We start from the raw sequence: 72,089 nt of genomic DNA, 5'->3' as shown, positions 1-72,089 counted from the left end.
CTAAGCGACCCCTCCCAGCTTTGTGTCATCAGCAAATTTTATAAGCATGCTCTCCATTCCATTATCCAAGTCATTAATGAAAATGTTGAACAGTACCAGACCCAGGACTGACCCCTGCAGGATCCCACAAGATATGCCTTCCCAGTTTGACAGCTAACTCGCTGAGTGCTGTCTTTCAACTAGTTGCACACCCATAAATTCGCCCAATCCCAGCCATTCAGGCCAATGACTAATCTTAAATTTTATACAAAGAATGATCGAAACCACAAAAACTTTCAGACTGAACTGTGTTTATACAATATATACAAATAACAGCTGAAAAGCTGCTGAAAATGACAGTAACACTTTATGTTAATAAGAGGGCAAAATGCTTGGTGTTAATTGATGGTAATATTTACAGGTGAACTTGGTTGGCTTTTCTTGCCAAAACAAGGGTTCCTCATACAATCATATAAATGGAGGTCATCTAGTCCAGCCCCCTGTGCTGAGGCAGGATATAGTATACCTAGATCATTTTTCACAGGTGTTTATTGAACCTGTTCTTAATAACCTCCAATGACAGGGATTCCAAAGCCTCCCTAGGTAACCTGTTCAAGTGCTTAACTATGCTTTTAAGTGACTCCAGAGAACCCGGGAGCTTATTTTGTTGCTCTGACCACACTGTGAAATAAAAGGGAACACTAAGATATTTTCCAAGCTCAGGACTTATAAAGCATACGCACAAAAAGAGTTATATTTGCTTCCCTCTCCTGTCCCTCATCACCACAGACAGAAAACGTTACACAGGCAGAGAAGAAAGATAATAAATGTGTTACACATCATTGAAAGCTCCGTAAATCGAGGCACTGAAACTCAATAGCAAGGTCCATAAACTGTGAGTTCTACAAGTCATGACTGCAGTTTATGGTGCAATCACAGTCTCACTCCCACAGACCTGTCCCAGTCTGCGCTGAGCTCAGTTCCATCCTGGGAGGGACAGCCTCTTCTCTGGTTGTTCCAGAGTCCTAGTGAGGATTCTGGAGAGAGTAGTGTATAAGACATTACACCCAGTTCACTCCTTAAGTTTCAGGCATGTCTTGCTGTGTGTGTATTCAAATCCTCAAGAGAGTGGGTGAAAAGTCAGCACATTTGTACAAAATGTTCCACTCAAAGCTTTTGACATCTTGCATCAAGATTTCACACAGTTTCAAGTAGTTCTCCTTATTGACACTGCTAAAGTGTTTGCTGCTGTGATATGGTAGCAACCACACCATCGGCTATGGCTTGAGTAATGCAGGAAAGACCCACAAAAGCTAGAGGGGTAGAGCAGCCCTGCTGTTGCAGTTCATGTACTTCCCAGATACCATCGCTGCGGCTTTGGATATAGTTGGCGGGGCAGGTTTCACAACCAAGCGTGAATGACGTCAGCGCTGAGCATCTGCTATATTTCTCATGTTTTCTGTTGTGGTTTTCCGTCTGTGGCTGAGAGTGTCTAATGATTCCTGACCACTGAGAACAAGCAACTAAGTTTGTGTAATTTTTTAAAGTGCTGGTGGAAAGTGCAGGACTAATAGCCCTGGAGGCTGATGTCCTCTGTTTCCAGAATATCTGCAACCTAGAGGGCAGTAACACAAGCTGCCTTCTTGGGCCCAACACCCATATGCACACTATCCCATCCCTCTGCTAATGCTAACCTCATCCTTGACCCCGAGGGATCACCTCTAAGGGAGACAGGGGCCCATGCTATGGTCCATTCCAGTTTTGACCCCTCTGCTGAGATATTGAGTGGAGCCAAGTAATTCTTATCTGGTAGTGATTTCTGTGATGTAAACATCATCCTTCTCAGAGCAAGACTGGGATCTACCCACTTATTTCAGATAGGCCCCTGAGGGGCCTCCAGATGGGAATTAACAACCCGGAGATGTAGAGGAACTAGTGACCTAGAGATGAAGGAGGGCCATATCCTCACCTGGTGTAAAGCAGCATAGCTCATTGAAATCAAAAGAGTTACACCAACTTTATCTAAGGATCTGGCCCTGAATATATGAAAACAGTCTCATGATACTGTATAGTTATTCCAGTTGTCTCCTAAAATGGATCGGCTTAGACAAAAACAGATGACTGTTGTGGTTGGTAGTGCTGGATAGAGACAGATTAAGTTGCTGAGGCCGTCCATGCAAGTTCCCCACCACCACCAACTTTGCTTGTCTCAGTCCTGTTCTCAGTATCCCTGCTAGTTTAGGCCTGCCATTCTACATAGGTTTATTGATGTATTTTACTCATGCCCAACAAGTGTTAGAATAGGGTGAGGAAGGCTTCAATAAGATGCAATAACAGTTCTGAGGAAGCATGTAAACCCTCACACATTTAGAGGGTGCAATTAAGTCTTCACTGTCACAACCACCAAATTCACTCCCCAACTATATTTTAAAATTACCTAACTGTCATTAATTGAAGTTGTTATAAATCCAGACTTTGCAGGAGAAGGAACTGTAGATCCACACATCAGAGCATACATGTCTATAACATGACAAGGGAACATTTTGATTTTCCAGATTCACACAGGAACATCTTCCCAGCATTTACTACCAGCATTCAAAAATAGCAATAGAAGTTGGTGATCTGCAAGACCTTCACAACACATTTTGAGACCTTGCCTTTTTTGAGATACAGCATGACAATAAAGCTTAAGAAGAATTTGCCAAATGGACAGCTAGACCCTGAGGACGAGAACCTTCCTTCACCTCACCAGCTTCTTTGTGCCTCACTGGCAGTGGCAAGAGGGGGAGAAAGCTGGCTTAAACAGAAGTTGAAGCTATTCCATTTTATACAACTGAGGATCTAGCTCATGGCTATTGTAGTGCTAACAGCAAAGAGGCTGCTGCTTCCCCACTCGTTAAGACACAGAGTTTTTAATATGTTTTCTCTGTAATTCTTTCATCTTAAGGATAAATGTGCTTGCTTAGAAAGGGCTGGGTGGTAACTTATAACTGTGGGAAATTATGCTGTTTATAGCCTCTGAAGGAAAAGCAAAGCATAGATTCTGGCTGTGTAGGCTGTCTGGCTTGCTGGGAATAACACAGTGTAGGTAGGGAATTGTGCACCCTGGAAAAAGCCCCAGTCAGCAGGGAGAGAGACAGGGGTCTTTGTCCAAGAGAATTGACAGCCGGGGAACTGGGATCTTGAGTAGGATTATGGAAGGAAGATACAGGTGCTGTTGACCTGAACTGTGACTTGCACTTTTGAAAATCCCATCCTTAGACATACAAGTTTAGACATCTACAATTGAATGTTTTCATCAAGACAGTTCCCAAAAGAAACAAGTTTTTTTAAAGGCACAGTCAGGGGGAAAAGAATTTCAGATATTTTCCCTTTGGAAAAGAAAACGTTATTGTACTAATTTAAATGAAGAATTAAAGGTTGGGACATTCTGAATTTTGGTCAATAACTCTAATAATTCCAGACAGTGTTTTCTTCTTTGATCTGTCCAACTGAATTACCTGTACCTGCAAACACTTAAGCACATCAGTAACTCACCTGTGCTACTCATGTGAGTAAAGAAGATTTTGTGCAAAGCATTTGCAGGATAGGGCTCTATGGAAATAGAGGCTAACATTTGGATGTTTTAAAAAAAATTTCCTTCTCTGTGTTACTAACAACTGAGATGATTAAAACTCAGTATTTTAGGATCTAACTTGCTTCCACTATAAATGCTGTTTGTTTCTATTGTGCACTGATACAAATGTTAATGTTTCTAATGTTTTTCAGTTTATTGGGGAAGAAAAACAAAACAAACCGCATATTAAGGCCTCGCAAAAAGAAAAGGAGTACTTGTGGCACCTTAGAGACTAACCAATTTATTTGAGCATAAGCTTTCATGAGCTACAGCTCACTTCATCATGTAGCTCATGAAAGCTTATGCTCAAATAAATTGGTTAGTCTCTGAGTTGCCACAAGTACTCCTTTTCTTTTTGCGAATACAGACTAACATGGCTGTTACTCTGAAACCTGACATTAAGGCTTGATTCTCAGTCACCCTAAGGCTTGTTTATACCACTTTGGCAGTGTAAATGAGAATTGGTCCCATTACTTTACCAATTCAGATTGTGAAACCCATGTGCAATCCGCGTGTTGTAGCACTTATTTCATTTCACAATGGTGTAAGTCACACAGGAAACCTGAACGTCAGACATCTAGCCTTCACAATGTGTGTTTTGGGTTTCACAGAAAAGTTGTCTGTGTCTCAGCAGAGTGTAAGGGTGAAACAGAATCATAACAAATAGGGGACTCCTGGGTCATCCAGTCTGATCTCCTGTCCCCCAGAATCCCACAGGACTATGTCCTTCTGCATTCCCACATCAAATCCAAACTCTCTGGAATCTCCCCCCATCACTGGGTACTCAGCCACTTCCGCACTTCCCCACTATTTCCCTGCTTTGGCTGTTACAAAATTTCCTCGATATCGTAAGGACTGACTATGGCAGCTATTAATATCTATGGCTCAGAGCTGCACTGCCCTAGCAAAAAGAAAAGGAGTGTTTGTGGCACCTTAGAGACTAACCAATTTATCTGAGCATAAGCTTTCGTGAGCTACAGCTCACTTCATCGGATGCATGCAGTGGAAAATGCAGTGAGGATGTTTTATAGACACAGACCATGAAAAAATGGGTGTTTATCACTTCAAAAGGTTTTCTCTCCCTCCACCCCACTCTCCTGCTGGTAATAGCTTATCTAAAGTGATCACTCTCCTTACAATGTGTATGATAATCAAGGTGGGCCATTTCCAGCACAAATCCAGGTTTAACAAGAACGTCTGAGGAACAGTGAGGGGGGAGGGGTAGGAAAAAACAAGGGGAAATAGGTTACCTTGCCTAATGACTTAGCCACTCCCAGTCTCTATTCAAGCCTAAGTTAATTGTATCCATTTGCAAATGAATTCCAATTCAGCAGTCTCTCGCTGGAGTCTGGTTTTGAAGTTTTTCTGTTGTAATATCGCAACTTTCATGTCTGTAATCACATGACCAGAATGATTGAAGTGTTCTCCGACTGGTTTTTGAATGTTATAATTCTTGACATCTGATTTGTGTCCATTTATTCTTTTACGTAGAGACTGTCCAGTTTGACCAATGTACATGGCAGAGGGGCATTGCTTGCACATGATGGCATATATCACATTGGTAGATGTACAGGTGAACGAGCCTCTGATAGTGTGGCTGATGTTATTAGGCCCTGTGATGGTGTCCCCTGAATAGATATGTGGGCACAGTTGGCAACGGGCTTTGTTGCAAGGACAGGTTCCTGGGTTAGTGGTTCTGTTGTGTGGTATGTGGTTGCTGGTGAGTATTCGCTTCAGTTTGGGGGGGCTGTCTGTAGGCAAGGACTGGCCTGTCTCCCAATATTTGTGAGAGTGTTGGGTCGTCCTTCAGGATAGGTTGTACATCCTTGATAATGCGTTGGAGAGGTTTTAGTTGGGAGCTGAAGGTGACGGCTAGTGGCGTTCTGTTATTTTCTTTGTTGGGCCTGTCGTGCAGTAGGTGACTTTTGGGTACTCTTCTGGCTCTGTCAATCTGTTTCTTCACTTCAGCAGGTGGGTATTGTAGTTGTAAGAATGCTTGATAGAGATCTTGTAGGTGTTTGTCTCTATCTGAGGGGTTGGAGCAAATGCGGTTGTATTGTAGAGCTTGGCTGTAGACAATGGATCGTGTGGTGTGGTCTGGGTGAAAGCTGGAGGCATGTAGGTAGGAATAGCGGTCAGTAGGTTTCCGGTATAGGGTTGTGTTTATGTGACCATCGCTTATTAGCACCGTAGTGTCCAGGAAGTGGATCTCTTGTGTGGACTGGACCAGATAGGACCACCACCTAGGCACTGGTGAGGCCACATCTGAAGTATTGCATCCAGTTTTGGGCCCCCCACTTCAGAAAAGATGTGGAGAAATTGGAGAGTCCAGCAAAGGACAATGAAAACGATTAGGGGGCTGGGGCACAGGACTTATGAGGAAAGGCTGAGGGAACTGGGCTTATTTAGTCTTCAGAAGAGAAGAGTGAGGGGGGATTTCATATCAGCCTTCAATTACCTGAAGGGGGGTTCCAAAGAGGATGGAGCTAGGCTGTTCTCAGTGGTGGCAGATGACAGAACAAGGGGTAATAGTCTCAAGTTGCAGTGGGGGAGGTGTAGGTTGGATATTAGGAAAAACTCTTTCACTAGGAGGGTGGTGAAGCACTGGAATGGGTTACCTAGGGAGGTGTTGGAATCTCCATCCTTAGAGGTTTTTAAGGCCCACCTTGAAAAGGTCTGGTTGGGATGATTCCGTTGGTGTTGGTCCTGCTTTGAGCAGGGGGTTGGACTAGATGACCTCCTGAGGTCTCTTCCAACCCTAATCTTCTGTGATTCTATGATTCTATGTCAGAGAAAAAAGCAGTGGTTCCCAGGCATTGGCCCCGATCCCTGCAGCACTTCTTGCTCTTTGTGACTTGAGGCGGTAGAAACTAGGTGTCAGATGCTCAGATGATGCAAATTGGACATCAGTGATCAATACACTGATTTATAGCAGCCAAGGATCTGGGCTCAAGTACCTGAACTTAGGGCTTCTGCATGCCACACAGAGCTCTAACTCCTGGGCATTGGACCCAGTGTCTGGAGTACTCTCAGAACCCTGTGGCAAGAGACAAAGACTGAGAATTGGTCCCAAACCCACTGCTGGGCAGTGCAGAGTGCTAACCTCTACCACATGTAGCTGGTAACAAAAGAACATGACTATGATGCTGTGAAAAGCTTGTATTCATTCCTGCATGTAAGTCCTGAATTTGCAGTTCTCCAGAAACAAGTTACCTCTTTAAAAACCAAAACCACAGAATTTACACAGAAAGGACTGTGTTTTCTTCAGCCACTGCAAAGAGAAATAAGTGGAGGGCAGATAGGCGAGAAGGGAAGAGGAAGAAAGAGAGAGGGACAATTTCTTGGTCAAAAGGGAACATTTTTCTTTGTGACATCCTCTTATAGGAAGTTCTGGACTGCTCTGTTGCCTCATTTGTATCTACCAATGCACTGAAAAGGAGCCCTCTCTAAAACAGCAGATCTTTTCCCTCACTCAACAGCTGCAGAACCTGAAATGTGCTATAATTTTTTTAGTTGAAATATAAGCTTCCGTCTTCACCAGCTATGACAGAAGAAATAACATATGCGGATCTGGAATTTAATAAATCTTATGCACTGGAAAATATCCCAAAGCCTGATGCTCCTGTGGAAAAAGGTACCATCTCTATGGGGCTTTTTAGTTGTGCTTAAAGTAGCTGGGCTGGGAAGTGCTCTAACCTAATCTTAGGCAGAATGGACCAAATTCACTCCTTTAACTCCCTCCTTCTCAGTAGAGTCACACCAGTGGTGAATTTCTCCTGTTTTATTGTGATTAGTGCAGAGGCATGCACAGTGCTGTTCAAACCATGGAGGGAGATGTCCCTCCCCATACCATTTTACTATATAGGGACCCACTCCTGCAAACTTCAATTGCTGAAAGTAGTACTTACTACTGTGAGTAGTCCTATTGACTTTAATAGGACTACCCATGGGAGTGAGCAGTGTGAAAGGTAGTTAAGTGTTTGAGGATCAGGCTCTAGAGTAGAGTCTGACAGTCTTGAGGACATATTGTGCCATCAGTTCATAATGAATTCAGTGGGGATTTCTATAGAATCATCCATGGGATGATGTGGCCCTAGGTTAAGATTTTACAGTTGCCAAATTCTGTTCCAGGGGGAAACGAGAATCTTTGTTCTCTTTCATGTAGGACCGACTCCAGGTTGCTTCTTTCTCATGGGAGGTGGTAACATTTGGCGACAAATGATAACTTGCTTTCAGGGTATGGAGCATTTGTGGCATCTCCATGTGAGAGGGTAAACACAGCCAGAGAAGGGGAAAACACTTGAAATTGTCATAGGTCACTTTAAAAAAAATACAACAAGAGCACATTAGTAAGTGTAAGAAAAACATTCCTCAAAAAACAAACCTTATTCATGGAACCGTTTCCTGAAACAATGAATGAGAGATTATTTAAGTAAAACACTCACAAACCTGGTCTTTTGTTTTCTCTGGCTCCCTGACCAGTTCAGACCTCACAGCTCCATCCTGTCCTCTGCAGCAGGATTTGCATTCAGCTAAGGAAACCGCAGTCCCCAAGTGAATCAAACTGAAAACCACTTTCCCTTTTTTTGCTTAAATTTCTGAGAGCACCAGTTGTGATGCCTTTAGGCTCCAATTTGGGGCTGTACCTCGTTAGGGAAGGTGTTAGGTTATTTTGTCTTTACGTACAGGCTAGTCCTCTGGTATACATTAGAGCGTTCTGAAGGCTGCTCCAACTTGTGTCTGCTGCTAGTGACCATAAATGGTTATTACAGCAGTTGGGGATCTCCAGAGTTCAGGGAAGCCCTAACTGTGCCTTCTTTTTCAGAGCCACCACTTTACACCAGCCATAGGGAGGGGAGTTGACAGCAGAGCTACTGCACTGATATGATCCTCCTGGGCCAGCTTTGTCACTGTGTCCCAAGGGTGCTGTGCATAGGGGTCACAGCTAGGGTGACCAGATGCCCCGATTTTATCAGGATTGTCCCGATTATTAGGTGTTTTGTCTTAGATAGGACTTTATTACACCCCCCCCGCCCACCCCCATTTCCCCTCTCCTCTTCCCAATTTTTCACACTTGCTATCTGGTCACCTTAGTCACAGCACAGGGAAGGATCTGGGGCATCTAAGTATTGTTAAGTGCCCAGAACCTAGGCTGGAAAGAGAAAGAGAAAGAAAAAGAAATCCTGTTTCTGATACTGACCAATGTCAAAAGCTTTAAAGGAAGATTTAACAGTCTGGTTCCGGGAAGATGTTGTAAGCAGGCACACAGATCTTTCAGTGCTCTCTGGACACACGCTGGCTGCAGCCAGCTTCTTTGCAGCAACTTTTGAGGATGGCTTTGCAACTCTTTGGGTTTGTTCCCTCATTCCCGACCCAGCCTCCTCTGAGATTTAAAGTGAACTTCCTTCTCTTCAGCGTGCCCAGGAAAAGCAGTCCAACACCTAACATAACCAGTTCCAGAAACTTGACTGTCTTTCAGGCAGTCATTGAATTCAGTGGGGTTAATCCTGATTTGCACCAGTGCATGTGGGAGGAGAAGCGGAGCCATAGGTATCTTTAATATAAGCAATGTTTATTTTGCCTTGGATAGAGAGTAAAAAGAAAAATGGCAAAAGTAAACAAAAGGTGCCATATCCTCAGCTGTGCTAAAGCTCCATTCAGTGCAGCTAAGGGGGAAGCAGATAAAAGGGAGTTTACACCACCTTTGCTAATCATGAGGCCAACTGGGGCTGTATGATGGAGCTTAACCCCCATCATCTGCAAGGTAAGGGAAAGTACCCCCAATTACTCAGCTCCACACCTGAGGGTGATTAACTAGTTGCCTACTAGCCAGAGTAGGTGAAGCTAGGCCTTATAAGTAGATTGAGGGAGCTCACTTAGGGGAAGAGAGTGGCGAGGAGGCAGGTCTCTCTGGCAGAGAGAAGTGATAGGATAAGATTTAACAGACAGGGTACAATGGCAGAAGAACAATACAGAGGCAGGTTAGGCACCTGCAAGAAAAGCCCTGTGCAAAGGCAAACAAGGGAACTACAGAGAAGTTGAGAGAAGCAGAAAGACTATTAGTTTAAGGATCTGTTTGACGTTGTTTGTGCTACTCTGGAAGAAGCTGAACTCTTATGTGACCTGGCTAGAGGGCTGAGCTACAGAAGACCCAGACAGGGGGTAGGGAGAATACATTGGCTGGGACTGGCCATTGTAGCCAAATAAGTAGTCACCAGAGGTGGTATGAGAGTCATAGAGCTCTGCAATGCTGCATCTAGGCATCAGGTGTGCCCTAGAGACGAAGACACACACTTACAGGCTGACCCCTCCCTCAGCATAATTTAGAGCAGCCTCAGGCCTGGCTGCAACAGTGTCCACGGAGCTCCTTCACAAGTGATGGTCACTGGAGTGCAGGGGCATTCTCACCATGTCGCCTTCCTAGCCATGTCCTAGACACCAGCTTTATGTTATGGCCAGGTGGTATGAAGTTGGCTACTCCAGCTAGGAATTTCCCTATCATGGTGGATTCCCATGTAGATGGCTAAGTAGACTTTCTTCCTGTTTTGCATTGCCGGAGCAACATAAAGCAGGCAAACCAGGGTGGCAGGGACCTGGTTCAATAAGGAGACTAGAAATACAGCTAGACTAAAAACACACTTGCAGTTAATTTCACGGGATATTGGCTAAGTAAGATGAAAACTGTTATGTTTCAGAAAGTCCTTTTGTTTCTTTCCACTACAGCATGATGCCTTTTTTCAGAGGACCAGCCTCTCTCTGAAAGCATGTGGGTCATGGGCCTGTCTACATTACAAAAACAACCATGTAGGGAGGCCCATTTACAAGATTGGTTAAAACAGCATTCTATTTTGAAGAGAAAATGGGAACTAACCTGGATTTAACAGGGTCTTCTGTCTGTGCTCCAGCCTTGGACTTATGCAAAATGTTAATATGAACTGGGTACACAGTTACTGTCCCATACACACTCCAAATGGGAACTGGATTGTAATTAATTGGGAAGTTAACTCATTTGTAGCTACAACTGGTCAAAACTTGGTGTCGCTATTCTGACTTCAGTAGATCATTCCAATTTACCCCAGCTGAGGATCTGGTTCAAGTGCATATTATCCAATCAAAGAGTTCATAAAATTGAGTTGTAACATCTTGGTTCTCTCCAAAAGGGTTTGAAACCTCCCTACTCCTACTCAAGATTCCCCTGTTTATGATCCCAGGGTTGCATTAGCTCTTTTCGCCACAGAATCACACTGGTAGGTTGTGTTCAGCTGATCATCCGCCACCACTCCCAAACTTTTTTCAGAGTCACTGCTTCCCAGGTCAGAGTCCCTCATCATCAAAGTATGGTCTGCATTCTTTGTTCCCAGATGATACATTTAGCCATATTAAAACACATATTGTTTGCTTGGTGCCCAGTTTACTAAGCTATCGAGATCATTCTGAATCAGTGACCCGCCCTTTTCATTATTTACCACTCCCCAAATTTTTGTATCGTCTGCAAACTTCATCAATGATGATTTTATGTTTTCCTCCAGGTCATTGATAAAAATGCTATATAGTTACATTTTGAGACCTATTTGTTACCTAGTTGTTAATCCATTTAATGTGTGTCATGTTAATGTTATATCATTCTAGTTTTTTTAACAAATGTCATGCGGCACCGTGTCAAATGCCTTACAGAAGGCAAAGTACATTATATCAATCCTATTATTTTTATCAACCGAACTTGCAATCTCATAAAAAAAAATCAAGTTAGTTTGACCAGATCTATTTTCCATAAATGCATGCTGATTTGCAGTAATTATATTAATGTCCTTTAGTTCATTATTTATCGAGTTCCATATCAGATGCTCCATTATTTTGTCAAGAATTGATGGTAGGCTGATAGGTTTATAATTATCTGGGTCATCCTGTTTACTTTTTTTAAAAGTTGGCATAGCATTAGCTTTCTTCCACTTTTCTGGAACTTCCTCATTACTCCGAGACTTATTGAAAATTAACATTAATGGTCCAGCAAGCTCCTCAGCCAGCTTTTTTAAAACTCTTGAATACAAAGTATCTGGACCTGCTGATTTTAAAATGTTCTAATTTTAGTAGCTTGTTTAACAGTCTTCAGAGATACAAGTGGAATGGAAAGAGTGCTATCACCACCATATGATGAGACTGCATCATCTGTTTTCTTCCCCAAACACAGAACACAAATATTTATTGAACACTTCTGCCTTTTCTGCATTATTATTGATAATTCTACCATTTCCATCTTGCAATGGACCCATACCATTGTCAGGATTCATTTTGTTCCTAATATATTTAAAAAATTCCTTCTCACTGTCCTTAACTCTGCTGCCACAGATTTCTACTTCCGTCCCATGGCTTCATAGAATCATAGAAGATTAGGGTTGGAAGAGACCTCAGGAGGTCATCTAGTCCAACCCCCTGCTCAAAGCAGGACCAACTCCAAATAAATCATCCCAGCCAAGGTTTTGTTAAGCCGGGCCTTAAAAACCTCTAAGGATGGAGATTCCATCACCTCTCTAGGTAACCCATTCCAGTGCTTCACCACCCTCCTTGTGAAATAGTGTTTCCTGATATCCAACCTAGACCTCCCCCACTGCTACTTGAGACCACTGCTCATTTTCTGTCATCTGCCACCACTGAGAACAGCCTAGCTCCATCCCCTTTGGAACCCCCCTTTAGGTAGTTGAAGTCTGCTATCAAATTCCCCCTCATTCTTCTCTTCTGCAGACTACCTAAGCCCAGTTCCCTCGGCCTCTCCTCTTAAGTCATGTGCCCCAGCCCCCTCATAATTTTCTTTGCCCTCCGCTGGACTCTCTCCAATTTGTCCACATCCTTTCTGTAGTGGGGGGCCCAAAACTGGATGTAATACTTCAGATACCTCACCAGTGCTGAATAGATGGTGATAATCACTTCCCTCGATCTGCTGGCAATGCTCCTACTAATGCAGCCCAATATGCCGTTAGCCTTCTTGGCAACAAGGGCACACTGCTGACTCATATCCAGCCTCTCGTCCACTGTAATCTCCAGGTCCTTTTCTGCAGAACTGCTGCTTAGCTAGTCGGTCTCCAGCCTCTAGTAGTGCATGAGATTCTTTCATCCTAAGTGCAGGACTCTGCACTTGTCCTTGCTGAACCTCATCAGTTTTCTTTTGGCCCAATCCTCCAATTTAGCTAGGTCACTCTGGACCCTATTCCTACCCTCCAGTGTATCTATTTCTCCCCCCAGCTTAGTGTCATCCGTGAACTTGCTGAGGGTGGAATCCATCCCATCATCCAGATCATTAATGAAGATGTTGAACAAAACCAGGCCCAGGACTGACCTGTGGGGCTCTCCACTTGATACAGCTGCCAACTAGACATCGAGCCGTTGATCACTACCTGTCGATCCCGATGATCTACCCAGATTTCTATCCACCTTATAATCCATGATCAATTTCCTGCAATTCCTAACTTCTGATTGTGACATACTCAGTGTAGAATCCAGACTAATGAGTAGCTGTTTCACTCCTGCCCTCTAACCTGGGTTGCCCTTTACAATGCTTTGCTGCTGTACCCTATGGTAAATTCCCTGAGCTGAGTCTTCACACACAGAGCTGATTGCAGACTCTGTGATTCTACACCTGGGTGTGTCCCCTACCTGTGTGTGTGTGTGCAGCAGGACAGGGTGAGGCAGCCCAGGCTGGTAGAATGAGTGGGCTCAGTGGGACCCCAACACAACAGGTGGCATCTCGGAAGGGGGGTCCAACCTGTCACAATCTGAAAAGGCATACTTTGTATAAACCTTATTACAATAGTGTATAGGGTGTGAACACAGGGATACATTATTTCACAATGATTTATATTCATTACTATCAACTTCCCCTTTATTCCATTTTGTGTGTGTGTGTGTATATATTATATTTCTTTAATTGTTCAGGGTAAGCTTTTGCTGCCTCTTCATTGACAGATGCAGCTTCACCAGTAGTCTGCACGTTTTTGAGGTTGAAGCAGTTCCTAAAACTGTTAAGCCAACCTTGGCTGGCTTTGACTTCCTTCTCATCAAAAGGCTGTCCCTCTTTGGCGGGAGTTTTGAATAGCACGTAGAGGCTAAGAGCCTTTTCTCACAGCGTGTTGCCTTCAGTATAATATTTTACAGCTGCCTTCAATTGTCTTATAATCCAGACTGGTTTTTTAACCAGCACAGCCTTCTTTGTGAGATTGTGACTTTTTGGGCATCTAGAGAAGTGTTAAATGATTCCCAATTTTCATTTCATTTCACACACACACTTAGTGCTTTAAGAGGGCCAATATATATATAAATAATATTACTGGTCTGGACTTTATTCTGCTGTTCCTCCAGGGCTCCCCTCCTCATCCTCCACATGGCGTCTGGCTGCCTTGACTTTCCTCATACTGTGCTTGGCATTGCTGCTAGGGCTGTTAGCCCTTGGGATTGTGTGTAAGTATCAATATTTTATTTATTCATTCATTTGGTGCTTGTAAAAGATGCCAGATTGATATCCATCCTTTCTAGTCTGAAGTTGATGATTTAACTGTTTCAAAGGTACAGCGGGGGCAGTGATAATGCAAGTTTCCCAGACACACTCTCACCAATTAATGTACTTTAACCTTGGCCCTGCTCCAGAGTAGTATTAATGCTACAAGTGACAATCTGTGTAGCCCATTCACTCCTTGGCCTCTCTGCTTAAATTGCCAAAGAGGAGCCTTCTTGTGCCAGTTATGGTGGTGGTTTTTGTGCTGTGGAAACCTGTCCCATTAGGAACTGGAGTGACATCCACTAACTCATTTCATACTGTACACTTCTCAGGAGGGATGCCTTTTGGTTAATACTGACCTGCATTGGATAGACATTGGTGACAAAAAGGTGAAAGGCTCTGTACCCCATTAACAAACCAGCTCATTTTATATTGTTTTTAGTAGAAAAAAATTACACAAAATCTGTGATGTCACTTCTAATCATTATGACATGAAATGAGGCACAACATTTAAACCAGATGGATGGAATCACTAAAATTAAGAGGAGAGAGACAGGAATAATTTTGATTTGTAAATGGTCAGAATGGAAAATGCTTTTGTGAATTTCAGTTTTTCAGGTTTCCAATGACTTCCAGAAACAAATTGGGAGCCTCAGGAGGAACCAGGAAACTCTGCAAACAAATTTTTCAAAAAGAATGCAAGATATGAAAGATCATTTGTGTCTTAAAGGAGAGGAAAATAATGAGAATAATGGTAATTAGGATTGTTATGCAAATGGACTCCTATCCTTTATTCCAGAATAGATAAGGTTGGGCAAAGGTTATACAATTCCCCCATCTGCTTCTCATAACATCCCTATTAAATTAACTCTGCCCTTGCATTGAAAGGGACCACAACTAAGTGTATGCAGTTAGTGGAGAGATGAGATAAGGGAATTCCTCCCTCATGATCCATTCGATCCTCTTCTTGTGTGTTGAAATTGCTAAGAAAGCAAATAATTAATGCTAGTTATTGTGGTGCTTTTGTGATGTGATGTGACCTACCTCCTAGTAACTGGATTTTTGCTAACCAACTGATTTCACATGGGCCACAGTACAGCATCAGATGGTAACTGTCACCCGAGATGTTGCTTAGTGGTCTGCAGAACAGTGTGGAGGACTAAGGTTCAATTTTCATTCAGTACCTCTGGGACTGGGACAGGATAATGAATTGCAAAAGAAGCAGTATGTTCAGTCAGTGGGGAAGCAAGAGTACTTTGTGTGACTCAGCATTGAGCTAGGCAATGTTTTTTTAGTGAATAGTAAATGTCCAAAGTGGTGAGCAAAATTATTTCTGAATTTGGATAGAATTCCGCCAAATAAAAAATAAGGAAAAAATTCAACTAACTCAAAATGCTTCATTTTGACATTTTTGAAATGAACCATTTCAACATTTAGTTTCTAAATAAACTTTCATTTTGAAATTGTTTCATTTGACCCACATGAATTTGTTTCAGCGAGAAAGAGTTTTGTACTGATTTGAAACTTACTGAACTTTTTTTTTTAAGATTTTTTTCCCCTTCAGATGCTCCCCCCCCCACAGCCACCCAGTTATTTACTTAGCTCTATTCAGCAACGCCCTCTTTAGTCAATTAAGGAGCAATATTGATGGCCCTTATAGTGAATTTGCTATGGAACCTCCAGGGTGGAATTAGGCAGTTGGATATCAAACCAGTAAAAAAATAAGCAGGAGTGAAAATATCATCAGGGTGTTTGATTGTGGTGCCTAGACCCCTGGAGAAGTGGGGTAAGTTTCCTTTTGGATGAGAAATCTATGACAAAAAGTCTGCGTATTCCCTCAGTGCAATTGCTTGGTTTATACTATATACACCCTGGAACAGAGGTGGTCACAAACAGCATGCAGCAATCTCCGCTTTCAGGAATCTGAGCCAACACACTAATACCTGGTTTCCAGGAGATAGCCCTGCCCCAAGAATGGACTCTAATTACAGAGATTAAGGAAAATGGCAAACTCTCTGGCTGCTTGTAACAGCTCTGTCAAAAAGAATCTCCCTCACAAAACTAACAACATAGTATTTCTTCAAAGACTACACGCTGCTCATATGCTGACGAACAGAACTTGTAAGATTATGTGTAGCAGCATGACTTGGTGACTCCTGATAATAACGTTCTCTACTCCTGGGTTTTAAATTTCTCAGCAATGAAAAATCCACCACTCTTCAGTGGAGATCAAGTCATACTGTAACAGAACTGAGACTCAGCAACTCATTTCACACAGGCTAGCGAGATTCTCCAGTTTGGTCCCCGGAGGATTAGTGTCACATCCATTACAACTCTGCAACTTCTATACCCACTCAAACCCATGGCTTCAGCTCCTGTATTCTCCACTGAACTGCTTAGGATGAGAAATAGAAACAATTTCTCTTTCGTAGGACCCAGTTGTACACTGTGCCCTGCAAGCTGGCAATGGATGGGAGGTGACACTTGCTTCTACATATCAATGCAGAAGAGGTCATGGGAAGAGAGCCAGAGGTTCTGCTCCTTACAGAATTCCACCCTTCTCATGCTAAAACACAGACATAAGCTGGTATGGTCCCTCTCCCAGTCTGTTTTATTTTAACTTTAATTAATTTCTCAGAAGCCTCTCCAAGATAAATTGCATTTTGGTTACTACAGCTCTGTGCTCAGGAACCACAAAGTGTGGAACAGTGCAGAGTACAGTAAATCTGTTGATCACATTTGGAACTTATTGCCGGGGATATTAGTAGAATAGACACAAGTCTCTCAGATCCTGCTGTAGTTACAAACAATGGGTTTTCTACAGGGGGTACTGCCTTCTGGCTGCTTTCAGGAGGAGGGTGGATCAGTGCTTTGTGGATAACATTTGTCCTGGTCTTCTGGGTTCCTTGAGGGATTCAAGGGAAGGATTTCCACACTTCCACAGAGTTGGATTCACCATGGTCCTAAAATTTGTGTCTTCATTTACACTGGAATAAAGTGGCCATCAAATGCCAGCATTCTGATCTGGTAGGTATTATACCCATTTTATCCTGGTGTAAATAACAAGACAATGTGCAGGACAATAGGGCACCAGACCCCATATCTCCTATAAGGACTTGGCTTCTTTTGGGAAATAATGTGGTGATTTCCTCACAGAACCATGTACTTCCAAGAGAGAATACACAATATTACTGGATTGGTTTACATAAATCTGGAGAGAACAGCTGGTATTGGATGGATGGCTCAGCTGTTTTGACACAGAAAGTAGATTGGTAAGTTATAAATATTTCGGACCAAATTGAGGCCTGTCCTGGGTGCTTGTGCAGAGGAGACAGATGGTGCCCACTTACTTTCCTGCGCTGTCTGTCTGTGTTGTGACTAGAAGCACAGGGGCAATAGTAGCTTCTGTAGGGCTGCTAATCCCTGTCCTGTGTGGGTGAGGAGGGAGTGGGCAAGGAGCAGTGGAGCGTTGACACTGACCTCACAATGCACTGGCTGGCAGAGATGAGCTCTCATGTAGAGGAAAGTAATCTGAACCAGTTGTAGGGCACATGCACATTACTTACCCCAGGGAAACTGGCAAATACAGAGTGCCCCGAATACATGCACTGAATGCCAATGTCAAGACATAATGAAATGATGCTTTATTTTCTAGGATTGACTTGTATTCATCCTCTAATTGTGGATACCTATACAGAGAAAAAATTTACAGTTACGACTGCACAAAGAAGTACTTCTGTATCTGTGAGAAAGCAGCTGTCAAACTAAGGTACAGCAACATCAAACGGAAATTGGCTCCATCAGTATGCGATAACATATACTAGTGATTCTGTTTTCTTGTGCATATTTTTGTTTTTCAGACTTCTCACAACTGGGATTCTAATGGGCATTTTATTAGCCACTAACCAGAACTTTCTGCTTCTTTTCTCCACAGGGTTCAGTGATGAAAATCAAGAAACATTAACTGGAAAGATTCTTAGAAAGTAACTAGTAAAAATAAGCTACGATCAGCACCAAAGTATTACACCCGATAACTATTGATAACACCCAAAATCTAGGAATCTAGTTCTGAAATGTGCAACAGGTGCCAAATTGAAACTAGGGGAACTTCTGGCATATCAATGAACCAGAAAAATTAGAGATAAAGACCTTTTTGGTCACATCTTGTGATTAGAAGCTGTCAAGGTTCTTTCCCCACTCTGAACTCTAGAGTACAGATGTGGGGACCTGCATGAAAGACCCTCTAAGGTCTAAGGTCTAATAGCTTAGGTTAAAAACTTCCCCAAGGTACAAACTTTGCCTTTTCCTTGAACCCTATGCTGCCACCACCAAGTGTGTTAAACAAAGAACAGGGAAAGAGCCCACTTGGAGACGTCTTCCCACAAAATATCCCCCAAAGCCCTACACTCTGTTTCCTGGAGAAGGCTTGATAAAAATCCTCACCAATTTGTACAGGTGAACACAGACCCAAAACCTTGGATTTTAAGAACAATGAAAAAGCTATCAGCTTCTTAAAAGAAGAATTTTAATTAAAGAAAAAGTAAAAGAATCACCTCTGTAAAATCAGGATGGTAAATACCTTACAGGTTAATCAGATTAAAATCTTAGAGAATCTCTCTAGGCAAAACCTTAAGTTACAAAAAGACACAAAAACAGGAATATACATTCCATTCAGCACAGCTATTTTACCAGCGATTAAACAAAAGGAAATCTAACACATTTCTTGCTAGATTACTTACTAACTTAAGAGTTTCTGAGGCTGCAGGAAAAACAAGAGGAAATAGGCTACCTTGCATAATGACTTAGCCACTCCCAGTCTCTATTTAAGCCTAACTTAATAGTATAGAAGGTCGCTATCTTAAAACAAAAAAACTTCAGATCCAGACTCCAGCGAGAAACTGCTGAATTGGAATTCATTTGCAAATTGGATACTATTAATTTAGGCTTAAATAGAGACTGGGAGTGGCTAAGTCATTATGCAAGGTAGCCTATTTCCTCTTGTTTTTTCCTACCCCCCCCCCAGATGTTCTGGTTTAACTTGGATTTAAACTTGGAGAGTGGTCAGTTTGGATGAGCTATTACCAGCAGGAGAGTGAGTTTGTGTGTGTATGGGGGTGGGTTTTTGGAGGGGGGTGAGGGAGTGAGAGAACCTGGATTTGTGCAGGAAATGGCCCAACTTGATTATCATGCACATTGTGTAAAGAGTTGTCACTTTGGATGGGCTATCACCAGCAGGAGAGTGAATTTGTGTGGGGGGGTGGAGGGTGAGAAAACCTGGATTTGTGCTGGAAATGGCCTAACCTGATGATCACTTTAGATAAGCTATTACCAGCAGGTCAGTGGGGTGGGGGGAGGTATTGTTTCATGATCTGTGTGTGTATATAATATCTGCTGCAGTTTCCACGGTATGCATCCGATGAAGTGAGCTGTAGCTCACGAAAGCTCATGCTCAAATAAATTGGTTAGTCTCTAAGGTGCCACAAGTACTCCTTTTCTTTTAGCAGTTTTTGGGACTCTCACCTGCCTCAGTGGACAACCACAACCCAAAGTCTAGCCCCTTACCTCAGGGGCAAGTTGCAGTCTGTACTGGCCACTGTCTTCGGTGGCCAGGTGCAGTGTAAGGGGTGATGGGGCAACCCAGGCCTGCCCACTATTCTGAGTCCTGAGCCAGGGACCCTCTAGTGGCAGCCTCTTTCTGCCCTCCTTTGTTCCCCTCTTGTCCTCCTATTCTTCCCTGGGCCAGTTCCCCTTTGGCCCTGTGCACCTTCTCTGCCCTTTGTAGCAGGGTCTGCAGCCTGGCAGGTAATGGGGATGGAGCTCTCTCCTGCTCCCCTGAGCCTGCCCAGCATTGCTCTGTCCAAGGTGCTTGCTCGCTTTCTCCCTAGCTCAGGAGCCAGTCCTCCTCCCCTGCTAGTCAGGGAAAGACTGATCCCACCCCTGCTAGGCACCTTTATATAGGATCTAGCTTGGCCCTGATTGGCTGCCTCATAATCTGCCCTGATTGTCTGTCCACAGGCCCTTGCTGATTGGCCGCTGGTCTGTGCAGCCTCTACGGCCTGTTCCAGCCCTTCTCTGGAGGGGCTGGGGCAGCCGCCCCACCACAGACCCCAACATCTGCCCCCCCGGTCTCAAATTTCCCCCAGAAATATATGTACTGTATTTCCCAGCCCCCTCCTGGACAGTAAAAATATATTAAGTCTATTATTCCTTTAAAGCAGTGTTTCCAAAACTTGGGATGCCGCTTGTTCAGGGAAAGCCCCTGGCAGGCCGGGCCGGTTTGTTTACCTGCCGCGTCTGCAGGTTCGGCCAATCGCAGCTCCCAGTGGCCGTGGTCCATTCCTGCAGGCCAATCACTTTGCCACTTCAGGCCGCCACTTCCCGCAGCCCCCATTGGCCTGAAGTGGCAAACCGCAGCCAGTGGGAGCCGCGATCGGCCAAACCTGCAGATGCAGCAGGTAAACAAACCGGCTCAGCCCGCCAGGGGCTTTCCCTGAACAAGCAGCACCCCAAGTTTGGAAACACTGCTTTAAGGGAATAATATGCCATCTTATTATCTTAAATAGTTATCCAAGCACTTCAAGCTAATCACACTGGATTAGAAAAAACTGTCAAACAAGTTTATTAACTACAAAGAGATTGATTTTTTTGAAGCAGAAGTAATGAGGCTTAAAAGTCAGAAATGGTTATAAGAAAAATAAACATAAAATGTTTACTAGTGACTAACTTAACAAACTATATTAGATTCAATCAAAATCTCTCAACACATCCTTCCAGCAATGTTACTGACCAAACTCTTCAGGTCAAGACCCCCTCCTCAGAAAGGCTGCTTCCTTTGTCTCTTCCGGGGCTGAGAATGCGATGGACAGGGAGAGAGCGAGCAGTCCCTTGGGGTGTGTCATAAATATAAAGGGAAGGGTAAACCCCTTTAAAATCCCTCCTGGCCAGAGGAAAAATCCTCTTACCTGTAAAGGGTTAAGAAGCTAAAGGTAACCTGACCAAAATGACCAATGAGGAGACAAGATACTTTCAAAAGCTGGGAGGAGGGAGAGAAACAAAGGGTCTGTGTCTGTCTGTATGATGCTTTTGCCAGGGATAGACCAGGAATGGAGTCTTAGAACTTAGTAAGTAATCTAGCTAGGTATGTGTTAGATTATGATTTCTTTAAATGGCTGAGAAAATAGCTGTGCTGTATAGAATGAATATTCCTGTCTGTGTGTCTTTTTTTTGTAACTTAAGGTTTTGCCTAGAGAGATTCTCTATGTTTTGAATCTAATTACCCTGTAAGGTATCTACCATCCTGATTTTACAGAGGTGATTCCTTTTTACTTCTATTAAAAGTCTTCTTGTAAGAAAACTGAATGCTTTTTCATTGTTCTAAGATCCAAGGGTTTGGGCCTGTGGTCACCTATGCAAATTGGTGAGGATTTTTACCAAACCTTCTCCAGGAAGTGGGGTGCAAGGGTTGGGAGGATTTTGGGGGGAAAGACGTGTCCAAACTACATTTTTTCAGGAACCCAGATAAAGTTTGGTGGTGGCAGTGGAAGTCCAGGGGCAAAAAGGTAAAATTAATTTGTATCTTGGGGAAGTTTTAACCTAAGCTGGTAAAAGTAAGCATAGGGGGTTTTCATGCAGGTCCCCACATCTGTACCCTAGAGTTCAGAGTGGGGAAGGAACCTTGACAGGGTGTTTGTTCCTCCTTTTTATACTTTCAGTCCCCTTCTTGAAAAACATTTCCAGCTGAGACTCAGGAGACAAAGGAAGGATATTTCCTGCTGCTTTTTCACCTGTTCGAACTTCCTTTGTCTCCCCTTCCAGTTTGATTGCTCTCTTTCCTGCTTAAATGCAAATTAAGGCTAGCACACAATCCTTCCTTTGTTCAGGACAGACCTAACTTCTGCCTGGGCAAGACTGCATGGTTTTGAACATGTGTTAATAACAGCCTACAGGGGGAATCTTACAATCTTCCTATACCATGGCACCACACATATTTTACCAGGACAACACTGACCAGCAAATTATGGGTTTTCAGGTAATACCTTACAGGGCGTACTTGTACAAAGATTATTACAATAGTGTGTACAGTGTGAATACAGTGGTGTATTCTGTCAAACCTTTCTCTAAATCTTTTTCTGTTCCACTTAGGGCTGTCAAGTGATTTAAAAATGTAATTTCAATTAATTGCATGATTAAAAATTTAATCATGATTAATTGCACAATTAAACAATAATAGAAAACCATTAAAATATTTTGGATGTTTTCTACATTTTCAAACATATTGATATCAATTACAACACAGAATACCAAGTGTACAGTGTTCACTTTATATTTATTTTTATTACAAATATTTGCACTGTAAAAGCAAAATAGTATTTTTCAATTCACCTAATACAAGTACTGTAGTGCAATCTCTTTATCATGAAAGTTGAACTACAAATGTAGAAATATGTACAAAAAATTGCATTAAAAATAAAACAATGTAATATTTAAAAGCCTACAAGTCCACTCAGTCCTATTTCTTGTTCAGCCAATCACTCAGATAAACAAGTTTGGTTACATTTGCATGAGATAATGCTGCCTGCTTCTTGTTTACAACATCACCTGAAAATGAGAACAGACATTCACATGGCACTGTCATAACTGATTTTGCAAGATATTTACATGTCAGATGCGCTAAAGATTCATAAGTCCCTTCAAGGCTTCAACCACCATTCCAGGGAACATGCATTCATGCTGATGATGGGTTCTGCTCAATAACGATCCAAAGCAGAGCCGACCGACGCACGTTCATTTTCATGATCTCAGTCAGATGCCACCAGCAGAAGTTTGATTTTCTTTTTTGGTGGTTCAGGTTCTGTAGTTTCCACATTGGAGTGTTGCTCTTTTAAGTCTTCTGAAAGCATGCTCCACACCTCGTCCCTCTCAGATTTTGGAAGGCACTTCAGATTCTTAAATCCTGGCTCAAGTGCTGTAGCTATCTTTAGAAATCTAACATCGGTTCCTTCTTTGCATTTTGTCAAGTCTGCAATGAAAGTGTTCTTAAAATGAACATGTGCTGGGTCATCATCCGAGACTGCTATAATATGAAATATACGGCAGAATGCGGGTAAAAAACAGAGCAGGAGACATATAATTTTCCCCCAAGGAGTTCAGTCACAAATTTAATTAACGCATTATTTTTTTAATGAGTGTCATCAGCATGGAAGCATGTCCTCTGGAATGGTGGCCAAAGCATGAAGGGGCATACAAATATTGAGCATACCTGGCATGTTAATACCTTGCAATGCTGGCTATAAAAATACAATGCGAATGCCTGTTCTCACTTTCAGGTGACATTGTAAATAAAAATCAGGCAGCACTATAGCCCATAAATGGAAACAAACTTGTTTGTCTGAGCGATTGGCTGAACAAGAAGTAGGACTGAGTGGATTTGTAGGTGCTAAAGTTTTACATTGTTTTGTTCTTGAGTGCAGTTATACAACAAAAAAAAATCTACTTTTGTAAATTGCACTTTCATGAAAGTGATAACTTTCACTACTTATATGAGGTGAATTGAAAAATACTATTTCTTCTGTTTATCATATTTACAGTGCAAATATTTGTAATAAAAAATAATGATATAAAGTGAGCACGGTACACTTTGTATTCTGTGTTGTAACTGAAATGAATATATTTGAAAATGTAGAAAAACATCCAAAATAGTTAATAAATTTCAATTGGTTTTCTATTGTTTAAACGTGCGATTAAAACTGCTATTAATCACAATTAATTTTTAAATCAAGCTTAATTTTTTTGAGTTAATTGCATGAGTTAACGGTGATTAATCAACAGCCCTAGTTCCACTACATTCTTTTTTAAATGGGGAAACCAGAACTGGACACAGAAATCTATGGACTATGGATATATATCAATTTATATAGTGGCATCATGATATTTTCTGTCTGATTTTCAATCCCTTTCCTAATAGCTCCTAACATTCTGTTAGCCATTTTTATCACTGCTGAACATTAATATGGAGTTTTGAGAGAACTATCCAGAATGATTCCCAAATCTCCTTCTTGGATGGCAACAACTCATTCAGACCCTAGTCACAAACTTTTTTGAGATCCCTTTGTAACTCTTCCCAGTCTGCTTTGGACTTAACTCTCTTGAGTAATCTTCTTTTGTCTGCAAATGTTGACACCTCACTGTTTACTCCTTTTTCCAGATCACTCATGAATACTTTGAACAGCATTGGTCACAGTTCAGATCCCTGGGGGACCCCACTATTTACCTCTCTCCATTCTGAAAAGTGACCATTCATTCCTACCCTTTGTCTCCTGTCTTTTAACCAGTTACTGATTCATGAGAGGACCTTGCCAGGATCTCCTCTGGAGCCCTTTTTAAGGACTGGCATTACAGTTGCTACCTTCCAGCCATCTGGTACAGAGACTTCTTTCAGCGACAGTAGTTCTGCAATTTCATATTTTGCATGAACTCACCTGAGGTACCCAATCTGGCATGCACTCCCTGAACACGGTTACCAAATCAGTCCTTGGGGCTGGATGCAATGCATCGAGGTTGCTGAGGGAGTTGGCTGATGTGATTGCAGACCCATTGGCCATTATCTTTGAAAACTTGTGGCAATCAGGGGAGGTCCCAGATGACTGGAAAAAGGCAACTAGAGGGTCCATCTTCTAAAAAGGGAAGAAGGAGAACCCAGGGAACTACAGACCGGCCTTACCTTAGTTCCCAGAAAAATCATGGAACAGGTCCTCAAGGAATCCATTTTGAAGCACTTGGAGAAGAGGAAGGTGATCAGGAACAGTCAACATGGATTTGCCAAGGGCAAGTCATTCCTGACCAACCTGATTGCCTTCGATGATGAGATAACTGGCTCTGTGGATATGGGGAAAGTGGTGGACGTGATCTACCTTGACTTTAGCAAAGCTTTTGATACTGTATCCCACAGTATTCTAGCCAGCAAGTTAAAGAAGTATGGATTGGATGAATGGACTATAAGGTGGATAGAAAGCTGGCTAGATCATCAGGCTCAGCGCGTACTGATCAATGGGTTGATGTCTAGTTGGCAGCTGGTATTCAGCGGATTGCCCCAGGGGTCGGTCCTGGGGCCGATTTTGTTCAACATCTTCATTAATGATCTGGATGATGGGATGGACTCCACCCTCAGCAAGTTCACAGATGACACTAAGCTGGGGGGAGAGGTAGATATGCTGGAGGGTAGGGGTAGGGTCCAGAGTGACCTAGTCAAATTGGAGTATTGGGCCAAAAGAAATCTGATGAAGTTCAACAAGGATAAATGCAGAATCCTGCACTTAAGATGGAAGAACCCCATGCATTGCTATAGGCTGGGGACCGACTGGCTAAGCAGCAGTTCTGCAGAAAAGGACCTGCGGATTACAGTGGATGAGAAGCTGGATATGAGTCAGCAGTGTGCCTTTGTTGCCAAGAAGGCTAATGGCATATTGGGCTGCATTAGTAGGAGCAATGCCAGCAGATCAAGGGAAGTGATTATCACCATCTATTCAGCACTGGTGAGGCCACATCTGAAGTATTACATCTGATTTTGGGCCTCCCACTACAGAAAGGATGTGGACAAATTGGAGAGAGTCCAGTGGAGGGCAATGAAAATGATTAGGGGGCTGGGGCACTTGACTTACGAGGAGAGGCTGAGGGAAATGGGCTTCTTTAGTCTGCAGAAGAGGAGAGTGAGGGGGGATTTCATATCAGCCTTCGATTACCTGAAGGGGGGTTCCAAAGAGGATGGAGCTAGGCTGTTCTCAGTGGTGGCAGATGACAGAACAAGGAGCAATGGTCTCAAGTTGCAGTGGTGGAGGTGTAGGTTGGATATTAGGAGAAACTCTTTCACTAGGAGGGTGGTGAACACTGGAATGTGTTACCTAGGGAGGTGTTGAAATCTCTATCGTTAGAGGTTTTTAAGGTCAGGCTTGACAAAGCCCTTGCTGGGATGATTTAGTAGGGGTTGGATCTGCTTTGAGCAGGGGATTGGACTAGATGACCTCCTGAGGTCTCTCCCAACCCTAATCTTATGTGATTCTGTGATTCTATTATTCTAATTTAATTATTCTCCCTGCATCCCCCTTCCCCATCGAAAAATATTCAGTCCCTTGCTGAGAAGCTGGAAATGCCTTCAAGCCTCTGTTTCCCTGGCACCAGTGGGGGATGGGAGTGCTGAGGAGATTATTACTGATGCACTCTGGGCAACCCACATTTGATTCCCAGGCTCACTGGTGTAACCCCCTGCTTGCTCAGAGTGGTGCTCTGTCCCCATCTAGTGCTGGGTAGGCCAGCTAGAGATTGATGAGTCTGCTACAGACTTGGCTAAGAGAGAAGTGTCTTTTACCTCATGCACTAGAAGCTCATACATTTAGCTCAGAGGTCCCAGTTTGATCCCCATTGCCGATGCCCCTGTTTGAGTTTGCTTTACATTCGTTTTTAGCTCTGGCTGTACCTAGAAACACTGGTTTGGGGTTCAATGACCTAGATGTTGGTGTCTTCACTGCTATCTGGGTGACACATCCCAGATTCCCTCCGGAGGTTCCATCACTATGCAGGGGGCTGGCAGGGCTGTGAGAACTTTACAATCAGGTCTATTGTCCTAGGGTTCAGGGCTTGGCCCTGCCAGGCTCTTCAACAGTTTGGAGAATCATGTTTCACTGAGAGTGACTCGAACAGTTCTTGTGGAGATGGCCCTGTCTAGAAATGGCCATGTGTGTAACTCAAACATGCCACGATGTAGTGAAACAGTGCTTTGTTTTCTAGGATCTATATCTACCAACTTGCCAAACACTGTGCATATCTGTTTGTTACCGCATATGTCTATGCTGATCAGAATTGCAAAGAGAAAAAAATCTGGATCTGTGAGAAGGCAGCCATCCAGCTGAGGTTAAAGACAATCAATAGTGGGAAGTGTGGTTTATCAGTATGAAATTATTATTTTTCAGCCGTGGGAAGATCCTTTGTTTGCTCTGCATTGTTAGTTTTTTGGTTCTTCAAAGTTTTCAAATGGTGATTTAAATAGGTGTGTAGTCAGTGTCCAAATCAGCGTCTTCATTTGCATTGTTTTTAGGACACCTCTGTTAAAAACTACATTACTTAGGGAACACACATAGGGTGCTACCCACAAAGTATGTTAATCCAGCTCTGAAATGTGCAATGGATACCAAATTGAAACTTGCAAATCCTGACAAATTATAAAGCTGTTGAACTGAGATATGGAAACAACTATAGGGTCACATCTTGTTCATCCCCTGGAAGCCCAGTATATGATTGTCTCCCATTGTCTATTTGCCAGAGATTTGTCTATTGCAGATTTAACTCAGGTGATGAGTTTTCAACCATTTTCATTCAGGAGTCTATTCTGCCAAAAATTTCCTGATCACTAACCCTAAACATTTCTATTTCCCTCAGGTTTTTCACACATCTATTAAACCCTCCAACAACCCTAAACACATTCCTCTGACCTTCTGTACATACCTGTAGAAGGTGGCAGTATCCCTACTATTCAGTCATCACTTAGCCAAATTATGAATATGTAGCTCTTTAAGATTCTGGAGGGATTTGAATTATTAAGAACGTTTAAACATTTTGTGAGAAATGAAGATTTAGAAAGTACTCTGATAGGTCATTTTCAGATGATTAGATCTTTAGGTTGCATCTTGTAATACTGTAGGACATAATGAAAGACCCTGTAAATAGAGTGGATAGAAAATCTCTGTAACTCACTGCCTCAGGCTAAAAGAGTTAAATATTGTGGCTGGATTTTAAAACAAATTGAAAATTTTAGGGTTATCATAATGTTCGCAGTCATGTAATTGGCAAAAAGAATAATAAATGGATTTCTGTGATGAACGTTTCTTGGGGTTACTCCTGAAACCACTCAGAAATTTCAGGCAATGAAGAAAGTTGCCACTGTCTTATATGATGCTGATTCTGGACTGGAACGTGCACAGTCCCCCGGGGCTCAAGAGGCTGCACTGGCTGCCGGGCTCAATTCAAAGTGTTGGTGTTAGTCTGAAAAGATCATTTTGATTTGGATGCTTTGCACCATACTGATCAACCCTTTCCTTTGTTTTATTCCAGTGCGTGAGGTAGAGCGTAACATGTGAGCTGACAGTCCCCAGATCCATTCAGCTAGGTTTGCAGGATTCTCACTGAAAGGCTCTCCCCTCTCTGAAATGTACTGCCTCGCAGATCCAGCCGAGGACTCCTCTGCACAGATGTTGCACTGGTGTATCTGGGGCAGAGTCGGCCAATGTGGTGTCTCGCTGTTAAACGTTGGGGTGGGTCTTAAATGTAGATTTTAGTTCAGTTGAATTTTGTACTATTTGTATTGTACTCTTTTTAAAATGTTGCATGCTTTGTCTCCTGTGTTATTTTTATACTACTGCATGTGGATCAATCAGTTTAAGGGCCTTTTCTGTATAGTACATGTGCTTTGATCTTTGGTCAGGTGTCATTTAAAAATTTGAATAAAAGTAGTATCTTTTACTTCCAGGGCACCCTCTGTCTGAAGAATAGAAAACTCTTGTGTGTTCTTGTGAAGAGGGAGACCAGTTGGGGTGCACCATGTAACAGGCCCTAGTTTCAGCTGGAGTTGGGTAGTAGCAAGAGACTTTCACCATGGGAGCTTTGATTCCAGATGTCCGCTCCCCCTCCCTAGATCAGACAGAGTAGAGGTCACCCTGATATGGTCACCAACCCAGGGCTCTTACTAACTGACATGATCTACTCTTGAATACATTTGTTTCTTGATTAAATGAACTTTAACCCAGGGCCCCAATTCTCTTTTCATTAATGTTTACACAAACAAAACAGCAGGATCATAAAAGGAAGAGGAAAGTAACGTGAACAATGCTGAAGAGAAGTGCAGTCCAGCAGTTGCAAACATTGTCATGAATACATTTACACTTTTTGTTAGTGATGACAATTATAATTCTGAAAAAGCCACTTCCAGTAGATATGGGGATCTCAAGGATTAGGGCATATGCATAACACTCATGCTGTGGCCATTTACACTCCGTGGGTCAATTTTCAAGGGTTTCTTTGCAACACTTGAGTCTGGAAACCTGATTTCAAAAATAAAGTTAGACTCTGCAGAATCTGAATATACCACAAAGGCCACCAAATACATCAAGTGGGCCAGTTCCAGTCCACGGGCCAGTGTTCAATGTACCTGAACGACAGTACACATCTTCCTCAAATAAACAACAACAGGAAAATACAATACAATACAAATACAATACAATACAAATCAGGTTCTTTGTAGCAAGGAGGGGATTGTGGAGGAGAACAACAATGAATACCCATCCTTAATCTGTCTTTTCTGTAACAACATGGCAGAGTCTTAAAAGGGGGCCATTTTTAGACTCTGGTCTCTGATCTTCCATCCTTGTCTTTTTTGGCTTAAAGTGAGGGGGAATGAAGAAATCCACTCATAAAACTTCTGATGGCTTGTCTAGTATGGTCTTCCCAGGAGAACTGCACTGTACCAATTGGGTATGAAGTACCATTTGTATGTCCAATGTTCATTGTTTATCCAGAAGGCATAGTGTGTGCATGTGGCTTTTGACACCATAAAGTTCATTTCCATTCATTCAGTTCTGATTTTCCAGGTATTTTCAGATTACACTGTCTAGCTTGTGGGTAGATGATGCCTTTCATGTGCCTAAATTTTAATTTCATCTCATGTCATTCCGAACAATAAGGTTCTACTGGAAAACCATTTGGTGGAGATTTTCAAAGCAGTCTAGGGAATTTAAAGACACACATTTGAATGGAAGACGTGTAACTAAATCCCCCTAGATCAACATGAAAATCTCAGGTGTTATTTTTCTGTACTGAGAGAGATGTGGGTTAAGATGTAATCAGCAAGTCCATTATAATTTATCTTTGTTACACAGGGCTAAATTTCCAAAAGCGCAGTTTTACTTTGAAAGGTGAATATAAAAAGACATCTTCTTACGGAATGCACCTGCTTCTTGTGGATATTTAAAGCCATGCTCTTGCCCTTAGGAATAGAAACAAGTTGTTGATTTTTTGTCCTGTTCACCCTGCAGAGACAGACCAGCCCTGGGAAAGGGAGTTGGATTTCCTCCCTTTAGAGCAGACATGCACTTTAAAGTATCATGTACCTCCAACTTCCTCATCTTAATATCTGTTTGTATATAAATAACATCATCATTTCACTTTCCCAGTGACTTCAGTAAAGTTATTGTATGATCATCCAACTAACTAACTAACTAAATAAAATAAACACCACACCCTTATGTTGGTGGGATAGTGATAACTCCCAGTGTTGGTCCCACTCTGTTAATTGCATCAGCTGTGCTCAGAAAGAGAATTGGCCTATACCTCTGAAAGCTCTGAATCCAGAGACTTTGTTCCCAGATGGCTGTCACTAGCCTTGCTGCTGAAGGAAGAGAGAAGCAAAGATGCTTGTGCTTCAAGCAGAAGAGGTAAGTGCTGAAGAAGGAACTAACTTCTTCTCCTACACATAGTTTACTTTTTGTTCTCCAAACTGCAGTTTTGATGATGTTGCAAATCCTCACTGAAGCTACTTTGTTAGGTTCTCGGGGATAGATGAGGTATAAGAACCTGGACAGTGTCCTGCATAATATCTCATATTGTCTATATTTTCTCATCTGTAACTTGCTGAATATTTTAAACCTCACTTCTTTAAGGAAACCATAATGCCTGCTGGAGTGAATTCCTCTTGGAGAAAATTACTGTTAGATGCTTTCTCAGAGAAGGTTAACTCTCTTCTTACTGGAAAGAGGAAATATGGATGTGAGTGGCAGTGTAAATGTGAGTCAAGAGCTACAAGAGGGGCAGAGTTCTCAGCTCACAAATGGTGACTGTCAAGGGGCCCCTAATTTGGGTGGAACCTCAGCATAGGTCATGCCCCCTTTTTTTGATTAACTGTCAGGGAGTACAAAGCAAACCACAGACACTGGCTGTGTAGGCCATCTGGCTTGCTGGGAAGTATAGGCAGAGAACTGTGCAGTCTGGAAAAACCCCTATCTGCAGGGAGAGAGATGGAATTCTCTGCCGAAGGGCTGTGTTTTCTTCAGATTTTGCAAAGAGAAATAAGTGGAGGGCAGATGAGCCAGAAGGGAGGTAGAGGAAGAAAGAGAGGGGGACAATTCCTCAGTCAAAGGGGAACATTTCTCTTTTGTAACATCCTGTCAGAGGAAGTTCTGGGCCACTCTGCTCTGATATCCGGGTTGCATCATTTGTATCTACCAATGCATTAAAAAAGGAGCCCTCTCTAAAACAGCAGATCTTGCTCCTTGCTCAAAAGCTGCAGAGCCTGAAACATGCTATAACTGTTTGATTTGAAATATAAGCTTCCCTCTTCACCAGCTATGACAGAGGAAATAACATATGCGAATCTGGAATTTAATAAATTGTATGCACTGGAAAATGTCCCAAAGCCTGACGCTCCTGAGGAAAAAGGTACAATCTCTATGGGGTTTTTTGGTTATTGTGCTAAAAGTAGCTGGGCTGGGAAGCGCTCTCAACCTAATCTTAGGCAGAGTGGGCCAAATTTGATCCTCTAACACTTCTCTTGGTAGAGTCACACCAGTGGTGAATTTGTCCTGTTTTATTGTCATTATTAATTAACAGAAGTGTGGAAGCATGCACATTGGTGTTCAAAGCGTGAGGGAGATGCTGTCTCTACCCTGAAGATTTTCTTATGTAGGGAACCAATCCTGGAAACACTAACTGCTGAGAGTAATACTTTTTGCCATGAGTAGTCCTATTCACTTGGATAGATTACCCATAGGAATGAGCAGTATGCCAGGTAATAAGTGGTTTTGGGATCAGGCTCTAGAGAACAGTTTGACACGCTAGAGAAGATATTGTGTCATCAGTTCATAATCATTTCTGCAGAATCATCCATGGCACGATGCAGCCTAGATTAGGATTTTAAAATTCTCAAACTCTGGTCCATGGGGAGGAGAAGATCTTTGTTTGCTTTCATGGTTAACCTGCTCCAGGTTGCATCTTTCTCATGGGAGATTGTAACATTTGGTGACAAATTATAACTCTAGTTTCTGGAGCAGAGTGCTTGTGTTGTCTCCATGTGAGGGGGTGAACACAGCCAGAGAAGAGGGAAACAATTTAAACAGTCAAAGCTGCATTTTAAAAAAGAGACCAAGGTGACATTAGAAAGCGGAAGAAAAAACCCTCAAAAGCCAAACCCCAGTTCGTGGAACCTTTTCCCAAAACAATGAATGAGAGTTTATTTAATCAAAACACGTACAAATCAGGAAATTGGTTTGCTGTGGCCTCCTGACCAATTCAACCACAGAGCCCCCGTGCTGTTCTCTGCAGCAGAGTAATTGAAATAGAAAACTACTTCCCTTTTCTGGTTAACTGTCAAAGAGGACAAAGCGTTTTGCCTTCAGGCTCAAGCTGGGGGCTGTAGCTTGGTAGGAAAGGTGGAAGTTTTTTTCATCTTTACATTCAAATACATATCAGATTATTTAGCAGTTTTGCCATTTTTCTGAAAGTAGCAATCACCAAACGGCATCAGTGTGTTCTCAGCCCTGATTCCTGGCTGAGGCAGAGGAGCACACAGCATGATTCAGGAGGGGAATGTGCAAAGTAGCTTTAAGCCACCTTTGTATTATTCCTGATCCTGGGCCAGCTGTGCTTCAGTCCAGTCCTCTGGTACCAATTAGAGCAGTCTGAAGGCTGCTCCAACTTGCTCCAGTTGCTAGTGATCATAAATGACCATTGGAGCAGCTAGGGATCACCTAAGTTCAGGAAAGCCCCAACTGTGCCTTCTTTTCTGGAGCCACTATTTTATACCAGCCATAAGGAGGAGAGTTAGCACCAGAGCAAATACACAGGTATGATCCTCCTGGGCCGGCTATGCCGCTGTGTCCCAGAGGTGCTGTGCATAGGGGTCATAGCACAGTTAAGGATCTGGGCCATTTAAGGATTGTAAAGTGCCCAGAACCTTGGCTGGAAAAACAAAGAGAAACAAAGAAATCCTGTTTCTGATACTGACCAATGTCGAAGGCTTTAGAGGAAGATTTCAAAGTCAGGCCCCAGGAGGATGTTGTAAGCAGACACACAGATCTTTCAGTGCTCTCTGGACATACACTGATTGCAGCCAGCTTCTTTGAAGCATCTTTTGAGGAGGGCATTGCCACTCTTTGGGTCTATTCTGTTCCCTCATTCCCAACCCAGCCTCCTCTGACATTTAAAGTGAACTTCCTTTTCTTTGGAGTGCCCAGGAAAGGCAGTGTCCACTGACACTTACTATAACCACTTCCAGGAACTTGACTATGTTCTGTCTTTCTAGCAATCTAATTGAATTGAATTCAGTGGGGTTAGTCCTCATTTGCACCAGTCCCTGTGGGAGGAGAAGTGGAGCCATATTTATTTTCAATAAAAGCAAAGTTTATTTTGCCTCCAGTAGAGAGTAAATAGAAAAACCACAAAGTAAATAGAAGGGGCCAGATCCTCAGTTGTGCCAAAGCTCTATTCAGTGCAGCTGAGAAAGGAGGGGATAAAGGAGAGCTGAAGCCACATGTGCTGATTCTGAGGTCAATGGGGCTGGCCTATTTCTTAGTGTAATTTATAGCAGCCTCGGACATTCTCTAAATTATGCCTGGCTGCAACAGTCCCCAAGGGGCTGCCTCATAGTGGTGATCACTGAAATTCAGGGCACTCTGGCAAAGGGGGCTAGACTTTGGGTTGAGGTTGGCCACTGAGGCAGGTGCGAGTCCCCAAACCTGCTGTTAACCTCCCCGGAAGGGGGTAAGTCTGGAGTAGTGGGCACTGCTGGAGGGCAGTGTCCTGAAGTGGATAGATAAATAAATAAAATAAATAAAATAAACACCACGCCCTTATGTTGGTGGTATAGTGATAACTCCCACTGTTGGTCCCACTCTGTTAATTGCATCACCTGTGCTCAGAAAGAGAATTGGCCTATATCTCTGAAAGGTCTCTCAATGCAGACTCTTTCTTCACTCTTTCCCAAGTGGCTGTCACTAGCCATGTTGCTGATAGGAAGAGAGAGAAGCAAAGATGCTTGTGCTACAAGCAGAAGAGGTAAGTGCTAAAGAGGGAACTAACTCCTTCTCCTATGCATAATTTACTTTTTATTCTCCAAAGTGACATTTTGGTGATAATGCAACTCATCACTGAAGCTACTTTGTTAGATGTTCACATACCACAGGGATAGGTGAGGTATAAGAATCTGGACAGTGTCCTACATAATATCTCATATTGTCTATATTTTCTCATCTGTAACTTGCTTAATTTTTTAAGCATCACTTCTTTAAGGAAACAACAATGTCTGCTGGAGTGAATTCCTCTTGGAGAAAATTACTGTTGGAAGCTTTCTCAGAGAAGGTTAACTCTCTTCTTACTTGGACAGAGGAAATATGGTTGTGAGTGGCAGTGTAAATGTGAGTCAAGAGCTACAAGAGGGGCAGAGTTCTCAGCTCACAAAGGATGACTGTCATGGGGCCCCTGATTTGGGTGGAACCTCAGCATAGGTCATGCCCCCTTTTTTTGATTAACTGTCAGGGAGCACAAAACAAACCACAGACACTGGCTGTGTAGGTCATCTGGCTTGCTGGGAAGTGTCGGCAGAGAACTGTGCAGCCTGGAAAAAACCCCTATCTGCAGGGAGAGAGACGGAATTCTCTGCCGAATTTAAACACTAATTTAAACACAAATTTAAAGGTTGGGACACTCGGAATTTTGGTTAATAACTAAAATAATTTCAGAGAGTGTTTTCTTCTTTGATCAGTCCAAATGAATTACCTGTACTTGCAAACACTTAAGCACATCAGTAATTCACCTGGGCTATTCATTTGAGTAAAGATAATATTGTGCAAAGCATTTGTAGAATTGGGCTCTATTGGAACACAGGTTAACATTTGGATAATTTAAATTTAATTTTCCTTCTCTATGTTTCTAACAACTGAGATGATGAAAATGTTAATGTCTATAATATTTTTCAGTTAATTAGAGGGAGAAACAAAACAAACCCCATATTATGGCCTGATTCTCAGTCACCCTAAGGCTGGTTTACACCAATCTGAAAGTGCAAAGACATCTTAAAGTAGGTGTAAATTTCATCCACACTCACTTAAAGATCCTTTACACTGCCAGAGTGGTGTAAGGTGGTCCTACTGTAAATGAGAATCAGTCCTATTTCTGTTAGCAATTCAGATTGTGACATCATTTACAATCTGCTCCTGATCCACATGTTGTAGCCCTTGTTTCATTTCACAATGGTGTACGTCCCACATCTGCATTCCCACATCTAATTTAAACTCTCTGGAATCTCTCAGTATCACTGAGTACTTGACCACCTCCCCAGGGGAGTCTGTTTCTGTGTCTCAGTTGCTCTGGCTGTTACAAAACTTGCCCTAATGCTGTATGGTCAGGAGCAGTGGGAATCCCTGTGGCCCGCAGAAATACAGTGGATCTCTCTGGTGCACCAGATAACACACCTGGTGCTCTGTCTGCTAGGAGGGTGCAGCATGCACTGTCTTCCAAGGCTAGCCAGTTCCTTCCCTCCTTCCTGTCCCCTTTCAGAGCCTTACACTACAGGGTGTGCTAGAAAGGAGCAGTCACTGCACTGAGAAGAGTGCAGGGTCTACAATTTTTGCTGGCCCTTATGGAGGAGACACAAAAGCCAGCACACATGTTGCATCCTCCTTTTACCTTCTTGTGCAGCCTCAAAACCTGTCCCTTTGCCTGAACTTTTCCTTGTGTCAAAGACTATCCCCTTAGGCCTAGACAAGCAAGATTCCAGGAAAGTTAATAAAGCTGAAGTCTCACATATCAGAGCACAAGCAGTGGTTCCCAGGCATTGGCCCCGATCCCTGGAGCACTCCTTGCTCTTTCTGACCTGAGCTGGTAGAAACCAGGTGCCAGATGATGTACATTGGACTATAAATCAATTATCAATACACTGATTTATACCAGCCAAGGATCTGGGCCCAAGTACCTGGACTTGGGCTTCTGCATGGTCACATTGAACTCTAACTCCTGGGGACAGAACCTAGTCTCTGGAGCACTCTCAGCACCCTGTGGCAAGCGACAAGGACTGAGAATTGATCCCAAGCCTGCTGCTGAACTGTGCAGAGTGCTAACCCCTACGACATGCATCTGGTCATAACAGAACATGACCATAATGCTGTGAAAATCCTGTATTCATCCCCACATATGAATCCTGACCCTGCAGTTCTTCAGAAACAAGTTGCCTCTTTAAAAACCAAAGCACAGAATTTACACAGACAGATGTTGCAAAGAGAAATAAGTGGTGGGTAGATGGGTGAGAAGGGAGGCAGAGGAAGAAAGAGAGGGGGACTGTTCCTCAGTTAAAAGGGAACATTTCTCTTTTGTAACATCCTGTCATAGGAAGTTCTGGGCCACTCTGCTCTGACATCCGGGTTGCATCATTTGTATCTACCAGTGCATTAAAAAGGAGCCCTCTCTAAAATGACAGATATTGTTCCTCACTCATCTGCTGCAGAACCTTGAATGTGCCTTAACTTTTTGACTTGAAATATAAGCTTCCCTCTTCACCAGCTATGACAGAGGAAATAACATATGCGGATCTGGAATTTAAAAAACCTTATGCACTGGAAAATATCCCAAAACCTGCCGCTCCTGAGGAAAAAGGTACAATCTCTAAGGAGCTTTTTTGGTTATTGTGTTTAAATTAGCTGGACTGGGAAGTACTGTCAACCTAATCTTAGGCAGAATGGGCCAAATTCACTCCTCTAAATCCATTACTGTCAGTAGAGTTACACCAGTGGTGAATTTCTCCTTTTGTTTTATTGTCATTATTAATTAACAGAAGCGCAGAAGCATGCACTGTGCAGTTCAAAGCATGGAGGGAGATGTTGTCCCTCCCCTGAATATTTGTATAATGTAAGGATCCCTGCAAACACTAACTGCTGAGAGCACTTTCTACCATGAGTAATCCTATTGACTTGAATGGGACTACCCACGGGAGTGACCAGTGTGCAAGGTAGTGTTTGTGGGATCAGGTTCTAGAGTAGAGTTTGAGAGTCTAGAGGACATATTGTGCCATCCATGGGGATTTTGGCAGAATCAACAATGGCAGGATATTGCCCTAGATTAGGATTTTATAGTTGTCAAACTCGGGTCTATGGGGGAAATAGAATCTTAGTTCTCTTTCATTTTTGACCTGCTTCCTTCTCACGGGAGGTTGTAACATTTGGTGACAAATGATAACTCACTTTCACAGTATAGAGCGTTTGTGATGTCTCCATGCGAGAGGGTGAACAGAGCCAGAGAAGAGGGAAATACTTTAAATAGTCAAAGGTCCTTTTAAAAAAGAGACCATGGGAATATTTGTAAATGCAAGAAGGAAAAAAAAAAGGCTCAAAACACAAACTCTGTTTCACGGAGCCTTTTTCTGAAACAATGAATGAGAGATTAGTTAAATACAAAACTCTCCAGACAGAACTTTTGTTTGCTCTGGCTCCCTGACCAGTTTGGACCTCAGAGCCCCAGGCTGATCTCTGCAGAAGGGCTTGCATTCAGCTAGGGAAACCTCAGATCCCGAGTGAATCAAACTGAAACCACTTCCTTTTTTTCCTTATCTGTCAGAGACCACTTGTGATGCTGTCAGGCTCCAGCTTGGGGCTGTACCTCGGTAGGGAAGGTGGTAGGTTATTTTGCCTTTACATTCAGATAAATGCCAGATTATTTAGCAGTTTTTTCATTTTTAGGAAAGTAGCAATCACCAGACGGCATCAGTGTGTTACAGGCCTCGATTCCTGGTTCAGGATAGAGGAGCACACAGCATGATTCAGTAGGGGAATGTGCAAGAATGTCTGTAAACCATCTTTGTCCTATCCCCAATCCTGGGCCAATTGTGCTCTAAGCCAGTCCTCTGGTATCAGTTAGAGCACTCTGAAGGCTGTTCCAACTTTGCTGCAGGTGCTCGTGACCATAAATGGTCATTGGAGGAGGAGCAGTTGGGGATCACCGGTTCAGGGAAACCCCAGTAGTGTCTTCTTTTCTGGAGCCACCGGTTTACACCAGCCATAGGGAAGGAAGTTAGCATCAGAGCTATTACACTGGTGTTACCCTCCTGTACCAGCTATGCCACAGTGTCCCAGAGGTGCTGTGCATAGGGGTCACAGCAGAGTTAAGGATCTGGGCCACTTAAGTATTCAAAAGTGCCCAGAACCTGGGCTGACAGGCAAAGAAAGAAATTCTGTTTCTGACACTGACCAGTGTCAAAGATTTCAGAAGAAGACATAATAGTCTGCCCCCAGGAACGTGTTGTAAGAAGGCACACAGGTTTCTCAGTGCTCTCTGGACACACATTGATTGTAGCCAGATTCTTTGCTGCATCTTTTGAGGAGGGCAGTGCAACAGTTCAGAGATGGACCTGTTGCAAGTTGTGCAGCCAGCTCATCTGGTGAGGAGGGAGTGGTCGGGGGGGATGAGGGGGAGGCTCACAGGACAGGGGCCTGATGGAGAGGTCCAGAGAGCTGGGGGGAAGGGCAGGCAGGGAGAACCCTCCTGAATAACCAACTCGAGGAAGGCCTGAGAGACAGGCAGTAAGGCTGCCCTCACCTCCTGGTGTATACAAAAGGAAGTATTTCTTCACGCAATGCAGAGTTAACCTGTGGAACTCTTTGCCAGGGGATTTTGTGAAGGCCAAGGTTATAACAGGGTTAAAAAAAGAACTAGATAAATTCATGGAGCACAGGTCCATCAAAGGCTATTATCCAGGATGGTCAGGGATAGTGTCCCTAGCCTCTGTTTGCCAGACGCTGGGAATGGGCAGCCGGGGATGGATCACTTGATGATTACCTGTTCTGTTCATTCCCTCTGGGGCTGCTGGCATTGCCACTGTTGGAAGACAGGATACTGGGCTAGATGGACCTTTGGACTGACCTCATATGGCTGCTCTTATACACCGTCGAACTTGAGGGATGGAGAGCCCCATGTGCTGGCCAAGCGACAGGGGTCCAATTGTTTTACTCCAGGAGGTCTCCCTGATTCTGGTGATACCTGTCAGGACCAACTTCTGGCTCACCAAGGGGGACTCCGCCACCTGCACACTGAGCTGGGGGTTGTGTAGCAGAGGTTCTGCAAAGAGGTCCTCCTTCTTGGCGGCCACCATGGACCTGGTCATCAAGTCCAGCTTCCAGGTCCTGAGGATGTCCCAGTAGAAGACCGGCAACTCAGACAGGTCTTGCAGAAGACCCCTCAGATGGAGGTAGAAGAGCTGAAGGTTGTATCAGAGCCCTCAGAGATGGTGGAGGAAGGCGTGCACCAAAAAACTCTACACTAGGGTACCTGCACCATAAAGGAGTCTCTGCAGGGCCTAAAGGTGGTAGACATGGACCTTACTGCGAAGGCAGGGCAGGTCCTGTCCACCCTCTCCCAGGAGGAGACTCAGGACCCCCACAGAGACCCAGTGCAGCTTCAGCCAAAAGAACTCCAAAATTTTCTTCTGGAGTCAGGCCAGGATACCTGGGGGCTGGCTTAGGGTGTTGAGCCGGTGCCAGAGCATCCCCATCCTCTGTAAAGTAAGGGAAAGAACCCTAGTTAGTCAGCTTCACACCTGGGAGTGATCAACTAATTGTCTCCTGCCCAGAAGAGGCAGAGCTAGCTAGGCTTTAAAAGTAGACTGAGGGAGCTCAGCTGGGGGAAGAAACTGCAGAGGAGGGAGGTCTCTCTGGCAGAAAGAAGTCATGGGATAAGTTTTAACAGATAGGGTACAATGGCGGAAGAACAATACAGGATCAGGTTAGGCTTCTGCAGGGAAAGCCCTGTGTAAAGGCCAACAAGGGTCTGTGCTGACCATCTGTAGCCCTTGCAGTGGAAGAGAGTCTGTTGGAAACTTGTGTAGCTGCAGCCCTTTCCAAGCAGACCTTTCACCATTTCTGAGTCTGCCCTATCAGAAGCTGGCTCAGTGTCTTTGTGGGTATGTGGGAACCAAGGAGGAAGGAAGGAAGGAAGGAAGGAAGGAAGAAGAACAAAGCAGCAAAATAAGGCATTTCCAGAATGCAGAGCTTTTACTCACTGAATTCATTATTAGTTTTCATAGATTCCAAGGCCAGATAGGACCATTATGAGCATCTAGTCTGACCTCTTACATAGCACAGGCCATAGAACTTTCCAAAAATAATTCCTAGAACAAATCTTTTAGGCCATGTCTACGCTATGACTTATGGCATTCAGGGGTGTGAAAAAACCACTCCCTGAGCAACATAAGTTTTGCCAGCATAAGTGGTAGTGTGCACAGTGCTATGTCAGCGGGAGAGATTCTCCCGCGGACATAGTTACCACCACTGATGGAGGTGTTTTTATTAAGTTGACAGGAGAGCACTCTCCCCTTGGCATAGAGCAGCTACACGAGCAATCTTGCAACGGCGCAGCTGCATCGGCACAGACATAAGCTCGCTAGTGTAGACACGGCTTTGGAAAAACATCCAATCTTCACTTAAAAATTGTCAGTGATGGAGTATCCACCACACCCCTGGGTAAATTGTTCCAACAGTTAATTACTCTCACCATTAAAAATTTACACTTTATTCCCAGTCTGAATTTGTCTAGCTTCAACTTTCAGGCTTTGGATCGTGTTATACCTCTCTCTGAAAGATTAAAGAGTCCATTATTAAATACTTGTTCCCCATGGAGGTACTTATAGATTATAATCAAGTCACCCCTTAGTTAAAATAAAGAGATTTTGCACCTTGATTCTATAACTATAAGACATGTTTTCTAATCCTTTAATTATTCTCATGGCTTTTCTCTGAACCCTCTCCAATTTATCAACATTCTTCTTGAACTGTGAGCACCAGAACTGGACATAGTATTCCATCAGCAGTCACACCAGTTTCTGTTTAACATTCTCCAGAGATACAAGTGGAATGGGAAAGAGTGTACTCACCATATGATGAGACGGCATCATCTGCTTTCCCCCCAAATACAGCACAGAAATATATATTAGCATGTCTGCCTTTTTTGTATTATTATTGGTAATTCTATCATACCCATCTATCAATGGACCAATACCATTGTCAGGATTCTTTTTGTTCCTAATATATTTAAAAAACTCCTTCTTATTGTTCTTATTTCTGCTGCCCTAGATAGCTCCCTGTGTCCTTTGACTTCCCTTATCAATTTTCTACAATTCCTAATTTCTGATTTATATTAATTACTATCAATTCCCCTTTATTCCATTTGCTATGTATTTAATTATTATTTTTTTTTACAGCTGCCTTTAATTCTACTCTAAACTAGTTTTTTTTTTTAAACTTAGCACAGCCTTCTTCCTCAATTGTGGGCTTATGGCATTGGGGACATCTAGTAAGGTGTTGTTTAAAGATTCCCAATTATCATTCAATTTTTTTCTGATTAAATTCTTCCTCCCAGCTGGTTTGGATTTGGTTTATAATTGTTTTCAGCATTGTGAAATTGGCCCCACTAAAGCACCAATTATATATATTACTGGTCTGGACTTTTTTCTGCTGTTTCTGCAGGGCGCCCCACTTCATCCCCCACATGGCGTCTGGCTGCCCTGACTTTCCTCACATTGTGCTTGGCATTGCTGGTAGGGCTATTAGCCCTGGGGATTGTGTGTAAGTATCAATACTTTTTTATTTGGTGAATTTGATACAGGTATCTATCCATCCCCTGTGTCATAAATATAAAGGGAAGGGTAACCCCTTTGAAATCCCTCCTGGCCAGGGGAAAGCTCCTCTCACCTGTAAAGGGTTAAGAAGCTAAAGGTAACCTCGCTGGCACCTGACCAAAATGACCAATGAGGAGACAAGATACGTTCAAAAGCTGGGAGGAGGGAGAGAAACAAAGGGTCTGTGGGTCTGTCTATATGCTGGGGTTTTCTGCAGGGGATAGACCAGGAATGGAGTCTTAGAACTTTTAGTAAGTAATCTAGCTAGGTATGTGTTAGATTATGATTTCTTTAAATGGCTGAGAAAAGAATTGTGCTGAATAGAATAACTATTTCTGTCTGTGTATCTTTTTTGTAACTTAAGGTTTTGCCTAGAGGGGTTCTCTATGTTTTTGAATCTAATTACCCTGTAAGATATCTACCATCCTGATTTTACAGGGGGGATATCTTTATTTCTATTTACTTCTATTTTTTATTAAAAGTCTTCTTGTAAGAAACTGAATGCTTTTTCATTGTTCTCAGATCCAAGGGTTGGGTCTGTGGTCACCTATGCAAATTGGTGAGGCTTTTTATCCAACATTTCCCAGGAAAGGGGGGTGCAAGTGTTGGGAGGATTGTTCATTGTTCTTAAGATCCAAGGGTCTGGGTCTGTAGTCACCTAGGCAAATTGGTGAGGCTTTTTACCAAACCTTGTCCAGGAAGTGGGGTGCAAGGTTTTGGGAAGTATTTTGGGGGGAAGGACGTGTCCAAACAGCTCTTCCCCAGTAACCAGTATTAGTTTGGTGGTGGTAGCGGCCAATCCAAGGACGACGGGTGGAATATTTTGTACCTTGGGGAAGTTTTGACCTAAGCTGGTAAGGATAAGCTTAGGAGGTTTTTCATGCAGGTCCCCACATCTGTACCCTAGAGTTCAGAGTGGGGGAGGAACCTTGACACCCTGTAGTCTGAAGTTGTTGATTTAACCATCGCACAGGTACAGCATGAGCAGTGGTCATACAAGCTTCCCAGACACACTATCACCCCTTAAGGACAGGTTTCAGAGTAGCAGCCGTGTTTCAGCTGTAGCTCATGAAAGCTCATGCTCAAATAAATTGGTTAGTCTCTAAGGTGCCGCTAGTCCTCCTGTTCTTATCACCCATTAATGTACTTTACCTTGGTTGAGCTCCAGAGTAGTGTTATTGCTGCAAGTGACAATTTCTGGAGCCCATTCACTCCTTAACCTCTCTATTTAAATTGCCAAAGGGAAGCCTTTTGGTGACACCAAGTTATGATGCTCTTTTTTGTGATATGGAAACCAGTCCCATGAGGAACTGGGTGACATCCACTAATTCATTTCACACTGAACACTTATAAGGTGGGGATGTTTTTCAGTTATTATTGACCTGCACTGGATATCAATTGGTGACAAAAAGGTGAAAGGATCTGTATCTCATTAAAAAGCCAGCTCATTTTATTTAAAATTTATTTTAAAATAGAAAAATTACACTAAACCTGTAATGCCAATACTAAGGGTTACTACCCAAAACAAGGCACAACATTTAAACCAGACGAATAGAATAACCAAAAATTTAAAAAAAAACAGATGACTGGCACCAGACTCCTTGTTGTTTTTGTGGATACAGACTAACATGGCTACTCCCAGATACAAAAATTAAAAGAGGACAAAAACAGGAATAATTTTGATTCATAAATTATAAGAATACAAAATGCTTTTTGTGAATTTCAGTTTTTCAGGTTTCCAGTGACTTCCAGAAACAGATTGGAAACCTCAAGCAAAACCAGGAAACTCTGCAAACAAGTTCCTCAAAAAGGCTGCAAGACATGAAAGACAATTTGTGTCTGAAAGGGGAAGAAAAAAATAAGAATAATGGTAAATAGGATTGTTATGCAAATGGACTCCTGTCCTTTATTTCAGAATAGATACAGGTTGGGCAATGGTTGTACAATTTCACCTATTCTCTTCCAATTACACCCCATTAAATGACCTCTATACCTGCACTGAAAAGGACGACCACTAACTATATGCAATTAGCAGAGAGGTGAGGTACAAGGGAATTCCTCCTTCATGAGCCATTCAGCCCTTGTTTTCTCTGTTCAAATGGCTAAGAAAGCAAATAATTAATGCCAATTATTGTGCTTTTGTGATGCTGACACCTTCCTCCTAGTAACTGAACTGGTACTATCTGACTGATTTCACATGGGCCATAAAACAGTATCAGATGGTAACTGTCCACTAGTGATGTTGCTTAGTGGTCTGTATAACAGCTTGGAAGATTAAGGATCAACTTTCATTCAGTTCCTCTAAGACTGGGTCATGAAGTGTGAAAGAAGTAGCATGTTCAGAGTCTGGAGAAGCAGGAATGCTTTATATCACTCAGCAATAGAGCGGGGCAACTGTTTTTTTTTTTGTTTTGTTTTTTTGAATAGTAAATCATCAAAGGGGTGTCCAAAACTACTCGTCAACTTAGGTTGAAGTCAGACACATTAAAAAATAAGGAAAAAAATGAAAAAGTCAAATAAAAAAGTTTATTTTTATTTATTTATATCTGTCCAGAAAGTATAAGAGGACTGGACAGGTATTTCCCAAATTGTTTTGGCAAAAAAAAATAAAATAAAAAAATCAGGCTAGATAAACACAAGAATTTAGGTGCCATTCACAAAAGCAGAGTGATTCACAAAAGCAGAGCATGACTGGGAGAATGATTACAGTTTAGGTGCTAGGGCCCTCACTTGTGGTGATGTCCCTGCTCCAAATATTTTTTAATTATTTATACAAAGTGGAATGGCTTCCACAAAATAGACTAAGAGAACCTCATCCAAGAATAGCCTCTAGCTCACTCCCCTGGGATAGAGGAGATAGAGGTTCATATCAATGCATCGGCGAAGGAAACCCAAATATCCCCTCCAAATGAATGCCCTACCTGCCGAGGTAAGGGTTCTAAGAAGGCCTCCTCCTCTGGCCATTTTCTCAATCTAGTTCTTTAAAAATGTCTGGAAACAAAACATTGTGGGATGAAGGAAACATTTTGTTCAACCCCAAACTAACTCTTTAGCAAATTTTTTCCATTGCGTTGATATTTTTCTAAACTAACAACATTCCATTTCTGAATGAATTGTTTCATTTTTAAACGTGGTTTCATTTAACATCAAGGAAACTTTTTTCAATTTTTCATTTCAGTGAGAAAATGAAAAAACCCACCTCTGGTTGGAAACTTACCATTTTTTTCAGATATTTTTGTTCAGACCCTAATCTAAAAAAAATGGTTTGGTTAGTTCTACTTCGCGCTGCCCTCTTTGGCTAATTAAGGAGCAATATTGATTGGCTTCTAATGTGGATTCACTATGGAACCTCAAGGGTGGAGTACACGAGTTGCTTGCAAAATACTAGAAAAATAAGCAGAGCTGGAAAGATCATCAGAGTCTTTCATTGTGATGCCCAGAATCTCGGGGAGATGGGAAAAGTGATTTATTTCTGACCCTGGCTCTAGTGCCTAAGGCTACCAGTGGTCTGAGACTGGGGAAGAGGGATTGATAATCATTTTATAAATAGATCCTTAAGCACAATGGTTCACCAGTGGAAAACATGAATGCATTTTGTTTTTGAAAAGGACAACGGAGTTTCATTTTCACCAGCACTAGTTTTGATCATATTGGAACAGCAAGAAATTTTCACATGCCTCCAGTAATGTCCCCTCTCTCTGAAACTGGAACCTAACACAGAGCATGAATGGGCTTTTCTAATCTAGCATCATCTATGGGAGGAAGGTCTTCAGCAAAGCAGACGCTACTTTCATAAAGAGAAGGATCTCTGTGGAACAGCCCTTATGTGAACATTGAGTTAGTGTGGTTTTTCTAGAACTGTGCAGAAGGAATAATTGGGACAGTGCTTTTGGAAAGTCAGGTCTGTTTGTGGTATAGAGATTTTGGGAGGCTTATTCTGTAAATCTGGTGTCCCCACTGGGGCAGAGTTCAGATGACAGTGTGTATTCTGCATTGTATGGTGGTTGCTCTAGTAGGATGTGTGTTCCTAGGTTGAGGCATAGAGCAGAGGTTCTCAAACTGTGGTCTGCGGACCATCAGTGGTCTGCGAGTTCCATTCAGGTGGTCCACAGATACTTCCCTCTAAGGTGCGCGCCTGGGCAGCCACACACAAGAGAACGAAGGGCCACTCACCTAATTAGTGGAGCCTCTGCAAATTTCAAGTGGTCTGTGAAAAAAAAAGTTTGAGAACCACTGGAGTAGAGGACATGCCCTGTTAGATGCCCTGACTTTTAACCACCTTGCTTTTGTGATTTTTGCCTTAGGTATGTTATGTATGAACTATCCTTTAAAGATAGTATAGGAGCAGATTCTCCTTTACACTGCTATGGGAGCCATTTACACTCCCTTTAAAGCACCATTACGTTGTCAGCGTGGTCTAAAGGGGCCTTACATAAAGGATATTCAGATTCATAATAATGTTATCGATTAAGATGGAAAAAGTCTTGATCCTGGTAGTTCATACCGTCTCCATCCCCATTCTCATTCTCTGGCCACTGCAAGATTGTTCACTAAAAAAAAAAGTGGCCTCTTTGCTGAGTCACAGCAGATTTCAGGGCCTGGTAGGGTCAGTTTTCCATTGGAAGAGAAATTAATCATGAGGAGTCTGGGTATTCTTAGTGCAAGTGGTTTCTTTACACTAGATACGCCTGGAACAGAGGTGGTCACAAACAGCATACAGGCAATCCTTGCTTTCAGGAATCTCAGCCCACACATTAATGTCTGGGTCCCAGCAGGCAACTCTGTCCCAGAAATAAACTGTAGTTACAAAGATTAAAGGAAAGAGCAAATTCTCTTGCTGCTTGTAACAGCTTTATAAAAAAGAACCTGAATCACAAACCTAACAACAAAAAGAAAAGGAGTACTTGTGGCACCTTAGAGACTAACCAATTTATTTGAGCATAAGCTTTCATGAGCTACAGCTCACTTCATCGGATGCATACTGTGGAAAATACAGAAGATGTTTTTATACACACAAACCATGAAAAAATGGGTGTTTATCACTACAACAGGTTTTCTCTCCCCCCACCCTACTCTCCTGCTGGTAATAGCTTATCTAAAGTGATCACTCTCCTTACATTTTTTCATGGTTTGTGTGTATAAAATCATCTTCTGTATTTTCCACAGTATGCATCTGATGAAGTGAGCTGTAGCTCAAATAAATTGGTTAGTCTCTAAGGTGCCACAAGTACTCCTTTTCTTTTTGCAAATACAGACTAACACAGCTGTTACTCTGAAACCTAACAACAATACAGCATCTCTTCAGAGACTGCACACTGCTCTCATGCTGAGGAGCAGAACTTGTAAGACTATGTGTAGAAGCTCGATCTGGTGATTCCTGATATAACAACGTTCTCTGCTGCTGGGTTCAACACAGTTTCTACCTCTTCAGCAATGCAAAATCCAGCCCTTCTCAATGGAGATCGTGTCATACTTTAAAAGAACTGAGACTCAGCAGATCATTTCACACAGGCTAGTGATAATCCCGGGCTTGGCCTGTGGAGGATCAGTGCCATATACATGACAGCTCTGCAACTTCTATGTGCATCTTTCAAGTCAATGGCAGTAGCCCTTGTATTCTAAATTGAATTGCTTAGGATGAGAAACAAAGACAATTTCTCTCTCTTTTTTAGGACCAAATTGTACACTCTGCCCTGCAAACTGGCAATGGATGGGAGGTGACACCTGCTTCTACATTTCAAGAGAGAAAAGGCCCTGGAAGCAGAGTCGAGAATTCTGTTCCTTACAGAATTCAACTCTTCTCACGCTACAAGACATGGAGAAGCTGGTAGAGCTCCTACCCAAGCCTCTTTTATTTTATCTGGATGTAAATTTCTCATAAGCCACCCAAGACAGAAAATGCAGTTTGGTTACTATAGCTCTGTTGCCTCCTATCTACAGGGTGTGGTACATTGCAGTGCACAGTGCCTTTGTCAGACACTGGATAAATAACTTGTGGAACTTACCACCATAGGATATTTTTAAAGCAAAGAGTAGATGTGAGTCTCTCAGATCCTGCTGTGGTTATGAACAATGGGTTTTCCACACAGGGCACTGCCTTCTGGGTGGTTTAAGGAGTAGGTTGATCAGTTCTATGCGGATAACACTTGTCCTGCTCTTCTGGCTGCTAGAGGCGTTCAAGGGCAGGATTTCCACACTTCCACATCAGATGGGCAGAGAGAGAGCAGGATTCATTTCTTTATTTACAATGTGGTAAAGTCGACATAAAATGTTAGCAATCTGATCTGGTAGATGTTACACCCATGTAAATGACAACAGAAGGCACAGGACAATTGGGAATTAGGCCCCTATTGTCAGGCCAAGTCATGGGTAGCCTGTGGGCCTGGAGTGAGCTGCTCAATACTGGGGCTGAAGGTCAGAGATCAATCCGGGGCCAGGCCAGCTCAAAAGCACACAGTCAGATACGGTTACCAGATTGATTGTGTGAGGCAAGAGTCTGGGTCAGGTTGGGTCATGGTCTTTCACTGAGGTCAGCAATCATCTTAAACCGAAGACAGTAAATCAGGGCCGGGAGCCAAGCATAGGTTGAGAGCTGGGAGCGTGGGATAAAGACAAGATGCACTGAGGAGCAGCAAGGCAGAATCAACAGCAGAAGTCCACCAAAGCTCTGTTATTGCTCAGACAACTTCCAGAAACAGCTGTACTCCTAGCTGCCATATGCAATGCAAGGGATGATTTGGATTTGCTGTCTAAAGCCCTATGTGGGTTTTGTCCAAGCTCCCTGGTAGCTAACTTCTTCTGCCATGGACTGTCACAAAGCAACTGAGGCCAGCTGAGTAGGTAGAATTAACTACTGCTAAGTTCAAATGCCTGGGGATGGAGAGACAGGGCATTCTAGTGGAGGAACCTAGAGTCTGGAATTCAATTCCTGTGCTGCTACAAAAAAAACATAAATTTGTGGATCTTTAGGGCATAGAGCTGATCCCATGCCTTTCTTCAGGCTGTTGCTTATTGGAATTGGAGTTCAGTTGTTTGGTCTAAAGTTTATAATTGGATTGGGCATAGAGTTCTATTGTTTTTGACTTTTTGTTTAAAAGTCACATGTTCTACTAACTGGAGCACATGAATTCAGAGACTTTGTATGGGAAGCATTTTCTAAATTACAAAGTAAAGAAATCCACCTTGTATTGGTGCGTGGACAAGGTAGCAGATTTTCTAACTCTAATTTCTGTTGTTTTATGAAACTAAAAATAATATTTATCAAAAATATTTCTTGTCAGTTTTCCCAAATATTATATGTTGTATCATACGTCAGAATCTGTCATATTTCTAAAAAATTAAGACATGAGTTCATAGAAATTTTCCATCTTTGCATTTAGTTCAAATATTCTTTTATTCCAAGATTACCAAAGGCATTTAGGCCCACATATTTAAAGGTATTTAGCCGCTTACGTGCTCAACTTTGCAATGCTTAACTGATTAGGAAACGATATCTCATTTTCAAACACATTTAGGCTCCGAAGTGCCCAAGTCACTTTTGAAAATGAGGATTAGGCTCCTAAATTAGTTAGGTGTTGCAAAGCTGAGCATAGTTATGCCTAAATACCTTTAAAAATGTGGCCGTTAGGGCAGATTTGTAAAGGTGTTTATGCACCTAAAGATGTAGATAGACACCTAATGAGATTTTCTAAAGCACCCAGGCATCTAACTCCCATTGATTTTAATGGGTGTTAGGCACTTTAGAAAAATCCCACTAGGTGCCTATCTGCATAAATACCTTTTAAAAATCTGACTCACTTCAATGGTGACTTTTATATCTGTCCTGCAACATTTCAATAATCGGAGACACTTGAACAGTCCTGTAATACAAATCCGGGCTATATCATCACATCAGGAAGGGTGGACGCCATAGCTTTGGCTGAGAGTTCTCTCCCATCACTGATGTACATTAGTAGGGTTTATTAAAGGTAAGAATTTTAGTTCTTTATTTAAGTAATGTTGTTGTGATTTCCTCACAGAATCATGTACCTCCAAGAGAGACTAGAGACTATTACTGGTTTGGATTATCATGTAAATCTGAAGGGAACGGCTGGCATTGGGAGGATGGCTCAGCTTTTTCAGCACAGAGAACTGATTGGTAATGAATATTTAGGGCCTGATTGGGGCCCATTCCAGGACCCCTGCAGGAGAGAAGCATAGGGTGCCCCCTTACTCTTCTGTGCTGCCTACCTGTGTTCTGACAGAGACGCACAGGGGCAATAACAGCCTTTGTGAGCTGCTAATCTCCGTTCTGCACAGGGCAGGGCGGGAGTGGGCAAACAAGGCTGGAGACTTGGCACTGGCCATGCGGAGCACTGGCTGGCACAGCTGAGCTGGCAGGAAGGGGCAGAAATCCAAACCAGTTGTAGGGCAGCTGTGCATTATTTACCCCCTAGGGAAACTGGCGAAGACACGAGGGTCCTGAACACACGCATAGAACGCACATGTCAGGACACAGTAAAACGATGCCTCATTTTCTAGGATGACTGTCTGTGTGCTACACTCTTAACCACTAGAGTCATTTTTTAAAGAGACCATTGTTTGCTCTGGGTTTCCAACTTTTTGCATAAGGAGCTTTTTGCAGACAGAGACCTCCCCAGTGCCCAGCTACAGGCCACCTTCCTTTTCCAGGAGCAGCAGCAGCACACAGTGAATACTAGCTTCTGTAGCTGCTCACTCACTGTGCCTTCACCCTGTTCTTAAAGGGGCAGTTCCCATTCCTCTTATGATACAATTTATGTCACCATTAACACAGATCTATACAGTAATGAACAAATATTCAAAATTACTAAACACAAACAATGTTAATCTATTTCTAAAACATCTATTTCAGGGACCGCAGATGTGGATACGAACAATGTGCATCCCTATATGACAGGAAAATGTATAAAGATGACTGCTCACGGACGTACTTATGGATCTGTGAGAAAGCAGCTGTCCAGCTGAGATAAAGAAACATCACCAGAAGGGACACTGGCTCTATCAGTATGATAGGACATATACTCAGTGTATTTTGTTTTCATGTGAGGTTTTTATACTTTTTTCAGAATTTTCAGAGTGGGGATTGAAATCGGCATTCTATTATATGCTACACCAGAACTTCTTGTTTCTTTCCCCCCACCCTAGGGTTCAGTTATGAAAATCAAGACAATAACTGGAAAGAGTCTTAGGAAGTCACTTGCAAAAATAAGCTACTGTCAGCATCAACATACCACTGCCATGCACCAAAGAGAACACAAAATCCATCAGTGCAGTTCTGAAATGTGTAACAGACGCCAGATTGAAACTGGGAACTTCAGGCATAGCATGGAACCGGAGAAACTGGAGATAAAATGGGTTGGGTTACATCTTGTGACCAGGACCCTGGGGCATAATCCTTCTGAATAGGAGATCCACCAGAGCTTTTTCTAGCTTTAAATATTGTAATTGAAGTGATGAGGCTTGTCTCTTTGAGAGATAATTCTAAAATATCACAGATCTCAATTTTACAAAAAAGTTAAAAATAAATCCTGAGTTCCAACTTGAAAGAATTTTTTTCTAAATTTCATCACACTTCAGTTATTTCCCTCAGACAACCATAAACTAAAGGCTTGCCTACACTACAAAATTAAGTCAACTTAAGTGAAGTCAATGTACAGCCAACACAGTAATTAAAGTGATGGGTTCACGTCCACACTATGTCCCATCTGTCGGTGGGACATGCCCTGACTAGGAGTGGTTCCACTGACTGAGGTAGGGGATTGTGGGACACTGACAGCTGCAGTTCAGCAGCCCTTGGGGCTGACAGCCTCAACTGTCAGCCTCCCCTCCCCTCTCACCCCCCGCTCCAGTGCTGACAGCCTAAGCTGTCAGCCAGGGGCTAGGCTCACAGCTGGAGCCCTCCCCCTGGCCCGGGTGCTGACAGCTCCAGCTAGTGCCTGGTGACAGCTCGGGCTGTCAGCACCAGGGTGGGGGGAGCTTCAGCTGTCAGCCCTACTCAGGTCTGACAGACAACAGGTGATGTAAATAACTCATTGTCTACATGGACACTGCGCTGCTCTAACAACACCTACCGAATCACAACACCTCTAGTTGAAGTGGAGTTATTATGTTGGTGTAGCGGGCAACTTACTTCGGCAGAAGCAGCATTCCAGTGTAGACACTGACATAATTAGGTTGACGTAAGCCACCTTGTGTCATCCTAACTCTGTAGTGTAAACTAGGTCTTTATCCTATTTCTCCTTGGTGATTTTACTCATCTGATACTTGTACAAAGTTTCTTCTATTTCAGACAGCCAGCTTGTTATTGTATAGATATAGTTATACATTAGCAACAAAAAGCCATTCTTTACAAAGAGTATAGAAAACCATTACAAATATTGCTACAGGAAATCAGAATCATATACTGTGGCTGGATTTCAAAATGTCCTGGATTATTTCATGCTCATAATAACCTTTGCAATTTTACAAGTCGAAATAAGGATAATAACTAGATTGCTGTAATGTGCTCAACTTGTGACAACACTCGAAGACCACTGAAACTTAAGATAGTGCAGAATGCAGCTGCCTGATCACTTAGTTGTGTTCCTTTATTATACAGATATATTACTATGGTTGTGGTGCCTGGAAGGGTCACACTGAGAATGCTTACTCAGGGCAAACAGCAAGGAATAGAGTAGACAATCCCTAAAACTGGTGGTTTATTCTATAATTAGATTCAGCAAGCCAGTAACAAAACAACTTCTGTGACACCACATTGGAGAAGCCAAATACAATCCCCTTTAAGCAATCCAACCTTTGGCTCCCATCTAGACAGCCAATGCTAATATAGTGAAGGGTTATCGAAAACCTTATTCACCATAATTAAAGTTCTACCAATCCTAAAAGACCATTGACCTTACCCAAATACACCCTTACAGCCAATCCTTATTAACTAAATCTAAGATGTATTAATAAAAGAGAGTTATATATAGTTAAGAGATCAATATACATACAAATGTGTGTAAAGTCCTTAGGTCAGTTTCATAGCAGAGATGGTGAGACTGCTGATTTGTAAAAGTCTTTCTGGAATCAATTTAAAAGGTTACAGTCCAATAGACGTTTCAGATGTAGAGTTTGTTCAAGTTCTTCCATGGGAATTCCAGGGTAAATCCAGAGTAAATCTGGAGACCTCAGTCTTGTGGCTTAGACCTTCTCTGTCAAAGTTTAAGTAAACCTGATATAAAAAGGATCGGGCCTGAAGCTTTCTTTATATCTGAAGCAATCTGGGTGCTGACAGGTAATCCCACCACATGGGCTTTGATGAAAGCAAGCAGACAGTTTGATCTCTATTCAATGGGTCCTTTCTCAGAAAATACATTAAGCAATAACTATTCAAATTACTAAAAGAATTCATTATATCAGATAATTAAGCTGAACACAATATAAGTAATGTTACTATGTCCTATAGCATCTTGCATCTTTGATTTTTGAGTCAATAGAATACAGTAATGAATCATTAAGAGACGGGAATAGGATTTTAGCATCTACAAGCTAATTAGATCACATGGTTAAACTTCTAACAAGATATAGGTAAACACAGACAAATACACTTAGCTTCTAGTCTTGATTCTCTAATAATACAGGCAAACATGTTAAAGATTTAAGACTTCTTAATACGGCTTTGACAATGATCTATGAGGAATGGCCCTGTTTACCATTGTGACGGGACAAGGCCAGATGGCTATAGAAAAGTAGTTGGGTTTTTTTGAAGCAGAAAAGAATTTTATTTGTGTAACACTTACAAAGAATCACCAAAAAGGATAAATCAAAACTATGCAACAAAACAAAAGCAAACACAAGGTATAACACAGCAGCCTTCAGGAGGGAGAAGTGTTCAGGCTAGCCTGGGCCCAGAGCGGGGGGGCTTCCTCGACACTTGTGGTCTTCCACCCACTCGAGTTAACTAGTGCCACGCCCAGTGTCACCAATTTATAGAAAAGTAGTGGGAGATAGATATATTAGCTCCAGGCTAAACAAATCCCTGGTACCAGGTTAAGTGAAATGGAAGCTGCTCCAGGTCAATTAAGACACCTGGGGCCAATTAAGAACTTTCCAGAAGGCAGGGAGAATGCTAGGTTGATTGGGACACCTGAAGCCAATCAGGGGCTGGCTGAAACTAGTTAAAAGCCGCCCAGCCAGTCAGGTGGGTGTGCATGTCAGGAGCTGTGGAAGGAAGTTCTGCTGTTGGAGAGGCTAAGTAGTACTCACCATATCAGGCACAAGGAAAGAGGCCCTGAGGTAAGGGTGAAGTGGAGCTTGAGGAAGTGGGGCTGTTGTGGGGGAAGTAGCCCAGGGAATTGTACATATCATGTTTCTAAAAGGTCAGCTACCATAGCTGATACTATTAGGGTCCCTGGGCTGGAGCCTGGAGTAGAGGGTGGGCCCAGGCTCCCCCCCCTTGCACCTTTGCCCCCTGATTAATCACTGAGACTGGGAGACAACAGAGACTGTGCAAGGAAGGATAACTTCTCCTCACCTCCCTTGCTGGCTTATGATGAAAATGGCTCAGTAGACTGTGACCCTTGTCTCTAGAGAAAGAAGGGTTACGTGGAGGGTCACAGTGAGCCTCTGAGGCTAGAGAAATCCGCCAGGAAACACGGAACCCATGGAGGCAAGGACAGAGCTTTGTCACACCATTTTAATATCTCCTGTTAAGTTGTTATGGTCACACACTAGTTGACCTGTCTGTTAGTGTCACAATTACACCATGTACACCAGAGACCACACTGTCCTCCATGCATTTGAAAATACTAGTATCTATTTAAAATTATATGTTTGATTTGGTTTGTAGATGTGCCTTGATATTTGGACAGGTGACTTTTACAAATCTAAAGGAAAAAAAATAACGTTTACTTTCACTTGGTCACTTCATATAGTGCTACAATATCCTGACTGAAAGTGCCATAGAAGTACAAACATTAAATAATGAAGCACCCTCTCCAAACCTCTGTCTGATGTGCAGTGGTTCAGATGGGGCATGGGTAAATGAGATGGAATCATATAGGGCTTTTCCAACTTTACAATGGGTGGTTCTATGAAACTACAAAAATCTATATCACTTCACATTTCCTGTCACTTTCCCAAGCAAAATATATATTTGTGTCAGATATGCCAGAATCATACTTCAAAATGGTGTCTCTAAACTTTCTCGTATAGCACTTAACGGTCCTATAAGCTTAAGAGCAGACCTGTCTCACAGATATCAGAATGGGTGAACAGCACCCTGTTCGGTGGTACTCATCTTCTTTCAATGGTACCATCAGTGAGTCTGAACCTACAGACTTCTCACTAAGAAGTGGGGGTTCCATTAAAGTGTCCTCATAGGAATATCTCTGTCTGTATAATAGCAAATAAAATGTATTGGACTGGCTGCTCCTGGGAGGAAAACACAGCTTTTTCTATACACAAAAAGATTGGTACATTTTTGATAATTTAGGGCTAAGATGAACAATAGATGCCTAAAGTTGGGCTAAATGCATATTTAGGGCATGGGTAGGTACCACATGCATCAGTGACAAGCATGCCCACATAGCTCCTCCAGTTTGCAAAATCATGTCACAGTTGCCCCATGACAATGTCCACTCCAATTCAATCTTCTTCTCTTTATCCACTCCTTATCCTCAGCCAGGGAAAAATACACAGCTCTTACAGAAGAAGACTAGGGTTGGAAGAGACCTCAGGAGGTCATCTAGTCCAACCCCCTGCTCAAAGCAGGACCGATCCCCAACTAAATCATCCCAGCCAGGGCTCTTCCTTAACAAGCTGTCTACGCCAGTCTCTCAAGTTCCCTGGCAAGAGTTGAGGAGGGGAGTGCTGTGGAGGATGTTAATGGTAAGTCTAGGATGCGTGCTGTGTGCTGCCAGCCAAGCAATCAGAGCCCAATTCCTGCTTTTACGTCTGTCTCTAGCTAGAAACGCTGTGCAGCTGTATCCAGTGATCTAGAAGTTGGTGCCTCCACTGCCACGTGGGTATCCCACCGTAGATTCCATCCTTCAGTTCTTTCACCTCTCCAGAGGCTGAAGCACAGAAGTTACACAGAGAATTTACAGAAATCTCTTCCTTAAAAGTTTCTTAAATAATATCCACTGAACTTGAGAGAGGGGCGGGGGGAAGAAACAAAGTCTATTTTAGGTGGGCGGGAGCTCGCAAATCTTAAGTTGTCATTAAATTCCGATCCTATATTTGCCTAAGAGAAAAGCAGACAGACGCACAAAAGGGGAAAGAGAAAGCTTCTGTCTCCGAGTTGCTGGTTGGGTACTGGAAGACTACAGGGATTGCTAGGGCCCTTGGCCCATTTAGACACTCCTTGACCTCATCTGCAATTCCCTGGCCCAGGAAAACATCTGACTGGGTTATCCTGATTCTCATCATATTTTAGAGAGCAAAATTCCCATGGATCATGTTACTTTATTATTTATGGCTTGCTAAATCAGTAAATCAAAGTGCTGTCCTGGCTGGCTAAGCCAGGCTCTTAGGAGACAGAAGGTAAAAAAACAGAAAGACAGAAAACAGAAGAAGGATGGGACTGAAATTGCATATGATGACAGGAAACATTCGGAACATGTGAGGCACATCTCAGGAATTGCTCAGGACACACTAATGGAGATAGGCAATGTGTCTGGTTCCATATCATCTGACCCAGACAAAACATTTCAAAATCAGGGCCGAAGCCGTAAGGGATGGTAAATCCCCAGATTCAAAGAGCTCTGCCTGTCACCTTTCAGCCAGTATGATTTTAAAAGTGCCTAGCTCCCACTAAAATCAATGGCAGTTAGGTGCCTAAGCATTTTTTAAATCACAGTAGGTGTCTATCTACAACTTTTAAGTTCCTAAATATATTTGAAAATCTGTCCCCTGGTGCTAGAACAGTGACTCTTAAATCTGTCCTGCAACATAGCAATAATCTGAGACACTTGAACAGTCCTGTAATACAAGTCAGGGCTATTTCATCAAAATCAGGGTGTCATTGGCTGGAATGGGTGGATGTCATTGGCTGGAAGTTCTCGTTACTGATTTATATTAGTTTTTGGTTTTTTAGCTTATACAAATTATGAAAGATAAGAACTTGGTTTCTTTTTGGAAATAATGTTGTGATTTACTCACAGAATCATGCACCTCCAAAAGGCTCCTATACACAATATTACTGGATTGGTTTGTGTACATCTGAAAGGAACAGCTGGTATTGGGGAGGATGGCTCAGCTCTTTTGACACAGAGAGCAGGTTGGGTCCTAAATACTGTATTCAAAACTTACCAGTTGTGGCCTGTGCTGTGTGCTTGCACAAAGGAGAAGCATATGGTACCCACTTATTCTCCTGTGCTGTCTGCATTGTGACTACAAGCACAGGGGCAATACCAGCCTCTGCGGGACTGCTATTTCCTGTCCTGTGTGGGTGAGGAGGGAGTGGACAAGCAGTAGTGGAGCATAAGCATTGGCTTTGGCCCTGCAGAGCACTGGCTGGCACAGCTGAGCTGGGATGGAGGGGAAAGTAATCTGAACCAGTTGTAGGGTAGGTGCAGATTACTAACCCAAGGGAAACTGGTAAATACACAGTGCCCCGAATACATGCAGAGTGCCAATGTCAGGACATAATGAAATGCTTTATTTTCTAGGATTGACTTGTATGCATCCTATAATTGTGGCTACTTGTGTGGAATGAAAATTATTATTAATAACCAGGGCTGTTGATTAATCACAGTTAAGTCATGCAATTAACTCAGAAAAATTCATCGTGATTAAAAAAATTAATCGCAGCTTTAATCACACTGTTAAACAGTAGAATACCAATTGAAGTTTATTAAATATTTTGGATCTTTTTCTAAATTTTCAAATATATTGATTTCAATTACAACACAGAATACAAAAGTGTAGAGTGCTCACTTTATATTATTTTTATTACAAATATTTGTACTGTAAAAACGATAAACAAAAGAAATAGTATTTTTAGATTCACCTCATACAAGTACTGTAGTGCAATCTCTTTATTGTGAAAGTGCAACTTACAAATGTAGATTTTTTTTTTGTTACATAACTGCACTCAAAAACAAAACAATATAAAACTTTAGAACCTACAAGTCCACTCAGTCCTACTTCTTGTTCAGCCAATCCCTAAGACGGGAGATAATGCTGTCCATTTCTTAATTACAATGTCACCTGAAAGTTAGAACAGGTGTTTACATAGCACTTTTGTAGCCGGCGTTGCAAGGTATTTACATGCCAGATATGCTAAATATTCCTTCATGCTTCAGCCACCATTCCAGAGGACATGCTTCCATGCTGATGACGCTCATTAAAAAAATAATGGGTTAATTACATTTGTGACTGAAGTCCTTGCGGGAGAATTGTATGTCTTCTGCTCTGTGTTCTACCCACATTCTGCCATATAGTTCATCTTATAGAAGTCTCGGATGATGACCCAGCATGTTGTTTTTTTAATACTTTCACTGCAGATTTGACAAAATTCAAAGAAGGTACTAATGTGAGATTTCTAAAGATAGCTACAGCACTCAACCCAAGGTTTAAGAATCTGAAGTGCCTTCCAAAATCTGAGAGGGACGAGGTGTGGAGCATGCTTTCAGACGTCTTAAAAGAGAAACACTCCAATGTAGAAACTATAGAACCTGAACCACCAAAAAAGAAAATCAGCCTTCTGCTGGTGGCATCTGACTCGGATGATGAAAATGAACATGTGTCGGTCCACACTGCTTTGTATGTTATCTATCAGAACCCATCATCAGCATGGATACATGTCCTCTGGAATGGTGGTTGAAGCATGAAGGGACAAATGAATCTTTAGCGCATCTGGCACGTAAATATCTTGAAACACCGGCTACAACAATTCCATAAGAACATAAGAATGGCCATACTGGGTCAGACCAAAGGTCCATCCAGCCAGTATCCTGTCTACCGACAGTGGCCAATGCCAGGTGCCCCAGAGGGAGTAAATATAACAGGTAATGATCAAGTGATCTCTCTCCTGCCATCCATCTCCATCCTCTCACAAACAGAGGCTAGTGACACCATTCCTTACCCATCCTGGCTAATAGCCATTAATGGACTTAACCTCCATGAATTTCTCTAGTTCTCTTTTAAACCCTGTTATAGTCCTAGCCTTCACAACCTCCTCAGGCAAGGAGTTCCACAGGTTGACTGTGCGCTGTGTGAAGAAGAACTTCCTTTTACTTGTTTTAAACCTGCTGCCCATTAATTTCATTTGGTGGCCTCTGGTTCTTCTATTATGGGAACAAGTAAATAACTTTTCCTTATTCACTTTCTCCACACCAATCATGATTTTATATACCTCTATCATATCCCCGCTTAGTTTCCTCTTTCCAAGCTGAAAAGTCCTAGCCTCTGTAATCTCTCCTCACACGGGACCCATTCCAAACCCCTAATCATTTTAGTTGCTCTTCTTTGAACCTTTTCCAATGCCAGTATATCTTTTTTGAGATAAGGAAAACACATCTGTATGCAGTATTCAAGATGTGGGCGTACCATGGATTTATATAAGGGCAATAAGATATTCTCCATCTTATTCTCTATCCTTTTTTTAATGATTCCTAACATCCCGTTTGCTTTTTTGACTGACACTGCACGCTGTGTGGACGTCTTCAGAGAACTATCCACGATGACTCCAAGATCTTTCTCCTGATTAATTGTAGCTAAATTAGCCCCCATCATATTTTATGCATAGTTGGGGTTATTTTTTCCAATGTGCATTACTTTACATTTATCTACATTACATTTCATTTGCCATTTTGTTGCCCAGTCACTTAGTTTTTTGAGATCTTTTTGAGGTTCTTCACAGTCTGTTTTGGTCTTAACTATCTTGAGCAGTTTAGTATCATCTGCAAACTTTGCCACCTCACTGTTTACTCCTTTCTCCAGATCATTTATGAATAAGTTGAATAAGATTGGCCCTAGGACTTGACCCTTCGGGAATACCACTAGTTACCCCACTCCATTCTGAAAATTGACAATTTATTCCTACCCTTTGTTCCCTGCCTTTTAACCAGTTCTCAGTCCATGAGAGGATCTTCCCTCTTATCCCATGACAACTTAATTTACGTAAGAGCCTTTGGTGAGGGACCTTGTCAAAGGCTTTCTGGAAATCTAAGTACACTATGTCCACTGGATCCCCCTTGTCCACATGTTTGTTGACCCCTTCAGAGAACTCTAATAGATTAGTAAGACATGATCTCCCGTTACAGAAACCATGCTGACTTTTGCCCAACAATTTATGTTCTTCTAGGTGTCTGACAATTTTATTCTTTACTATTGTTTCAACTAATTTGCCCGGTACTGATGTTAGACTTACCGGTCTGTAATTGGCGGGATCACCTTTAGAGCCCTTTTTAAATATTGGTGTTACATTAGCTATTTTCCAGTCATTGGGTACAGTAGCTGATTTAAAGGACAGGTTACAAACCATAGTTAATAGTTCCGCAATTTCACATTTGAGTTCTTTCAGAATGCCATCTGGTCCCGGTGACTTGTTACTGTTAAGTTTCTCAATTAATTCCAAAACCTCCTCTAGTGACACTTCAATCTGTGACAATTCCTCAGATTTGTCACCTACAAAAGACGGTTCAGGTTTGGGAATCTCCCTCACATCCTCAGCCGTGAAGACTGAAGTAAAGAATTCATTTAGTTTCTCCACAATGACTTTATTGTCTTTAAGTGCTCCTTTTGTATCTCCATTGTCCAGGGGCCCCACTGGCTGTTTAGCAGACTTCCTGCTTCTGATTTACTTAAAAAACATTTTGTTATTAGCTTTTGAGTTTTTGGCTAGCTGTTCTTCAAACTCCCTTTTGGCTTTTCTTATTACATTTTTACATTTAATTTGGCAGTGTTTATGCTCCTTTCTATTTACCTCACTAGGATTTGACTTCCACTTTTTAAAAGATGCCTTTTTATCTCTCACTGCATCTTTTACATGGTTGTTAAGCCACGGTGACTCTTTTTTAGTTCCTTTACTGTGTTTTTTAATTTGGGGTTATACATTGAAGTTGAGCCTCTATTATGGTGTCTTTGAAAAGTGTCCATGCAGCTTGCAGGTATTTCACTCTAGTCACTGTACCTTTTAATTTCTGTTTAACTAACCTCCTCATTTTTGCATAGTTCCCCTTCTGAAATTAAATGCCACAGTGTTGGGCTGTTGAGGTGTTTTTCCCACCACAGGAATGTTAAATGTGAACGCCTATTCTCACTTTCAGGTGACGTAAACAAGAAGTGGTCAGCACATGTAAACAAACTTGTTCATCTGAGCAATTGGCTGAACAAGAAGTAGGACTGAGTGGACTTGTAGGCTCTAGAGTTTGACATTGTTTTATTTTTGAATGCAGTTATTTTTTGTGCATAATTCTACATTTGTAAGTTCAATTTTCATGATAAATAGATTGCACTATAGTACTTGTATTAAGTGAATTGAAAAATACTATTTCGTTTATTTTTACAGTGCAAATATTTATAATAAAAAATAAATATGAAGTGAGCACTGTACACTTTGCGTTCTGTCTTGTAATTGAAATGAATATAGTTGAAAATGTGGAAAACATCCAAAAATATTTAAATAAATGGTATTCTGTTATATTTTAACGGTGTGATTAATCGCAATTAACTTTTTTAATCTCGTGATTGATCACAATTATTTTTTTAATCGCTTGACAGCCCTATTAATAACTACTGCACAGAGACGCACTTCTGGATCTGTGAGAAAGCAGCAGTTGAGCTAAGGTACAGCAACATCACCAAAATGCACATTAGTGCTTTCAGTATGAAAAAACATATACTCAGTATTTTGGGGGGGGTTTCAGGCTTCTCAAAGTGGGGGTTCAAATTGGCATTCCATTAGACCCTAAGCCAGAACTTACTGTGTCTTGATTTTCACAACTGAAACCTGGGAAAAAAACACTAACTGGAAAGAATCTTAGAATGTACCTAGGAAAAATAAGCTACTGTGAGCATCAAGTACTACTGCCATGCACTAGACATAACACACAAAATCTGTCAATCCAGTTCTGAAGTGTGCAACAGATGTCAAATTGAAACTTGGAACTTCAGCTATGTCACAGAACCAAAGAAATAAAAAGAGATAAAAAGACATGTTAGGACACATTTTGTGACCAGAAGCCCAGGTCATAATGCTTCTGAACATTCTCTAGGGCCCGGATGTACAACAGGTGTTCGGCATGGCAATGTTCAGTGTCAGTGTCTAACTTTTAAGTGTGTAGAAAAATCACTGAGATTCACAAAGTCTGAGATAGGCACCTACGCTAATATACACTGCATGGGGAGAGATAGGAGCCTTAGAATAGGACTCACAAAAGCCAGCATGCTAGGCAGGGAGCCATCTAAGCTAGCCAAAGGGAGATGCTGATGAGAGGTATATGCAAATACTGCCCTTCTCCCAGAGATAGGCACCTAAATCCAGGCTGCAGGGAGGGGCCTAGCTCTGCTACCTATTCTCATCTGGAAACTCTCTTGAGGGTTAGGCATCTATGCTGTTTTTGCAAGAAGTGCAGGGAAGGGATGACTTCCCTTGTAACTTTTAGCCCAGTGGTTAGTTACTCACCTGGGATGCGGGAGAGCTCAATTCAAGTCCCCCCTCCATCTAAGAGGGAGATGGGGTATTAAAAGGGTCTGCCATGTCTCAGGTGAATGCCCTATTTACTAGTCTATGGGATATTCTGATATGGGGTTCCCTCATTCTCTCCTGTTGAAGCTGTCCCACTGTGGATAAATAATGAGTCATTGGAGCAGGGGAACTGTATCCTGGGTCTCCCATATCCTAAGTCAATGCCCTCTCTCTCTCTCTCTCAAAGAGTCATTTGCACCAGAGAGCATGCACAGCCATGAGAATGGCTCTAGTCTGGTGGTTAGTGCACTCACCTAGGATGTGGGAGATTCAGGTGGAGGACGACCAGGAGTCTTTTATATCCAGGATGAGTATCCTAACCTGTTAGGGTTGCCAGTTCTGGGTTGGCTGAATTCCTGGAGGTTTCATCATATGACATAATCTTTAATTAAAGATTAATCTTTAATTCCTGGAGACTCCAGCCAATCCTGGAGGAGCAACCCTATAACCAGTGGGCTAAAAGTCATGAGGGAGGTCCTCCTCCTCTCATCCTAAAAACATAAGGTAAGAACGGCCATATTGGGTCAGACCAATGGTCCATCTAGCCCAGGATCCTGTCTCTGACAGTGGCCCATAGCAGACCATCAGGGGGCGTGAACCAAAAAGGTTGAAGTGATCCACCCCAACTTCCCCTCCCAGCTTCTGGAAATTAGAGGTTTAGGGTCACCCCAAGCATGGGGTTGCATCCCTGGCCATCTTGGCTAATAGCCATTAATGGCCTATCCTCCATGAAATTATCTAGTTATTTTTTTAATGCAGCTATACTTTTGGCCATCACAACATTTACAAAAGTTTTTACAAAAGGTAGATCGTGACAAACCAACCTGATCTCCTTCTTTGAGAAAGTAACAGATTTTTTTAGACAAAGAAAAAGCAGTGGATCTAATTTACCTAGATTTTAGTAAGGCATTTGATACCATGCCACATGGGGAATTATTAGTTAAATTGGATAAGATGGGGATCAATAGGAAAATTGAAAGGTGGATAAAGAATTGGTTAAAGGGGAGACTACAAAGGGGTCCTACTGAAAGGTGAACTGTCAGGGTGGAGGGAGGTTACCAGTCGAGTTCCTCAAGGATCGGTTTTGGGACCAATCTTATTTAATCTTTTTATTACTGACCTTGGCACAAAAAGTGGGAGTGTGCTAATAAAGTTTGCGGATGATACAAAGCTGGGAGGTATTGCCAATTTAGAGAAGGACAGAGATACCCTACAGGAGGATCTGGATGACCTTGTAAACTGGAGTAATAGTAATAGGATGAAATTTAATAGTGAGAAGTGTAAGGTCATGCATTTAGGGATTAATAACAAGAATTTTAGTTATAAGCTAGGGACGCATCAATTAGAAGTAACGGAGGAGGAAAAGGACCTTGGAGTATTGGTTGATCATAGGATGACTATGAGCCGCCAATGTGATATGGCTGTGAAAAAAGCTAATGTGGTCTTGGGATGCATCAGGAGAGGTATTTCCAGTAGGGATAAGGAGGTTTTAGTACCGTTATACAAGGCACTGGTAAGACCTCACCTGGAATACTGTGTGCAGTTCTGGTCTCCCATGTTTAAGAAGGATGAATTCAAACTGGAACAGGTACAGAGAAAGGCTAGTAGGATGATCCGAGGAATGGAAAACTTGTCTTATGAAGTGTGTGTGTGACGGGGAGAACTTGAAGAAAATGGGATGAAGCTGAATAAAATTATTTAAGGAATTATTTAAGCTCAATACAAATGTGGACACAAGAACAAATGGATATAAACTGGCCACCAGGAAGTTTAGACTTGAAATTAGACGAAGGTTTCTAACCATCAGAGGAGTGAAGTTTTGGAATAGCCTTTCAAGGAGAGCAGTGGGGTCAAAAGATCGATCTGGCTTTAAGATTAAACTCGATAAGTTTATGGAGGAGATGGTATGATGGCATAACATGGTTTTGGTAATTAAATATTCATGGTAAATAGGCCCAATGGCCTGTGATGGGCTATTAGATGGGGTGAGATTCGAGTTACCCAGGAAAGAATTTTCTTTAGTATCTGGCTGATGAATCTTGCCCATATGCTCAGGGTTTAGCTGATCGCCATATTTGGGGTCGGGAAGGAATTTTCCTCCAGGGCAGATTGGAAGAGGCCCTGGAGGTTTTTCGCCTTCCTCTGTAGCATGGGGCAAGGGTCACTTGCTGGAGGATTCTCTGCTCCTTGAAGTCTTTAAACTACGATTTGATGACTTTAATAGCACAGATATAGGTGTGAGGTTTTTTTGTAGGAGTGGTGGGTGAAATTCTATGGCCTGCGTTGTGCAGGAGGTCAGACTAGATGATCATAATGGTCCCTTCTGACCTAAATATCTATTAATCCATGAATCTATCCCATGGCAAAAACAGTTTAATTGTGGGTTGTGTGTAAAGAGACTTCCTCTTGTTTGTATTAAACCTGCTACCTATTAATGTCATCGGGTGACCCCTGTTATTTGAATTGTGTGAAAGGATAAGTATTTCACCATTCACTTCTCCTACACCATTAATGATTTTATAGACCTCCATCATATCCCCTCAGTCATCTCTTTTACTAAACTGAACAGCCTCAAAACTTTTTAGTCTCTCCTCATATGAAAGCCATTCTGTACCCTTGATTATCTTTGTTACCCTTCTCTAAATCATTTCCACTATATCCTTTTTGAGATGGGGCAACAGAACTAGGATTAGGGCATACACAAGGATTAGGGCATACGCATCACACCTATTCTGTGGAGAGGGCTGAATTCCATTTTTAATTGTGGTCCATGAATCAGTGTATACATTTCAGTCTTCAAACACCCCTCAATCCATAGGGGAGCTCCCACTGATGTCATCTGTAAAGCTGTAGAGCTGGGCAAGAATTTTTTTATTCACCTTTTTTTCTCAGATGTCAATACTGAAACTTTCTGCAAGAAAAAAATCAGTTTTTGACAAATCATTCATCTCGGATCTATGAAAGGATCTCGGGTCTATGATGGAATTTCTTGTCAAAACCAGGGGATAGGAAGTCTGGGAAGCTTGATCCCTGAGTCTAGCCAACACCCCAAAGGTTGCTGATACTCAGCTGATATATGAAAGCCCTAGCTTTTAAATTCCCACTGTGATTCAAGGTACAAGAGAGTACAAGTACACCTTGAAAAAGGGTGAGAATAGTGAAGGCAAACATGTCCAGTTGATGATTTTACTGATATTGCAACATAGCAGAATCTTGAGAGGCCTCACTGAGTCAGGTCTCTCAGGTCTCCATTAAAATGATCTTTGACTATAAGTGAAGCAAAACAAAGAAGGTCCCTCCCATTTTGTCTTGTATAAAATTCTGTGTGATGGTGTTGTGACATCTGTTTTCCTGTGATCCTACCAGGAAAACAGGCTTGCAGCACTCAGATGAGAAGTATGCTTTGTATATCCAACATCTATTTCCAATCAAAAGACATAACTTACTTATGTGGTCTGACCACATAAAGCCAGTTTCTGTTAAATAAATACAGATATTTTCAGCCTGCTGGTGACAGTTGTGTCTGGGCTGTGCTCCGATGTTGATGCCGTCCACCTATCTTAGTTCCTCTTTTTTGCGTTTCATTCTGAACAATGTGATGCTACTGGAGAAACATGTTATTGTTCCCTTCTGTCACCAGAAAGAAACAAATTATATGTTTATACTGAATCAGTAATGCCACTATATTGCCTTTGTAACACATGGTTAGTTCCCTTAGAGCAGTGGTACTCAAAGCCAGTCCATTGCTTGTTCAGGGAAAGCCCCTCGTGGGCCGGACCGGTTGGTTTACCTGCTGTGTCCGCAGGTTTGGCTGATCGCTGCTCCCACTGGCCGCGGTTCGCCGCTCCAGGCCAATGGGGGCTGCGGGAAGGGCGGCCAGTATGGCCCTTGGCCCGTCTCGCTTCCCGCAGCCCCCATTGTTTCCATCACTATCTTTTGTGTGTAGTTGAACGTCTCTCCTTTCTTAAAAAGAAAAGGAGTACTTGTGGCACCTTAGAGACTAACAAATTTAGTTCTTAAATAAACCTTCTTTTGTTTTATTTTTAATGTAGTTTACAGGAGAGGTGGTTTAAGTAAAACTGGTAAATTGGGGTACACTGCTCCTTTGGGGATAGAGGATCTGGGATTACTGAGTAGCCAGTGTCAGGGGCTGGATATCCCTGGAGAAGAAGTCAAGGGGACTCGGGATTTGGGGTGCACCTATTGTTAACCTGCAGGTAAAGTCAGGGCTGGCATTGCCCAGTGAAGAGTTCTTGGGTGGCTGAAAGGCTGGTGGTGTCAAGAGCTAACACCCAGCCACCACAGGCAACTTGGGCAAGGCTACCATTCGCTGGAGATAACTAGATGACTCTCTATTTATATACTGAGGACTCTCTCTCTCTCACACACACACACACACACTGTGGACAGGACTGAACTCTGTTTTTAACTGTGGTACATAGATCAGTGTTTAAATTTAGAACTCAAACCCCCCATCAGTCCAAAATGGAGTGCCCAGTGGTGCCATTTGGAGTTTTACACAAAGATCAAGGATAGAATCTTGCCTTTACATATTAACTAAGCATATTATTAATTATTATCATTACTATTATTATTGTTTCATTCTCTCAATGCCTAATTGTCACATTCAGAATCACTTAGTAGTAAATTATACTCCCCTTTAGGACCATGGCAATTTCTGCCTATCATTTCTCTTCCTTTTCCATCCTCCTTTCTCTGTTCTTCTCTCTCTTTCTTTTCTGTCTCCTCCTATCTTATGCATTTCTCTACCTTGAGCAACTCTCAATTTCCACTCTTGTGGGCTTCATTCTTAGCTACTGTCTCATTCCATCTAGAAGGAAAATATTAATTCTGATATTTAGAATGTCATCAATTGGCTCATGGTTAATGCCCTTAATAAGATTAATGGGGATGTGGTGGAATTGAACACTTGCAGTGATAGCTTTAGGCTCTCTGCAAACTCCGTAAAACACTGCATCAATTGATACTGGGTGGTTCAGATTTTCAAGTGTTTCTTTGCAAAACTTGGGACTGGAAACCTAATTTTAAAAATAAAAAAGTTTACTCTCTGCAGAATCTGAATATGTCACAAGGGTCACAAAAATACATCCAGTGCCAGTGGGCCAGTTCCAATCCATAGGCCAGGTGCTTGACATGCCTGAACTACAGTATGCATCTTCCTCAACTAAACAACAGGAAAATGTGTCACAGTTACCCAAACAATGTAGGGCTCTCTCCTCCTCCTCGGGGTGTAATTGGCCTCTACGGGTTAACGGGACCTTTTCCCAGTGAAAGAGCCTTTATTACACAATGAATATTCTTAAATATGTACATGTATTTATTAACAATCAACTATTAATCAGCAGAATACACATGCCAATAGTCTAGTGCTCACCATTCCTAGTAAAACAGATGGACATCTCCAGATGGTGAGTCAGGGTCCTTTCATCTGAGGCTCCAGCTTCTGCACAATCTGGTTGTGCAGGGGTTAAAAAGTCCTAGCAGCTTTGGTCTTGAGTTGAATCCCAGAGTTAAGTTCCGAGGAGACTGTCTTTTGCCCCTCATTATATAATTAAAATGAGGATTCCTCTTCTCTATGCCTTAACCCAGTGTTTCCCAAACTTGGGACACCGATTGTCCAGGGAAAGCCCCTGGCGGGCCGGGGCGGTTTGTTTGCCTGCCACGTCCGCAGGTTTGGCCCATTGCGGCTCCCACTGGCCATGGTTCACTGCTGCAGGCCAATGGGGGCTGCGGGAAGCGGCGCGGGCTGAGGGACGTACCGGCCGGCGCTTCCCGTAGCCCCCATTGGCCTGGGGGGTGAACCATGGCCAGTGGGAGCCACGATCGACCAAACCTGCGGACGCGGCAGGTAAACAAACTGCCAAATATTTTAACCAATTTAACCAATTATTTTACTTACATTATTTTAATCAATCATAACTTCTAATAGGCTAAAACAATTTCTCTAGCAACAGCAAAACCTTACAATTTCTACTTATCAGCAAAAGCAAAACTGTACTGAGTCAATTGAGGTATGAACTACCCTTTGTATGCCCAATATTCACTGTCTAGCCAGAAGGCATAGTGTATGCATGTGGTTTTTGACTCTATAAAGTCTATTTCCATTTATTCAGTTCCGATTTTCCATGTATTTTCAGATCACTCTGTCTAGACTGTGGTTATATTTTGATGCCTTTAATCTGTCTAAATTGTTCTTTTCTCTCTTGTAATTCTGAACAATAAGATTCTACTGGAAAAAAAGATTTTGAGATTTTCAAAGCAGTTTAGCGAATTTAAAGACACACATAATTTGAGTGGAAGATGTGTATCTAAATCCTCCTAGACCAGTGTGAAAATCTCAGGTGTTATTTTTCTGTACTGACAAAGACATGGGTTAAGATGTAATCAGCAAGACCATAATATTATCTTTGCTACACAGGACTAATTTTCTAAAAGTGCAGTTTTACTTTGAAAGTTGAGTATAAAAAGACAACTTCTTACTGAATGCACCTGCTTCCTGTATGTAAGGGGACTGTTGCCCCTTTACTAACATTCAGTGGGGTGTTTTAGTTGCTAGCTCCCAGTACTAAAAATGGGAAGGGTCGATGGGGAATCAGGACCCTGAGACTGACAGCCGCCAGGAACAATGGGGAGAGGCCAATGCTCCAGGTCAGCCTGAATGACACCACAGGCAGGCTAATCAGGGAGTCAAGAGGCCAGGGAGGTCCTGTCCTCTGTGTGAGCTGGAATTGCCTAGGTCAGACAGAGTGGGGCCGAGCTAAGGAGAAAGCAGGGGCTCAAGCTGAGCTGGGGAGCAGAGCTGTGCCAGATCCAGAGGGACCAGAAAAGCAGCCCAGAGAGAGCAGATTTGCCCTGGGAGCAGAGCTGCAGCAACCAGAGCCAGAGGGACCAGAAAAGCAGCCCATGAAGCAGGTCAGTGCTGGGAGCAGAGTCACAGAAGCAGCCTGCAGAGCAGACCTGTCTTGGAAGCAGAGCTGTAGCAACCAGAGGCAGAGGGGCCAAAGAAGCAGCCCAGGGAGCTGGAGGCAGAGCAGCAGCAGCGGTGCAGAGACAGAGCGGTGGAGCTGCGGCTGGAGCAGTCTGGAGCTGGGTGCAGTGAGCAGCTGGGGAGAGCCAGGGGGACCCTGGGCAGTGGACCCAGCACAGGGAGATGCCTCAGCCAAGAGGCTCTGCAGGCCAGGCTTGGATCGTAACCCCGACAGGGCAGGGGCGACACTGGGAAGAAGGGTCCTACCACTTATTGTCTGAGAGCGTGTGGCCACCACCAGAGCAAGTGTCCAACCCACAGCATCCCTACAGCAGAGCCAGGGCTTGAGAAGAAGGTCTGGGACTTACAAGTAACAGACTGTGAACTGCCCTGACGTTCCAGACACTGTTTGTGATGTTCCCTGCCACAAAGCAGGTTGATGTGTTTCCTTTAACCTTTCCCATTTTTCCTTATTCTTTTTAAAATTAATTGTTGATTAAATAACTTGCATTTGTTTTAAATTGTATGTAATGGTCAGTGTGTCAGAGAAGTGCCCAGTGCAGAGAGAGTACCCCGGAGTGGGGAGACCCTAGCCCTGTCCTAGGTGACCACAACAGGGTTGGGAGTCGAGCCCCCCCAGGAATCCTGGGCCCAGCCTTGTTGGGGTTACGTGGACTCTGCCAGATAGGAGCGTGGAAGGGGAGTCCTCAAGGGCAGGGAGGTCACTGGGTAAAGGAAGTGGGAGTGAGGACTCAGATCCTTTCGCTAGCCCACTTCACCGGGGTAGTACAGAAGCCAGGAAAGTTCCCCACTATAGCGGGACTATTCCCCCGCTTATATGTAGATATTTAGAGCCCTGTCCACTGGCCTAAGGAACAGATATAAGTTGTTGTTTTTTAGTCCTGTTCAAACTTCAGAAACAGACCATCTCCGGGAAAGGGACCTGGATTTTAGCCCTTTGTGTGCATGAACAGAATTGTTCTTCAGAGCAAACTTGCACTTTAAAGTATCATTTACCCACAACTTCCTCATCTTAATTTCTGTTTGGATATAAACAGCTTCATCATTTCACTTTTCCAGTGACTGTCACTAAAGCTGTTGTGTGATCTTCAGAAAAGAAAAAACAAAACAAACAAACCCCACTCACTACCTTATGATGGTGTTATACTGATAATCCCTAGTATTGGTCCCACTCTGTTAATTGCATCACCTGTGCTCAGAAAGAGAATTGGCCTATATCTCTGAAAGGTCTCTCAATGCAGACTCTTTCTTCCCAAATGGCTGTCACTAGCCATGTTGCTGATAGGAAGAGAGAGAAGCAAAGATGCTTAAGCTACAAGCAGAAGAGGTAAATGCTAAAGAGGGAACTAACTTCTTCTCCTATGCATAGTTTACTTTTTATTCTCCAAAGTGACATTTTGGTGATAATGCAACTCATCACTGAAGCTACTTTATTAGGTGCTCAAATACCACAGGGATAGGTGAGGTGTAAGAACTGGGATAGTGTCCTGCATAATATCTCTTAATCTGTATTGTCTCATCTGTAACTTGCTGAATATTTTAAGCCTCACTTCTTTAGGGAAACCATAATGTCTGCTGGAGTGAGATTCTCAAGGAGAAAATTACTGTCCGATGCTTTCACAGAGAATGTTAATTCTCTTCTGACTGGAAGAGGAAATATTGATGCAAGTGGCAATGTAAATGTGAGTCGAGCTAAGAGGGGTAGAGTTCTCAGCTCTCTGAAGATGACTGTCATGTGGTCAGTGGCTGTTCAGAGAGAATGAGGGCTCAACCTGCCCATGACAACCATGTAACTGTAAGGGGAATGTTGTCCCCTTACTAAAACTCAGTGGGGGTGTTTTGGTTGGCTAACTCCCAGTACCAAAAGAAAGGGGAAGGGTCAATGGGGAATCAGGACCCTGAGACTCACAGTCCCCAGGAACAATGGGGAGAGGCCAATGCTCCAGGTCAGCCTGATTGACAGGGCTGGCAGGCTAATCAGGGAGTCAAGAGGCCAGCAGGGTCCTGTCCTCCTCCGTGTGAACTGGAATTGGCTGAGTCAGACAGAATGGGACTGAGCTAAGGAGAAAGCAGGGGCCCAAGCTGAGCTGGGGAGCAGAGCTGTGCCAGATCAGAGGGGGCAGAAAAGCAGCCCGCGAAGCAGGTCAGTGCTGGGAGCAGAGTCACAGAAGCGGCCTGCAGAGCAGACCTGTGCTGGGAGCAGAGCTGCAGCAACCAGAGCCAGAGAAGCAGCCCAGGGAGCTGGAGGCAGAGCAGCAGCAGCGTTGAGGCAGAGTGGAGCAGGAGCAGGAGCTGGGGCTGGAGTAGTCTGAAGCCACGCACAGTGAGCAGCTGGGAAGAGCGAGGGGGACGCTGGGCAGCGGGCCCAGCGCAGGGAGTTGCCCCCAGCCAAGAGGCCCTGAAGGCCAGACTTGGAGGGGGATCGTAACCCTGACAGGGCTGGGGAGATGCTGGGAAGAAGGGTCCTGCCACCTAGAGCCTGAGAGCGTGTGGCCGCCACAAGAGCAAGTGTCCGACCTGCAGCATCCCTGCAGCACAGCCAGGGCCTGAGGAGGAGGCCTGGGATTTGTGAGGAACAGTCTGAACTTCCCTTATGTTCCAGAGACTCTGGTTGTG

At 42.7% G+C, this 72,089-nt stretch overlaps 1 protein-coding gene across 3 annotated transcripts; it reads left to right on the top strand.

Annotated features, from left to right (window-relative positions):
• The first annotated feature begins 31,367 nt into the window (after positions 1-31,367).
• On the top strand, positions 31,368-51,628 carry LOC144259195 (C-type lectin domain family 12 member B-like). 3 transcript variants are annotated; one of them, XM_077807377.1, is made up of 6 exons: positions 31,368-31,556; positions 41,618-41,716; positions 43,496-43,639; positions 47,442-47,596; positions 49,788-49,906; positions 50,642-51,628. In XM_077807377.1, the coding sequence occupies exons 1-6, from the start codon at positions 31,466-31,468 to the stop codon at positions 50,757-50,759; spliced, it is 726 nt and encodes a 241-aa protein (XP_077663503.1). In that variant the 5' UTR covers positions 31,368-31,465; the 3' UTR covers positions 50,760-51,628. The 3 variants fall into 3 exon arrangements, with proteins under 3 accessions (XP_077663503.1, XP_077663504.1, XP_077663502.1); XM_077807378.1 differs by having other exon boundaries at positions 47,442-47,635; XM_077807376.1 differs by lacking the exon at positions 31,368-31,556 and adding an exon at positions 36,618-36,761.
• The last annotated feature ends 20,461 nt before the right edge of the window (positions 51,629-72,089 follow it).

This window comes from Eretmochelys imbricata, chromosome 1 (assembly GCF_965152235.1).
Source record: "Eretmochelys imbricata isolate rEreImb1 chromosome 1, rEreImb1.hap1, whole genome shotgun sequence".
Taxonomy (NCBI): Eukaryota; Metazoa; Chordata; order Testudines; family Cheloniidae; genus Eretmochelys; species Eretmochelys imbricata.
This window is presented reverse-complemented; position numbering and strand designations above follow the sequence as displayed.

Coding starts and splice junctions, on each gene's coding strand:
- LOC144259195 (XM_077807378.1), top strand. CDS start 31,466: ATGACAGAGGAAATAACATATGCGAATCTGGAATTTAATAAATTGTAT. Junction 41,717..43,495: donor ATTAGCCCTGGGGATTGTGT/GTAAGTATCAAT, acceptor TGTGAATTTCAG/TTTTTCAGGTTTCCAGTGAC. Junction 47,636..49,787: donor CTCTTTTATTTTATCTGGAT/GTAAATTTCTCA, acceptor ATTTCCTCACAG/AATCATGTACCTCCAAGAGA.